This window comes from Ipomoea nil, unplaced genomic scaffold (genome assembly GCF_001879475.1).
Source record: "Ipomoea nil cultivar Tokyo-kokei standard unplaced genomic scaffold, Asagao_1.1 scaffold1770, whole genome shotgun sequence".
NCBI classification, from domain to species: domain Eukaryota; kingdom Viridiplantae; phylum Streptophyta; class Magnoliopsida; order Solanales; family Convolvulaceae; genus Ipomoea; species Ipomoea nil.
Genome location: NW_017618198.1, coordinates 2,364,899 through 2,436,987, shown reverse-complemented (window position 1 = coordinate 2,436,987; position 72,089 = coordinate 2,364,899). Strand labels below are relative to the sequence as shown.

At 32.6% G+C, this 72,089-nt stretch overlaps 5 protein-coding genes across 7 annotated transcripts; 1 reads left to right on the top strand and 4 right to left on the bottom strand.

Moving 5' to 3' along the window:
- Window positions 1–571: 571 nt before the first annotated feature.
- Window positions 572–3,129, bottom strand: LOC109192529 (putative receptor-like protein kinase At1g72540). The gene is made up of 5 exons (XM_019343210.1): window positions 2,527–3,129; window positions 2,037–2,172; window positions 1,782–1,918; window positions 1,333–1,456; window positions 572–1,241 (listed from the first exon to the last, which is right to left on the bottom strand). The coding sequence occupies exons 1-5, from the start codon at window positions 2,893–2,895 to the stop codon at window positions 697–699; spliced, it is 1,311 nt and encodes a 436-aa protein (XP_019198755.1). The 5' UTR covers window positions 2,896–3,129; the 3' UTR covers window positions 572–696.
- A 14,391-nt stretch (window positions 3,130–17,520) lies between these two features.
- Window positions 17,521–24,644, bottom strand: LOC109192528 (exportin-T-like). Of its 3 annotated transcripts, XM_019343208.1 has the most exons (16): window positions 24,553–24,641; window positions 22,527–24,429; window positions 22,323–22,412; window positions 22,127–22,216; window positions 21,628–21,732; window positions 21,152–21,211; window positions 20,522–20,584; window positions 20,349–20,444; window positions 19,873–20,037; window positions 19,458–19,631; window positions 19,294–19,359; window positions 19,120–19,218; window positions 18,602–18,748; window positions 18,297–18,459; window positions 18,165–18,213; window positions 17,521–18,060 (listed from the first exon to the last, which is right to left on the bottom strand). In XM_019343208.1, the coding sequence occupies exons 2-14, from the start codon at window positions 24,249–24,251 to the stop codon at window positions 18,370–18,372; spliced, it is 2,970 nt and encodes a 989-aa protein (XP_019198753.1). In that variant the 5' UTR covers window positions 24,252–24,429; window positions 24,553–24,641; the 3' UTR covers window positions 17,521–18,060; window positions 18,165–18,213; window positions 18,297–18,369. The 3 variants fall into 3 exon arrangements, with proteins under 3 accessions (XP_019198753.1, XP_019198752.1, XP_019198754.1); XM_019343207.1 differs by having other exon boundaries at window positions 22,527–24,644; XM_019343209.1 differs by having other exon boundaries at window positions 18,165–18,215; window positions 18,300–18,459; window positions 22,527–24,644.
- A 5,116-nt stretch (window positions 24,645–29,760) lies between these two features.
- Window positions 29,761–30,543, bottom strand: LOC109192303. Its single transcript, XM_019342876.1, has one exon. The coding sequence runs from the start codon at window positions 30,541–30,543 to the stop codon at window positions 29,761–29,763; it is 783 nt and encodes a 260-aa protein (XP_019198421.1).
- A 7,739-nt stretch (window positions 30,544–38,282) lies between these two features.
- On the top strand, window positions 38,283–42,173 carry LOC109192534 (probable GTP diphosphokinase RSH2, chloroplastic). The gene is made up of 6 exons (XM_019343214.1): window positions 38,283–39,320; window positions 39,427–39,612; window positions 40,146–40,606; window positions 40,749–40,907; window positions 40,985–41,327; window positions 41,494–42,173. The coding sequence occupies exons 1-6, from the start codon at window positions 38,601–38,603 to the stop codon at window positions 41,800–41,802; spliced, it is 2,178 nt and encodes a 725-aa protein (XP_019198759.1). The 5' UTR covers window positions 38,283–38,600; the 3' UTR covers window positions 41,803–42,173.
- Window positions 42,174–49,742: 7,569 nt separating this feature from the next.
- On the bottom strand, window positions 49,743–54,494 carry LOC109192535 (protein Brevis radix-like 2). Its single transcript, XM_019343216.1, has 5 exons — window positions 54,044–54,494; window positions 53,548–53,954; window positions 51,312–51,447; window positions 50,728–51,113; window positions 49,743–50,132 (listed from the first exon to the last, which is right to left on the bottom strand). Exons 1-5 carry the CDS (start codon window positions 54,161–54,163, stop codon window positions 50,054–50,056), a joined length of 1,128 nt encoding a protein of 375 aa, XP_019198761.1. The 5' UTR covers window positions 54,164–54,494; the 3' UTR covers window positions 49,743–50,053.
- Window positions 54,495–72,089: the final 17,595 nt, after the last annotated feature.

The following is a 72,089-nucleotide window of genomic DNA, read 5'->3' as shown; positions in this document are numbered from 1 at the left end:
TTGTAATAATGTTAGTCTAAATACTTAGTCTAAAAACAATACTTTTTTTAAATACTACTTTTGGTTTGAATATCTAATTAATATTTAGTTTTTTGAAATTAATATTAATACCCAATTTAGTCATTGACTATATATTCGTTTTATCCCATTTAGTCCTAATCTATAGTGATTTTACCAATTTAATCCTTGACTATAGTAGTTTGTTTTGATTTAATCCTTGATTCTAACAATTAGGTAAAATCATATCATTGAAGGTCATGACCTAATTAAATATAAATATATATATTATATATATATATATATATATATATATATATATATATATATTTAGTACTAAATCGAGAAAACCGCTATAATCTAAAACTAAATTAGGTATTAACTCAAAAACAAACAATGGAGTTGTGTCATCTAAGAGATGAATATTAGAAGATAAATTTAAGAATCGTATTCGATAATCACTCTTTGTAATATTGCACTTGTCTTTTATCTTTTATTTATATATATAAAAGAATTTTTGATGTAAAGTTGAAAAGTAAAGAGACTTTTAAACTCAATAGTTTGGCACTTTGACTTGGAAAAAAAAAATACCATAGAATTTTAGCCTCAATAATTAATATTGCTAATAAAGTAATTAAATATCCAAAATGGTAACCTTGATGAAAAAAAAAATGATAAATAAAATATGGGATTATCTATCTATGAATTCTTGGGATGTATTTTCCTTGGTTCCTTGTGCCTATTTGCAGATTTTAATTCTTTCCTAAAAGCCGTGTATAAACTAGTTTCAGAATAGGCTGCTTCACTCTCAACTCTATTATTGCATATTTTCTCCTGGTGTTCTAACTTTGTTTTGTCTGCATGAACTTTTGTAGTATAATTTGATTCCTCTAGGCATTCCGGGGGAACCATGTAAACAAATGGAGCTATCACTATTGTCTTCATTTTCAAGACCGTCTCGAGGATCTTAACCACGTGGTTCATTGTAGGTCTGCACTTGGGGCGGTGGCTCAAGCACCGACGTGCCAATGCAGCCACCTTCTTGGCACCTTCCACCGAGTACTCAAATTCGAGTCTTGGGTCCATAATCATGTCAAGCTTGAGTGGGTCCTTCAAGAAAGGCTTAGCCCATTCCACCAAGCCCCTCCTATTGATTCTCTTCTCGTCCACTACAAAACGTCCCGTTATCAGCTCTAACAGGACTACTCCGAAACTATATACGTCACTCCTAGTCGACAATTGACCTAAAATCAAACCAGAAAAGACAATGAAATGAGTTAGAGATTAGAATTGTGATCCTCGATTTCTTCAAACTGCGACACAAACATAATTTACCTGTCTTAAGATATTCGGGTGCAGCGTAACCACTCGTGCCCATGACACGTGGCGTGACAAGTGCATCATCTCCTTCTTGACCATCCTTTGCTAGCCCGAAATCGGAGAGCTTGGCTGTGTAATCCTGGAATTATGAGTCCCCAAACATGTTGGAATATAGAACTACATTGATGAAAAAACAGAGAGAAAACAAGAGGCAGAGATGGAGTGAAGAAGAAGTGCAGAAGATGAAGGAAGATGATATTATTGATGTTGGTTAGAAAAGATACACTGCTGGAGTTTATATAAGGGAAAAAGAAATAGAAATAAAAGGAAAGTAAAAGGGAAACAATATGAAGATTACAATACTACCCTTCTAGATATTTTATCCTCCAACAAAACATGTTAAGAGAAACACACTACAAAACTCCATATCAATATAGCAAAATGGAGAAGAGTTAGTCACTTACAGAGTCTAGCAAAATGTTTGCAGCCTTGAAATCGCGATATATAACCGGTTTCACTTCCCCGTGGAGAAAAGCCAAACCCCTCGCAGCCCCAACGGCGATTTTGATTCTGGTCATCCATGGCAAGCTAGCAGAATACTCTGCATTTATATCACAAAGCCATGGTATATATTAATCAATCAGGGATTCAAGATATGGTCTATAATATATAAATATAAATGTGTAATCTCATTATCAGTTGAACCCGAGTTTTCTTACTTCGAAATAATTGACTCTCCAGACTTCCTCTGGGCAGGTACTCATAAACAAGAAGCCTGTGCTCATCTTCCCAGCAATATCCAATCAGTTTCACCAAATGGGGATGTTTCAATTGGCTGAGGATGACCACTTCAGCCTAAACCAAAACAACATAAATAAATAAGTAAATAAACCATCAAATCATAATAACAATTTTGATGTGTTCTGCCAGCATGGATAGCTCAGTTGGTTTCTAGGTAGTAACAGACGCAGTGTGAAAGTTACATCAAATGTGGTAGATTTTTGTAGACACAGGCACACCGATTTTTCCACCTAATGGACTCCTTGTGAGCATCAGGTACGGATTCTCCCACCCTTGACCGTTAAGTCATCATTATTTACTCATTCACTATCCTGTCAGTCAGGCAGTTCAGGGTGTAGAGTGGACAAGTTTATTGTGTTCCATTTCAAGTAAAAGTTTAATAACGAGAATATATACATATTTACTAACCAGCCATTCACTATGACCCTGAGGCCCCTCCAAATCCAGAGACTTAACGGCAACAGGTTGAGCCTCCAAGCCAGGCCTGCACTTGTCATCAATGAACCCTTTATGCACGGGGCCAAACCCTCCGCCGCCCAGGAAATTCGCCGGCGAGAAGTCGCTGGTGATCACCCTCAGCTCCGCCAGACTAAACACATGAAGGCTCGAACCTATGACAGAATTCGAGGACAGATCACTGGCGGATAGCCGGAAACTGGGATCACTCAAGTCGGAAATAGCTAGCCTCTGGTACCCAGAATTCTTCTTGGAATCTTCAATGTCTTCAGAGACAGGCTTAGCCTTAAAGCAGCCAGGAAGAACATATTTGCAGGCCATATCTTTGATCTTTCCCCCCCCTTTGGTCAAGTTCTCAACGCAGAAAATTGGGTATGGAAGATTTGTTTTAGAGTTTTAAGGCCTGGTGAGAATTGACGAAATGGAGAGAGATAATTTTGCTGGTTTTCTGCGTTTGTGGAAAATTTTAGCGGTCTAGAAAGGTGAAAGGGGTGTAGTGTTTGAATTGGGCGTTCTGGAAATATATATAGGCAGCGAGTGTTTTAAAGTCTGTGGTGATTACGGAAACATCCTCGTCCTTGTCCATATTTGCCACCTCAAAAAGCTTCATCTTCACGTACTGAGTTTCTCTGCCATTTCAGACTTCAGACTCGTGCGTTATTGTGTCATTTCAACCCCAACACTTCCGTTTCAGGTCTTACATGGATAAGTGTAACAACTTTTAATTACGCGTCTACAGTTTAAGGCACTACATGTTTATGGACTAACAACTTTTTACTTGTAGATTAACGGGTAATCCCGTCAAGTTGATCAGATTCTTAACTTGGTAATTGAGTCTTTTAACTCTCAGTCGCATTGACCTATTGATCTTTTTGATTTGAACCAATCAGCTATGATAACTTGAGCTAATTTACCTTGTTGTAGTTTTTTGTCAGCTAGGGTCACAAGGTAGGATTTACCCCATGCATACCTTCGGGTAGTGACTCTGAATTTTTTTCTTCACTCATAAAATAAAATAGATGTTTAGCGAAATTTGATATTTTAATTTCCATGTTGAATCTAGAGGTCTCACATTTAATCATTAGGTAAAGAGATTATTGACACTAGACAGTGTCTTTAGTTGTTTTTGTTCATACATAGGTGAGGAATGAGGATGGCATATATAGATGAGACAACCTAATTTTGTTACCATTTTCATGTGCAATTTAACAACGCGGCTTACTGTTTTTTTTTTTTTTTTTTTTTTTTTAATTAAAGGTTAGCTGGAAAGTATTTACTATTTGAAGAATGAAAAATACGTACTATTATATATACTTTTAACTTTTTATTTCCAATTTTTACTTATTTTCACAAATACAATCGACACTTTTTCTTAACCTACATGATAAAAATATCATATCATTATTTACCACAACATAAAATAGAAATGAGGGAGTAAAATTTGAAAATACATAAAAGGAAAAAGTGTCAAATTGGCCCCTTAAGTCAAGTGGATAGTGCAATTGGGTCCTCTAAGTGAAAAAGCTTCATTCAAGTCCCCTAAACCGGTAAAATTGTTCAAATAAGTCCAATATGACTTGTTTATCAGGTTAAATCGATATGGTGTTGACACGTGTCCTTCTTATTTTATTTTTTAAAACAAATGTTTTTTATTTATTAAAAATTTAAATTATTATTTATTATAAATTAATTAATTAAAATAATAATAATTAAAATTTTAAAAAAAAAAATTTAAAATTTTTTTTAAAAAATATACAGCCACCGGCTGTCTGCACTAGACAGCTAGTGACTATCTTCCTTCTTCACGGTCGTCTAAGGAAGGCGGCCATGGACGTCTGGCCGTCTTCCTTAGACGGCCGTGGCCGGACGGCCACGGCTGTCCGGCACGGACAGCCGGTGGCTGTTTTTATTTATTTATTTATTTTTAAAATTTTTAAAGTATTATTATTATTTTAATTAATTAATTAATTAATAAAAAATAATATTTTTAATAAATAAAAAGTATTTATTTTAAAAAATAAAATAAGAAAGACACATGTCAACATTATATCGATTTAACCTGTTAAACAAGTCATATTGGACTTAATTGAACAATTTTACAGGTTTGGGACTTGAATGGAGCTTTTTTCACTTTAGGGAATCCAATTACACTATCCACTTGACTTAGGGGCCAATTTGACATTTTTCCCTACATAAAATACTACTCTTGAAAAATATAAGGAATCATTACAAGAGAAAGCTGGGTAAATGATCAATATAATGATTATATTCCAATATATAAATCCGATTCACATCTTTGATTGTTTTGCTCCTCTCACCAAAATGTCAAAAACCATACTTCCATACACACACACATAATTAAAAAACATACATACATATATGGTGTGTGTGTGTATGAAAACATCATACCTAATGACACATAATTGGATTTCACATCTTTTTTTGCTCCTCTCACGAAAAAGTCAAAAACCCATACTCCCCTGGTGGCAAATTATGTTGTGCAAGGTGGATACGGTTTCAAAACTGCTCATAATTATGAATATATATAGTTCAAAATTCGTGAACATATTATTCTGTAATTATGAATATAGAAATTCAATAATTGTGAATATGAAGTTCAAAAATTATGAATATATAACTTTATAATTACAAACATATAGTTCAATAATTATGAACATAGAACTATGTCCACCTTGCAATGTGGACACAGTTCCACAACATAATTTTTAAAATTTTGATGACTCGATCAGACCGCCTTGATTAAGAATCTAATATCACTTGAAAAAAAATGAATCCCTATGAGACGAATTTAGATGAATGTGAGTGGATTACGATTCTCATTCCAATCCTCCACGTAAAATCAATGTGATACTTGAGAGAGCAACGGACGAATCCATGCAGGCTAAGCTAGATAGGCACTTTAAATTGAGACAATTTTTTGCCATTTATAACTTGACGTGAATGAGTAAGTTAGGGTACTCTTGCCTACTAGTCCTGCCTGGAACTTGTGCATTGTGACTACGATAACTATAATAGCAATCAAATTTTAGCTCTCACGGATTTAGCTCACGGATTCAGTACGTAGTATTTGGAGAACAGAAGAGAGCAAGGTTAGAACCTCGACTGTGACAATGTGAAAATTATGTTCATACTCTATCGAGTCTTTGGAGATTCAACCTTTTAGAAGAAGCAATCAAATTTTATTTTCCACGAAAAGAAATTTATTGTCGTGAATGGATCTTAACTATAATTTTTATGTTGGGACAGTAAGTACGTGGTGGACATTTAAAGCTCCATTCTTTCAAAACTTTTTTTTTAATGACCAATTTAAAATTTGAATTCAAGATTATTGTTACATTTAATCTTTAACTTTTAATTTGATCATATTTAGCCTTACAGTTTTGTTGATTTTGTTAGATTTAATTTGGTCCTTTGATTTTGTGGGGCTTACAAATGTTCTGCATGTTTGATTGAAATGAATTGTAATTCCTTTCCTCCATAATTTTAAAATGTGAAAAATTTTTACACTTTAGTTGTAGAGAATTACTTTTTCCATGAAATTACAATTTCAACCCTCTCTTATTACAATCTAACACCTCGTTAGTTCAAAGTTCTTAACATTTTTCTAATAATAGTCCTTGTGTCATTTGAAGAAGCTAAGAATGTATGAATGAAATGTTATGACGACCAACATCTAAATTTAGAAGAAACGTATGGAATTAAAGAAAAAGGAGAATGAAATATTATGACCAAATCAAAACTTAAAAGAAAAGCATGAAATTCATGAAGAAGATGATGAATGACATGTTATGACCAACATAAAAACTTAGAAGAAACACATGAAATTCAAGACGGTCGAATGAAATGTTATGACCAACATCAAGACTTAGAAGAAACACTTGAAATTCAAAAACAAAAATATTATAATCAACATTGTCATTGTATCAGAACTAAAAATAAACACGTGGAATTCAATAAGAAACACATCAAATTCAAAAAGCAAATTAAAAATTAAAAAAAAAATATTAACTTGTTTTACAATTTAAAATGAAGGTAGAGCGCAGCTTTGAATTGGTTAATACGTCGTTGTCCTAAACTCAGAATCCTCTTTGCAAATGTAATAGTAGAAAACTCAAATTATACAACTTGAGAATTAATATACTCAAAATAGTAGTAAATTTTCTCGATTTAGTCTTATTTAATTACGTATTGTGACATAATTGAGTCTCAAATTTTTGTGACTTTTCCAACAATAAGTCCTTCATTTACGTTTTCATCCACTAGCTGTTAATTAAAGTGAGAGTAAATTTGTAATTTTAATTCTTCTTCTTCCATTTAACCCCAGGACTCCCTATTAGCACCCTCACTTTATTTTGTAACTATTATTTTTTTTTATTACAGTACTAATCGCCTACACTGAAGCTTGAACCTATCACCCCCCACTTAGGGAGCAACCGGATATCATTGGACCACAAGGTCCTTGGTATTTTGTAACTATTTATAAACCGACATTTAGACAACAATAATCCGATAAAACAATACCTACCATTTTAGATATTTCCAAAGTTGATACGTATAGCATATATATTATCCTTTTTTCTTATCCTTTTTTGTGATTACTTAGTTCATGAACAGATTTCTTGTGCATGTTGGAAAAGAAAAGAGACCACATAAAAGTATAAGACCCCCAGCCCATGGAACAAGTTATTTAGCATTATATTATACGAGGTCAAATCTGATCAGGAGACTGTTCATAAAATTCCAATTTGTATGGCATAACTTAAAGCACAACATTTGGGGACACCACACTTGTTCTAATACTAAACACCAACAATTTTCAAATTCAATATAATTGATTATTCAATTTCTACTTACTTTTATATGTAGTATACAATTTACATACAAGTCTTCAAATCCTATCCAATATAACTAATACTTGCAATGGAAGTTACCACTAAGGTTACTATTTTGAAAACATCGTCTAATTTAACGTGATGACATTATCTTATCATCACGAAAGAAAAATCAAATTAAAGTTAATGTAGCATGAAAGTGAGATTTGATGTAATATATTGGGTGCCTATCAGGCTATTAGCTAGCCATATATTTGGTCTTCATTGCTTAAAATATCTACCAAAAACATTGAGAAAAAGGTGATAAAAATATTTTTAGTTTCTTGATTATACGTCACTAGTTGTTTTGATCTCTAACTTTTAAAATTTATAAATGTCACCCTCAATTTTATAAAAGTGTGTCGAGGGCCAAAACTAAAACATTTTTATAAAATGGGATGAGATTGAAACTTTTGAAAAATACGAATCAAAATTACGAACTAATGCCATGTAATTTAGGAATTATACTATTTTCCTTTCTTGGTTTTACATCTGAATGTTCCCTAGCAATAAAACTCTTTTTTTATTCATTAGTTATTGTGAATTATTGGCTAACATCATCCCACATTTAAAAAAAATTCTATTTATTAATCAAATATCCAAAAAAAAAAAAACAAAAAAAAAAAAAAACCAATCATATATTAACATGTGAAGATGTGAAATCATGAGAAAAGTATAGCATCAGTTAGTAATTAGCAATCAAAAAAATTCTAAATATAATATATAGTATAAAGGGAAAATTGTAATTTATATCGCCCTCCATAATATGTCAATTATCAATGTTACCTCTAAATTATTAGTGGTGTAAATGTTGCCCCTCAATTTTCAAAACAGTACATATATTGCCCCTCTCGTACCGTATGGGAGGGGCATGCAATATATGTACCGTTTTAAAAATTGAGGGGCAACATTTACACCACTAATAATTCGGGGTGACATTGGGCATACATTACAATTTTCCCTAGCATAAATGCCATGTAACTCCTCATTTTTAATAGGTATAAGTTAACTCTTTACACATTAACAACTCAGGCTAAGTTGGTTGACTTACAATTGACTTGGTAAATGATAACTATAATGTTCAAATTTGACTCCTCATGGGAACTCTTTATTGGTCTAGTTTATCTTAATCTGATCATTTGCTAATTAGAATCACAAAGCAAATTTTATCCAGAACACATCTTTAGATAGCGAGTACGAATTTTCCTGTAAATTAAAGTTAACTCTTCACACTTTTGATTGGTCGGATAATTAAACTCCCTCCATCCAATTAAGTGGCAAGCTTTCTATCGTCCATATATGTTGTCACATAATACATTAATACTTTCACTCCATGATCGATCTTTATCTTTAACCATAATTCATTAGTAGAACTACTCTAACATTAATAGGTTAAGAGCATATATTTAATTTGTTATTATTGCCATCTACAAACATAAAACATGTGAGAAATAAATTATACGTAGTCTTCATATATTGTTTTCTATTTAGGCTATTCTCACTACTGAAAATTATGAAATTTCCGACCACCTGAAAGTGATCTTAAATCAAGTCAAAAGCCTTGTTCCGACCACTTTTGGTATCCGGAAAAATCTTTGTTGCTATTTCCGACCCCTTTTTGGTATCAACTTGATTTAAGATTTCTTTCAGGTGGTCGGAAATTCCATAATTTCCCGTAGTGTCTAGAGAAACCATTTTATACTAGCTCCGTCAAAAACACTAACGATGAAAGAAGAGAAATATGTGGATCCAATAAATTATAAAGGGAGTCTCAACCCTAAACAGACGCTCAGCTCTCCGTTAGTTGTTGGATTCTTTGCTTTGGACAGCAATGAATTGAATTGGATAGCGATTAGCGAAGAACATTGACTAACATGTTCATGTGAATTGAATAACTTAGGTGGCAGTAACAATCATCTAGCTAGCTTCTATTATTGGGATATATATCATCATATTCATTCATTATCATATATTCAAAAATTCTATAACGTTTATACTGTTAAAATATTAAATAGAAACTAGAAAGTGTAAGCTAAGCTTTACGGGTTGATTCTAATATAATATATCCGATCTTGTGATGGACCAAGTACAACACCATATTATATGAGAATGCGAGAGAGAACAATGAGCTCAAGAGTGTATTATTATTATTATTATTATTATTATTATTATTATTATTATTATTATTAAATTCAACTCTCATGGCAACTGCTTATTGGCCTCTTGGTTTGAGCCAGTCGAACAATCTAGGTCTGTTGTGGTTATTTGCTTACTAGGGTCACAATGTGAATTTCGTCCAAGACGCACCTTTGGATAGCAACTATAGGCAGAATCCTACTTCATTGCCCCCTGGGTCACAATGTGAGTTTTGCTCAGGACGTACCTTCAGATAGCAATTATATATAGGCAGAATCCTACTTCAGTACCCCTCCAAGCTCACTTGATAGAATAGTGGAGGGGTAAATAATTACAATGACTGAGCAGCCCATTAGGTGGGAGTATCAGTGCCTAGTACCCACAATGAACCCGCCACACTAGGTGAAACTCTCACACTGCAGTTCTCAGTGCTCGATTTTGTGTCATTGCCTACAAACTACCACTCAAGAATCAACTGAACTGCATGTATATGTGTAGTAAAACACAACAAGGTATAGTGTATTGTATAGATGTGTAGTAAAACACAACATGGTATAGTATTGTAAAAATTATTGATGTCTCATTGAGGTAGTTCAAGTAGTCGCTCAATTAATATTTAGTCTTACTTTCAACAACATGGTGGGAGCTCAGACCCCATTGAAAACCTAAAGAATCATTAGGAGACATTGACCAATCAATGATAGTGGAGACGTCTTTTATATGTAAAATGTACAAATAGAAAATCTAAAATCACCTGAGCAACTCAAAATTTACCTCTTTCATAAGCCTTAGGACGACTACATGAAATTCAGGATATTATCTAACCAAGGTAGAAAATTAAACATGGGTTTAAAAATTTTATTAATTAAACTGGGTCCTGATTTCCCATTGGTAAAAAAGTAAGGAGTGTTTCACAATTTGAAACAAGATGCGTCAACACCTAACAAAACAGTATGTTCTAATTTGCACCCTCCTTTATTGACTCGCTTTATAGAATTATTACTTTTGATCCACTCGGTACTTTGATTGCTAACTTCTCTTTCTTAAATTTCTTATCAACGTTTACCCTACAACGTAAAATGCCGCGTCATATTTATAAACTTTTTTAATATATATATATATATATATATATATATATATATATATATATAGGCGGGTTCAGGTGCGGCAGTGTCTTACGGTGCGGCAACACCAATAGTTCACCAAATATGCACCATCAACGTTAGGAAATACACCACACAAAACAGAATAAACAGAGCCCTGCATCACCAAACACACACCATTAGGTGTGAGTAAAAACACCATACACTGTTCGGAAATATACCATTGGGGATGGTGAGTTATATGGTGTGTTTTTTTGAGTCTGTGGTGTATTTTGTGATGTTTTATTACATTTCATTGGGGTGTGTTTTTATTACACTGTTGGTGCATATTGTTAACACTGTTGGTGTATTCTGGAATTTGACCGCACCGCCGCACCGTAAGACCCCGCCGCATATGAGCGCTCTTCTATATATATATATATATATATATATATATATATATATATATATATATATATATTTAATTATTTATAAATTAATTAATTGTATTACGGGTTATTTGGATAAACAAAATCATAAAAAGAGGACATGTATACAATTATTAGAAAAAAAAAAAAAAGTAGACAATAATGCCAAATTATTTACCGAATGTTTTATGTGATAAGTGTCCCGACTTTTTATATTTATTTTTTATGATTTTTTTTCTCAACTTATTAAAAATTTTGAAAAATAGATTGTGTAATATATAGGAATTAATTAATTGTTTCTGCGCTTTGAAAATTAAGTCGCTGGTCTCCTGACCGGCATGCATGATAACGGCGTCAAGAATGCTTTTTATTCTTTCTTATCAATTTTCTTCTATGTTTCATTTTTTTTCTTTTTATTGTAATAAAATAATATAGACCCAATTAATTAATGAGGTAAATGTATGTTAATGCAAGCTAAAGGAAAGTGTAGTGAAATAGGCCTGTTGACGCAAACTTTTATACTGCGTAAATGACTATAATAATGACCATTTTTTCATGTAGTCTTTATTTTTGAAAAAAAAAATCAAAAATTATAATTGATACACTAACAATTCTAGAGGACACAAGATAAGCGAGTTTTCAAAATAAGCACCCAACACATCATGGCTAGCAGCGCGCCCCTGGCTTTTCTCGGTACCTATGTGTACCGGTCCCTGACTTTTGGGCTCTCTAGTTGACCCGTCTCGTGATACATGTTAATTTTATCGATCCTATTGATGACAATGTCACAATAGTAGTTCACCCTATTATGAGAGAAATTGTTGATTCGCACAATTGGTCATCGCACTTGGTTGAAAAGCCAGTGACGCAGGATAACTGATACGTTAACATTCTAGAGGATGCAAGGCAAGAGAATCTCCAAAGTAATAAGCACTCAAGACTGTTGGGTGTTGGCCGGGTTGGCCAAGTTTAACCCCTGCTCGATTCGAGATGTGACGTTGTGTCTTACCATGAAAGGGTGCGGTTAAATGGTTAATGTCCACCTATTTATCACCAATTGATTTTAAGTAGGATATGACAACCAGATAGCCAAAGAATTCTATAGTTAAGCGTGCTTAACTTACCATATATAGTCATAAAGATGGGTGGCCCTCTAGAAAGTAAGCATAATGCAGCACTCAGATCCATCAATTAGTATCATAGCGGGTGGGCGTAGGTCGGCTAGTCGGGCCAAGTCCAGCATGATTAGCTTTTCATATGAAGCATAGCACACCCATGCATGAATGGTGGACTTGAATACTTGATTAACGATGATTTGGGTGACTGATAGCATGCAAATTATATTATTTCCCAAGTTAAAGTATATTTTCCTCCCTAACTTACAAATGACTTGTTTAATTTATAATATTTATATTGAGCATTGTTGTACCAAGAAAGCTAAGGCATGAGAATAAAGTTATAAAGCTAAAGACTTGTTAATTTATAATATTCATATTGAGCATTGTTGTACCAAGAATTCAAGAAAGCTAAGGCATGAGAACAAAGTTATAAAGCTAGGGACTTGTTAATTTAATATTTATATTTATATTTCTTTTCTCCTTTTTTTTTTTAAGTCATGCATGCTCAAAGTGTATAATTTTAAAAATTTATGTCTATTCCAAAGGTGTTTATAGGGCAAGTATTGGGATAAAAATTTATTTTTAAAAACATTAATAGTCAAGGATCATTTTTAAAATTAACTCATTTTTAAGCATTGATGATTGGTCAAGCTTTCAAGTGAAGTTATATAATGCAATTCCATATGTTTGTGCATTTAATATATTGTAGCTCGAAGTATTAATTTGTGAATAATATCATATATAGTTTCATAAATGATTTAAAATATGTTGATATTGAAAATTTTATATCTTCATAACACATCATTTGTAAAAGAGTAAAATACCAAAATGGTCCCTCGACTATAGCTAAATTCACAAATTGGTTCTCGACTTTCAATTTCAACTAATTAAGTTCTTAACTTTGTAATTTTAACACAATTTGGTCCTTTGTCTATTTGACCGTTTGTTGGTAATAAAAACAAAGCAATTAAAACAACAATAACAATATTAATAATAACAACTTTTAAAATTTTATATTTACAATTTAAAAAATAATGTAAGTATAGATAAATAAATAATAAAACAATATATTCATATCCATATAGGTCATTTTACATGTTAACAACCAACATTAATTAGCCAATTTACCAAACATCCTTCTACAAACTACTAATACCATTAGCTTGTCAAAAGACTCAACACAGTTTATATAATCAGTTATCAGTTAATTGAAATTAAAAACACCCCAATATCAAATTTGTAACATAATTTTAATATTTTAATAATTTTATTTTTTGAAAAAAAAACAATATTCCAGTTTGTTTAATAGAATTATATTTCGAATAAAAAATTTAATACTAAATAAATTAAATTCCCCATGATTTGGTCTTAACTCATTTTGACTCAAAAATCGAGTCAAAGTTCAACTCACCCAATTTGATCCGTAATATAAAACAAATATTTCACTTTTAAAATTGCCCAAATAAGATAGAGTTTTTTTTTTTTTTTTCATCAACCGGGGAGGGGACAACCAACAAAAATTATAAAATGACACGGCGCCATATTGGAACACCCTGTTTGATAGAGTTATTTTAATATTCCACTTAAATGATGAGTTAACTAAATACAAAAAAAAAAAAATATATTATTATTATTATTATTATTATTATTATTATTTAAAAAAAATATTCAAAAATAACATCAGAGCACCCCAATAGAGAACTTTTTGTTAGTTTTGGATAGTTTTTGGCTGATATGGAGTAAAGGGAAGGGAGGAGAGAGATTGTGAGAGCTTTTTATTTCATATTAAGTACAAATTTTTGTGGAAGGAAAAAAAATATGTGGAAACTTACTTGAACATCCAACAAATGAGACCAATAGTTCGGGGAATAATCTTACTATTGATCAATCAATAATGATATAAAGTACATGATGAAAAAATCTCATTTTTATTATTACTTCCGGTACTTGCAAGGGAATTACCATATTATTAACCGATCGAAACTTTAATACAACCTTTTCTGATCCTGCTGGAGGGGAAACCCCATATTATACCAGCATCTTTTTCGATTATCTTCAGTTTTAAATGACCCTTTTCAGATTCAAATTTGAATACTATTCGCATTGTGTTATATGCTAGCTGGGACTGTCTGCTTGATGGTACTTCTACTATGTTCATAAGTGATTTTTTAGTAAAATCCCGATCTAGTAAAAATGGAGTATGTAAGACACAGTCAGCAGGTAATCAACAACATAATATTAGTCTAGTGGAACCTCAGAGACTACGTACGCAACAACTTATCCTAAATTCTTATGTTAGTGGCTAGCTGGGATTGTTGATGGTGATGGAACTATTTTATTTATAACGATACAAAGAGTTCCCGTCAAAATAGGGATGATAAATGGTAATATTCTTAATAATATATGGAGATGGAGAATGAATTTTAGTATGCCTAGAATACAGAGTTCTAATACAACAATGTATTAGAGTGATCCCCAACTTTCAATTATTATTTTAATTTAGGGAAAATGGCACTTTTTACCCCTGAATTATATACTTAAAGCACTTTTTCCCCCTCAATTATTTAGGTAAGCACATTAGCCCCCTCAATTATTCTAAAAGTGGTGCCTTTTCCCCTTAATATATTAAATTGACATTTATACCCTTAAAGTAAACATTTTATTTATTTTATTACTCCAACAAATTATTGCGTATACGTAGGATGACCATGGTTCGATTTGAATTAAACCGGATACTAAAGCAATCAAATTAATAGTTTACGGTTATAATTCAGATCTAGAACCCAATATTTAAATGTCAATTTATTAAAATTATGTATCAAAAAAATTGAATCTTGAACCGTGAACAGGCAGTTCCGGATCTGGTTCGCGTTTTTGAACCGTCTTTATTTTAAAATTTTATTTTTTATTTTAAAATAGTCTAAATTCAACAATAAATGTATTTTATTTTTTCAGTTCGAAACATGAACCGTCCGTTCCGATTCATGATTTTAATAAACTCTAAATATCAAATTTCGATTCTAAATTGTAATTGAAATATTTCGGTTTGGTTGCTATAGTGTTTGTTTAGTTTGAACCAAATTATGGTCATAATTTGTTGGGAAAAAAAATAAATTAAATATTTAGTTTAAGGGTAAATATGTCCATTTAACATTTCAAGGGAAAAAACAGTCACTTCAATAATTTAAGGGGACAAAATGCTATAGGTATATAACTCAGGGGGAAAAAGTGTCATTTTCCCTTTAATTTATTTTTCTTTTAGTTTTCAATATTAAAATTTTCACATGACAAAAAAAAATAAAAATAAAAAAAAAATAATAATAAAAAAAAAATCATAGAATTTGCTCTAATAACGTCACCATCGCTACGTGTTACATCCCCATTTTAAATTTATCATTTTCGCCAGCTTTAGCTCTTTATGGCTTTTCTTCCGTTTCAAATGGGGTAAAGTGGTAAACCTCATTCAGTCAGCCAGTCATCCCTTTCATATGCCTTCTAATTTCAACTCTCAATTTTGGTGGGTAACAAATTCTAAAATCCAATTTCACACAAAACTAAACTCTCATATCCACCTTTTCAGAGTCTTCTTATCAACGCATCAAATATAAAAATATGTTACCCTACTATTTAACAAACATCATTAAAAACTACCCTTTTTAATGCATTTCTCTATGTTGAACTATATTTTAATATTTTATACCCACGCTTCCTGAATTCTGATAATTATGGTGTCAAAGTGGAATCATACAAATTTGTTTAGTTCCAAAATTTGAAGGCATAATATGATCACTGTATAAATAATAAAAATGTCTAAAACGGTATAAAAATAATAATTTTAATCACCATCTTTTTTACTTCATTTCTCTGTTTTTCCATTTCCAGTTTTCCATTCTTCCATTTCTCCAATTTTCCTTCTCCATTCTTCCAGTTTTCCATTTCTCCATTCCTCCAATTTTTTATTTTTCTAATTTTCTATTCTATTAAAAACAATCATCCCATACAGTATTTGTATATTTCTACAACAAAGATAATAATAATAACAACAACAACAATAATAATAATAATAATAATAATAATTTAATAATTTAATAATAATAATAGTAATAATGATAATAATAATTTAATAATAATAAGAATAGTAATAATTTAATAATACTAATAGTAATAATTAATAATAACAACAAAAAATTTGTGTATATAAGTAGATACAAAAAATTTGTGTAATAACAACAAAAAATTTGTTTATTATTATTATTATTATTATTATTATCTCTTTTCTTTTTCATTTTCCTCCTACTTATATACACAAATTTGTGGTTGTTATTATTAAATTATTATTACTATTATTATTATTAAATTATTATTATCATTATTACTATTATTATTATTAAATTATTATTATTATTATTATTATTATTAGTAAACAACATCTCCAATTTTCATTTTTCCACTTCTCAATTTCTCCATTTTTCCAAGTTAGTAAACGACCCCTAAATATTTTTACTATTTAGTAGGAATATAAACAAATTCACTTGGTAGTCATTCAGTCAAAGCTTAAGTAGTCTTTTTAAGTAATCAAGTTAAGTTGAAGTGAATAAACTTTTGGCTCGTTGAGCCCTACACACACTCATATATAATATAATATAATATAACATTATATATATACTTGAATTGAATTATAATTGATAAAAACTCACACATATCTAATCAAACTCAAACTAAACTATAATTGATGAAAACTCAAGCTCAATTTGAATTAACCTTAAACCTTATAAGAATCAAACATAAATTTTTGACTCAATTAACCTTGAACTCGAACCACTATAATCACTTCAAACTTGAATTCGAATTTGCTTAGGTTCAAACTTGACTCACTCATTTGCAACCCTGCTATGTAGAATTGTATTTTTTAAGTTAGTATTATTCACCAGATTAAGTATCAAATTATTCGAGTAATTTTTTTTTCAGTAAAAAAGGGTTTGTAGCCTTGCAAATATGGACAATAGTTTACCAATGAATAAGTCTAGTATGAAATCATCTCATATAAATCATGTAATACTTTTTAGTTAAAATATATAATATTTTTTTATATACATAACATTGTAAAAATATTACTCCGTACATTTTATTTAACTAAAAAGCATTATACATTTCATAATTAGTTAGTCTCACACACAAATTATTCTTTAACGATAATCGATCGACGTTGTATTTTATAGGTTGATAAAAATAATAATACAAATAATTAGAAAGCTAAGAGACCAAGAATGAAAATAGACTTTTTTTAAAGTGAAAAGAAAAAGATGAAATCTTCCATCTTTGAAAATCAATCATCTGTCTATCTATTTATCTATTTAAACAAAGAAAAACAATAACAAAGAAAGAATTGAAAGTTGCTGGAATTGCCCAAAAACACAAAGTGCCACTAAAACCCTGCATCTGGATGGATAGATGATGGCTGCCTATTTCTCTCTACTCAAAATCTTTTCTAATGTCACGAACCCACCCCCCTCCCAAACCACAACACAACAAAAACGAAAACAGAAAACAAAAAAAGCTCTACTCACTACTTCACTAGCCCTCACCGAAAAAAATCCACTTCGTTTTACTTAATATGGAAAATTCAAGGACAGGGGATACCCAACAGAACAGGGAACAAATATCACACGCTCGGGGAGAGAAGAGTAAATTGGCAAGGCGTGTAGGCGTGAAGTTGGTTGGTAAAAAAGGCGATGTAGATAACCTAGATGAAGCTTGGACAGTTGAGCAGCAAAACTGAGAGACAAACTTAACGTTTCACATTCAAAAAACTTCTTCCGCAAATTTACACCTATATGACAGCCAAGAACAATGAATTAGACACCATCTAAGTATCACTACACAAAAAGTATAGCATTGAAGTTGAACGACATTAAATGCAAAAATTGTGCATACCTCACTGTCCATGAACATAGAAACAAATGATATATACATAAAAAGAACCCTGCAATAAGATTTAGGATCATAAGTGTGGTGTCAATATTATGTGAGATGAAAGGTGAGAGTGTGCACAGTAGATATCCACACCTTTGAGTGAACAAAAATCAATCACCAAAAGATCTAAAGAGTACAGCTAATAGACCATTTTCTTCTCCGAATGCTATCTGAATAAAGCTCCTCCATTTTGTTGGCGTCTCAAATTTTCAATAATAGACTGGTAGCATGATTTTAATGCCTTCATGTCATTGCCCTGCCCAAAAAGTTTCAAAATAAATAAAAGAGACTACAAAACATAAATTTCTAAATTTTCCTAATAAGGTGACCAGCTGAGATCTTTGTAAACAGCACCACTTTCATCTTGATGGAACATTTTCAAAGTTGAACAGAATTACCTGCAATTTCTGGCAATACTGCTCTGTCAAATCTTGAGGGCAATGAGCACTGGGAAAACTTTTAGATACAAAATGAACAAGAAAATCGTTGCCAAATTTCTCATACATGACCTTCTGAGCCAATACGATCTCACCAAATAAAACAAGCTGCCAGACAACAACCAAGGTAACCATTGGAACCCAAAAGAAATAAAATTTAAAAAATTTAATTAAAAAAAATACACATCAAACGTGACTAGATAAACCTACCCTACCCAGATGAATGAGAAAGAGAAAAAGAAGAATGTAAAGCATAAATGAAACTATTATTTGAAAAACAATTAGCTGGTGAGCAGCCTCAAGCAGGAAGCAACATATAATCCATCCCAGTGGAGAAAAAGAAATAACATCACTGAGATGAGACTTGGTTGAAACAAGTTGTATTTATCATAATGACATACTATCATAGTCATTTATGATATATATACTAATGCAGAATGACCCCTTTCAATCATTTGAACAGAGTAATAGCAACTTACTGTATTTGCATCACGAAATTCAAATGACTTGTCAAGCACACTGTATAGACAGCAGTTTGTTGCAAAGACCTCAATAATAAAACTTTGGAAACCAGGCACCTGAAAAGAATAAAACTTCATGCTTTAGTACCTAGAAAATTATGTTCCCATTGAAGCATTGAATCTTAAAGTTACCTTCTCTTCACCATACGGTCTGGTGCACCAATCTTTAATTAGTCTGATGAATATTTGTACACAGGCCTGAATGAAGGAAATTACAAAATTCTAGCTTTTATTAACTATAATAAATAAGTACATGAATAGTAAAAATAACTGACTATTGAGTATATAGTAAACACCTTCCGTATTGTTATATCCTTATGAGTACAGCAGCTATACAGCAGCATCTGCATCATCGTATCCAAGTAGACCCGAGTTTTGGCAGAAAGAAAAACTGATGATAGATCATGAGTGGCAATGACATGGAGAAATGTGTAGAACATACGCTGAAGCTCCCGCAATTCACGGATTTCCTAAGCAGCAAAGCCATCATGAGATACATAGCAAACAGAGTCCAATTTCATAACATGTGCATAAAAAATATGCTTTCGCATAATTACAAAAAAAAAAAAAAAAAAACAAAAAACTCATTAAACAAAATTCACAGGTTCATTTTGGCAAGAAACGAGCAATTAAATTTAGGTATTGCTCAAGGAGAAAGATATAATAGAGAACAACAATACAAAATCAGCACACTACTTTAGAAGTTCATACCTCAGTGTTGCCACCAGGTCCTGATGGAATGTCATCTCTTGGGAGAATACTGAACACCCTACCTGCAATAGCAGGGTACACTTCCTCCAATATGTCTCCAACTGCTGTGTTGAATTTGCAGATAAGCTGATTAAGCAGCACCAGAAACCCCACTACTTCCTTTGGCTGCCAAGTACAAGGCATTTAGTGTCAATAATCTTTGCATCATCAATGTGGCAAAATAAACTGTGTACAGTAAAACTCATGAACACATATGCATATATATATATATATATATATATATATATATATATATATATATATATATACACACACACAAACACATTATCAGAACATCATGTCACTGCTTAGTGCGGAAATAGTCAAACTGAGAAACAAGATAATTAGATGATAACTTATGTCAGAGAAGTCAATATATTCAGACCTTTGATTTTGTGATTAATCAAACTTGAAATAGTTAAAATAACATCTTTTACCTCACTTTCTACAAGCAATAGCTCCAGTGCCTTTGGAAGATAAGGAAACACGGATGCTCCTAAAGTCTCCACCATGCGATGAACAAATGATGTGACCTGGAGAAAAGGATTTGACATATTAGCCAAAAGGTGAGAATCAAAGAGACTAATAAACTAATCCATTGAATTCATACCTTACACCGCAGTGATTCTACCTTTGGAAATACGTCAAGAATCTGAAGCATCACATCCAATGTCTGGGACAAGAAGGAAATTGAAATAGCATCAACCTAAAGGGGCAAACAAAAAAATCTGCAAATGGACTCCAATTCTAAATCAAGGAGTCAGTAACAATTCAACTAGCAAAAAAGAGTAGAAATAGAGGAGACATGAAGTAGTTGACACTAGTCACACTACTTCATCTTCTCCAAAAATAACATCTGAGTATCAAGTCTTTGTGCTACTGTGCTTTAAAGATCTCCAAATCAGACATGCTTTAACACACCTTTTTTCCTCATTAAAAGAAATAGGATGAAAGATTAAGGCCAGAAAGACAGAAGTTAAGTATACACACCCATGAAATTCAAGTTTAAGTAATTATAAGGTACATAAATGTACATATTGAAAAATAAATTGTGTTAAAGCACTGGTCTACTGCAAAGTTATATTTAAGCATTGTCCAAAATTAAGACCTTCAAGGTAAAAGATACATGTGCATTTAGAATAAATATTGAACTGGAGGAAACAGAAATTCCTTGAAACCACAGTTGACTTTGTGAAAAGAAAATGATATTCAGAAAAATAAGCACAAACAGTTTACCTACCTGCTTAAACATGAGACCAATTGCTGGACGACTAGCAGTTACAAGACGCTCACTAAAACCCTGAGATTCCATAAAACCAACAGGAACTCAGTAATCAAATTTAGAAAAAGTATACAAAAGAACTAACTTTATGGTTGGAATACTGTCATTGACTATAATCATGGAATTATACAAAATGCGACAAGCAGGTAGTAGTATAGAGCAGTGCTTTAAAGAACAAGACACTATCATTTGCAGACCAAAAAAAAAAAACAGGTGTGCTACAGTTCTCCTTAAGAGGTTTTCCCCAGAAGAAGATAAATTAAGATAAAGATCATGAAGGTGTTAGATTATATATTTATGTATTAAACAAGCAGAGACATATATAGGACAGGGAGAGGTTTTGTGCACTAAGAAATGCACAGAATCTACATATGCAAGGAAAAATAGATTAGTATGAAAATATCAAATGAAAGTCAGAGAGATCAAAATATGACCTTGCTGAGAGCATTAATGGCCATTATTATCTGCTGTAAATTCACAATCTTCCCAGGAGACTCTTCAGGGTTCACAAGTTTGGCATTTAGTAGCAATGCTTCCACCTACTCAAAATGTCCACTGTCACTCTTAGTAAAGATGGCATACTGAGGACTTGAATTCCATGCAAAGAATATGAAGAGATAAAGAAACTATCCCCATTCCCCACCCCTCTCCTCCTTCCAAAAATTGAATAACCAATTAGAGCATATGCAACCAGAAATATATACCCGGCTCCACTGACTCCTCGATATGTACATAATCAAGATTATAAATTTGCTACCTCCAAAATAAGTTCGTTCAGAATAAAAAAATAAATAAATAAAGGCACTCACACCCTACCCCATTTGTGTGACATGCAATATGAACATACATGTGGAACATAAAAATAATAGATAAACAAACAAAAGGAGGCTTTGCGGTGCTAGACAAGGCATTATATAGATAATAAAACTTGACCTGCCGGCAAAGAGGAGTAAGCAAAGCAGAGAGATACTCAGATTGTTTTTCCAGTGGAACATCTTCCATCCCTATCAATAAACCAATTGCCTGAGAAATGTTACAATGTCAGACCAATGAGGCATCAGTATGGAACTGTTGAGAAACAGCTCAAATCAATATCAGTCTAGTAATGTACCAGAAACTTAGCATTTACCTCAAAGATGTGACTACCATCTTCAGACCCCAAAAATTCCTTAGAAGAATAAGACATGGTTGTAAATTGAGAAACTGTATCCTGAAGGCTCTGAAAAGCAATTTAAAATTTAGATGAGTGTGTACAATCAAAAATCAAATTCATTCAGACTAACATATGACCCTTTCATGCATAAAAATAGAGCAAAGGATGTCATAGTAATACCTGTAAGATGGTCTCTATGTATGGGACAAGTTTTGCTTTAAGCAATTTAACAACCCTCATGAAAAGATAACTTGCTCGTCTACTCACTTTAATATTTGGATGGTGTATTCCTCTTTCATCTAGAAAGGCACCCAGAACCATGGGTATATATTGTGTACTCTCCTGAACAAATTTCACATACCTTGTTATGGTTTCCAAATACACCAATGCCACAAGCCTATTAGAGTGGCACCGAAACTTTGTTGACAGGAGCATTGGCACTAAATCTCCCAAAAGACCACCTCCAGTTCTCATTATCTCATCAGTTACTGATTCGCCAAAGGAATAAAATAAGGAAAGTGCAGCCTCTATCTCCTCAATATTCTTATCCTCACTAGATGCAACGGCACTAGCCAAGGAGTTTCTGATAAAAATTTGAGTAACATCAGGTGCAACACGTCCAACACTACGAAGTAGAACTAATAAATCTTTACGGAACTCAACCATCCGATCTTCCTCTTCTTTCCCAATTTTGTCACATAAATCAAGGTTATTGCGGTAACTGGAATCATAGCGAATCTGGGAACGAATGACTTCCAGTATCTGACCTAAATGATGCAGCTGTGTCTCTGACAATGGAGAAAGACTCTTCATCATGCCAACATAACCTGAAAGGAACTGCACAATACTGAAAGTTTCATCAATTTCACAATGTTGCATAGCATAAAATACTGAGGGCAGAACCTCATTCAGCAACTCCATAGAGACAGCTCTCCCATCCTCCGAGTCTATCCGCTTGAAACCCTCCAAAATCTCAGTGGCATAAGCAGTAAGCAATGAAGCAATGCTTGATACAAATTCAGAATCACGGTCACCAACTACCAAACCAAAGACCCTTCTTATCTGAAGATTTTGCAGAAGTGTGATCTTAGCTTTTGGATCCATGCGCTTAGAAACTACTGCTTGCACACAACCAGCAGCAGCAGCACGGAGTTGATCGGGCAGGCCATCAACCAACATTGACTCAAATAACAATGCAACAAATGCATCATTGACTATCAACCCAATGTCAATCCACGAAACATACCTCATCATAGAATCTAAAACACTAGTGCATAAATCTGGATCAGAATTCCTATACATTAACAGAACATCATACCATGCCCTAACAATCTGTCCAATGCACTGCTGCCTCATTGCATCCTTAACTCGTCCAGCAACCGCCGCCTCCTCTTGGCTCCTCGGGTAGTCCAAACTAATTAACTCATCATCCATGGCATTTAAAACCCGGCAAAACATATCAATAACAACCGCACCTTTACTAAGATTTGGCAAGAAGTCAACAAACACAGAAGGCCATGTTAATGGATACTCAAAGTAAATTAAAGTCACAAAAACTTGAGCAAGTTTGTTCTTTATAAATGCTGGACCATCCAGAACCTTCACCAAGTTCATATCATCACTGGTCTCATAACAAGCCATAGAAAACACTGATTTCCTAATAAGCAACTTCTCCTCTGAACTCATTGAGGAGTACCGAACTCGAAGGGCATCATGGAGGCACTGCAAGCACCAAAACTGGACCTGAACTAGTTTCGAAAACCGTAAACGATCTATACATATACTACAAATTGACGGGGACTCTTTGATTTGTCCGCAAAATGCAATCGCCTGTGATTTTAACATCGAATCCACACTCCCGGATTCATCAAAACTTATTAGTATCGCTTTTTCTAGATCATCCATCACTGTCCCAAAACCCTAAACCCTCACACTGACAAATAGATGAACGCCCAACTTTCGTTAGAGGACTGTAATTGTTTGCATGAACTCTTTATTCGTCCAGAGCAGCAAATTGGGCGATTGGAATCGAGATTTAACAGCGGAAAAAAGGGATTCGATTGAGAGATCGTTCGGTGCTTACCTGAACCAGATTGTGAATGAATAAATAAATTAAATAGGGATGCAAAATTGTTGGAGAATATGATTAGTTAGGGTTTTAGAGATGATGAATGGAGTAAACCCTAGGGATAGATGGGATTGTTACCGTTCCTTAATCGACAGAGCAGTTTCTGAAGTGAAGTCTATTGAGACTTGGAAACAGAGGAGGCTGAGAAAGACGAATAGGAGAAGGATGGAGGCTTTCAACAGCTAATCTTATATACTCCTCATATCCCCCCAAAAAATCATATAATCTCACCACTTCTTTATCATAAAAAAATAAAAATAAACAAATTATTTCAAGTTTGGTTTCACAATTGTTGTTGGATTATGCTTAGGGTAGTACTAACCTTGTAAATATTAATAATCAATTTATTACATAATATAAATTAATGTTTATACAGTTATAACACATGTGCAATCACTGAGCCCTTACCACGACATACAGCAATAATTCGTAACAAAGGAAGTAGAGTTAGGCATTGTACAAGCTGTATTATGTCATCGACTTTATTTCCATTAACTAAAACTAAGAAAAAATAAATGTACAAATATTGAATCATAATACTCAATAAGCAGACAATCTTTCACAAATATACCAATACTCTCACATTGTGTGAACTAGTCTATCACTTGCAATTCTAAAGCATTTTGCTTAAATTTAAGTATACAGCTAAAAGCATTGAGTTGTCTATAGTTTGATTCCCCTTATTTTTAAACACTTAAGAGATTGTGAGACACATGATTGAGATTTGTCATTTGTAGTTACACTCAATTTAGTGAGTTCATTGTATACATCAAACAGTAGTCATCTCATTTAATGGATTATTGAGTCACTATGATTTACCTTTTCTATCATCCTGTGGGCATTTTGTGAAAAAAAGATCTTGTTGTATCAAAATGTTTCATTCATATATATCAACAATTATGATAATAATGATTATGATAACTAAAATGAGCAAGGTTGCAAAATACGTTAGGCGCCCAATTAATTATTATTTTATTTATTTATTTTTATTTTTTATTTTAAAAAAATAAACTAAAAATTGTAAAATTCACTAATAAAACATAAGATTCTCATAGTTATTTCTTACAAACTATTTATGTAAGTGGTCGTAAAATTGTTCAAAATATTGTTTAAACCATCTAAATACAAATAAAATAAAAAAAAAAAATTAAGAGCAAAAGAAGCATTTTTTTGAGAAATTGGTGGGGCAAATCGCCTTCAACAGTTTGCTTCACATAGATCTCGAAAAAATACGCAATTTGAAAAAAAAAATTGTCCAAAACAGACAATCGAGTCAAAAGTTATACCTCGACAAAGTTTCTAAACCCTAAACCTTAAAAAAAAAAAAAAAAAAAAAAAAAAAAAAAAAAAAAAAAAAACGGCTGGTTGGCCGCCTGGCCACGGAGGAGGCCGATTCCGGCGTTCCTCGCCACGGGCAGGCGGCGCCTAAGCGCGATTTTTGCAACATTGGTAATGAGTGTACTGTTAATAATGCTAATAACAATTACTATAGATATTAATCTTATCAAATTTTAGTACAGTATATAGTGGTGTCAATACAGACTGGTCTGTCCTATCACAAATTGAAATTTTGTGGGCTGGCATGTGGGCTAGAATTCTTCAACCTTAACCTGCTGCATGTGGGTTCGCGGGCTATATATATATATATATATATATATATATATATATATATATATATATATATATATATGCGTGTGTGTGTGCGGAGGGGGGAGGGGGAGTCCACGGGTTGTCCCATTGCCCACATTTTTGCTAGTAAAAAATTTTAAGCCATAATCCGTCTCATTGCGAAGCGATTTAGGACTGGCTCGTGAGTTTCGGCCCATTTGAGTGAATTCCATTTTTGGTCCTACTGTTATAGGAACGTTTCCAATTTTAGTCCACCTTAATTTTTTTTGCCACTTTATAACCACTATTATTGAATGTGTTCCACTTTTAGTCTCACCTTTAGTATTTCCATCAAGAGGCCGTGTAATCTAGGGGTATTTTGACCATTCTTCTCATCCAAGACTATGTTTGACTAAAGAAATGAGAACATTAAACCTAAAACCTAAGAAACCTCGCCGGCCCATGTTGGAACCAACGAAACGATGTAACTTTGTCTTCCCATTCTCGTTGTTCGAAGAGCCATCTTCGAATATCGGAGGAGAAGGACGAAGCGCCTGGATTAAAAGAGAAGAGACAAACATAAAAATACCAAAATACACTTTGATTATACGGCTTCTTGACGGAAATATTAACGGTGGACTAAAAGTGGAACACATTCAATAACAGTGGTTGTAAAGTGGGGAAAAAAATTAAAGTGGACTGAAATTGGAAACGCCTTTATAACAGTAGGACAGAAAATGAAATTCACTCGGCCCATTTTGACATGTATATAGTACGGAGTATACATATTATAAAAATTGGATTAAATTAATTTTATCATATTTCGAAACCAAATTGATCTTGCTATATTTAATCTTATTATATTTATAATTTTAGTCCGTCATATATGGCAGATATACATATCTATTTAGATTATTATTTTTAGAATAATCTATTTAAATTTTTAAAAATTCGAAATGGTACAAATATAATTCAAGCGAGACTCACAAGTAAAGAATTAAAAGGACAATCTCAATAAATAAAACGATAAATTTAAAATTAAATTTTATAGTGTTTAATTTTTTTTTACACCACTTAGGCACTTGGACAGAAAAAAATGAAAACTAAGTGTATATAATAATACTATAATAGTAATCCAAAAAGTATATTTTGAGTAAAAATATTAGAAGACACTTTTTACTCAAATAAATCACCTTTCTCTGAGCATGATGAATATTTTTCACTAATAGTAAAATATTAAAAAATTTAAAAATTGTTGTAATTGTGGTGTCCGTTGGCCCGTTAGCTCCTAACCGGTGTATTGTAAGCAATATAATCTATGAACTAAAACAGGAAATGTAAAAGAGTAGAGAGAAGTGATAGTAAGAATGACCAGAATTAGAAGAAATCAGTGTGTCATTTCATTCAAGCATTGTACAGTATATATACACAAGAATGGGTAGCTGTTACAAATCTATTCATTAAGATTGACTGTTACAAATTAGGCCATTAAGCCCTATAATAATGTCCATCAACCATGTTTTATAACACTCCCCCTTGGACATTATTTTGTCATAATCATGCCTCGTTAAAAACTTCACTAGGAAAACCACGTGGGAAAAAACCTAGTTGAAGAAAAGAGTACATGATATATAAAATCATATATTCTATGATTGATTTATTAAAAACCTTAACTTAAGAAAACCCTGTGGGAAAAAACTTAGTTAAGGGAAAAAGAATACAACTATAAGCCTTCAAGGCATAATCTTCAAGATTTTGGGGTTTGTCTACTTAAACATTTATTTTGTAACTTTTCTTATTGGCATCATACCCATGCTTCGTTAAAAACCACACTAGAAAAACTTAATGAGAAATACCTAGTGAGGAAAAGAGTACATGGTATGTATATGTTGCAAAAGGTACAATTGTTAGTCTTTTAAGACTCAATCTATGGGATTAATTTGAGTTGAATGTACTTTCAGTCTCCCCCTGAAGATAATAATCTTCAAAGTTTAAATATTCTAAATAAAATATTTGTTTTGATAGGGGATATGGTACATCCTTCGAGATTGTTACTAGAACTAACATTATGTATAATGATCTAGTGACTCTTCTGGAGCTCACATGGATTGAATATTGATGCTATATATTTTCTTTAATATTCTTAACTATACCCATTTAATATTTGTATAACATAAGCTTTTAGATAATTAATGTGGGTAAAACAAAACATAACCAGTTTAGGATTTGTCATCAAGAATATCAAATAAAATAACCAATATCCAAGTAGCCAAAAAAAATCCTACTTGGTTACTCATATATAAACAAACTTTGTATCTCAAAGATACATGTTGCGGTTTTCATTTTTCTCATTTTTGAGAACTTTTAATTCTGCATATCCTATTTTATCATTCTGCCAGTTATGTAGCGGAACTTTAATGACATTCATTTTGGGAGAGTATATTCATTTAGCTACGAACTCGCTTTTATATTTACACCACCTCATTATCCTTGTTTCTCTTTCATACACATACCCATTTTGTAACCTATAGGGTTAATGGTGTATACGTTATAAAGAGCATTTATCAGCGAATTGAGCTATATATATGCCTTTAATTGCTCTTTTTATACATTAGTTAATTAGGGCACTTCTAGTGCCTAACTCTGGATCCAGATATAATATGAGCAATTAAAGGTAATTGTGTTGTCGACAACTTTAATATTTTCATAAGTTTCTCCCACATATAAAAGCTTTTATAGTATTTCTAAGTCAACTAGATTATAGCCATTTCCCAAAGATATTTGCATCTAGTTGTTCCGCATCTCAGTATTGTGATTATTTTGGTGCACCTATAAACTTACTGAGTTTTCTCGTCTTCTGGACGTACATAACTTCTTAAGATTTTTCGAGAGTGACAAAAATTCTTTACTAGATCTAGTTCTTTTGGATTCTTATTTTTCACTCTTTGGCAGATAGTTGCAATTATTTTATGAACTAGTACGTGATTTTGAAAGATGAAGATCATTTCATTCTGTGTAATTTCTCGGCATTCTGACTCATATCTCCCTCTAATGCCGCGAACCGATCTTCATAAAGTATGAAGTCAGTGATCCTCTGACTTTAGATTTTCAGACAACTGACAGAGGCATACAACCAATGTGTATTTGATAGCCTCTAGAGATATGCCATGGTGGTGTGACAGTAAAATAAACTGCATACTGTAGATTTTGGGAAATGTACGATTTTGAAATCACGTATATCAAATATAAGGGAGAATAAGGATATGCAGTGTGCCGGAGGTTTAGAATTAAAGCATGGAATATTTTATTTCCCCAACAAGTATCCGGCAAACAATAGAGTATCTTATTTTTGAAATTCATAGATAAAGAATTATCCGAAATTCATAGATAAAGGATTATTCAAAAACAATAAAGTATCTTATTTTTGAAAGATATATGCTCGCATGCATAAAAGAACGAAAATGATGTATGAAAAGAATGAGACACTCATACTTGGTCTCCATAATCCTTAAGCTCCTCGCCTAATAAGTCATCACTCAAATTGAGTAAGGCGTTTGCTTCAGGCAATGCAGCTTGAGAGGATTCATTTGTCTTCCGGTCATTATTTCGTTGTATCATCATCTGGTAGGCTTCGACCAAATGTTTTGAAGTGCGACACGTGTGGGACCAGTGTCCTTTTCATCCACATTTATAGCACGTATTTTGCTGTCCTTGACGAGTTTGATCTTCGGGTTGCTTATTCTGGGTCCGAGAATCACCGTTATTAGCTCCGCTCCTGCCACCTCGCTTCGGGCCCCTACCGCGACCTCTTCCTCGCCCTCGACCCCGTCCCCTCCGATTGTTGCTTGATTGGGCAACATGGTGCACTTCAGGTGCAGGTGCAGCGCCGGTTGGGCGTGCATTGTGGTTACGCATCAACAATTGGTTGTGCTTTTCAGCGACCAGTAACGCAGAAATCAGCTCTGAATGCTTAGAATAGTTTTTGGCCCTGTACTGCTGCTGGAGTACAAGATCATTAGCATGAAATGTGGACAAGGTTTTTTCTATCAAGTCTGTATCTGAGAGTTCCTGCTCACAGAGCTTGAGCTGAGATACGACCTTGTGTAAAGCTGAGTTATATTCAGTTACTGATTTAAAATCCTGGAATCGGAGGTTTAACCAATCGAATTGTGCTTGTGGCAAGATCAGTGATGTCTGCTGGTCAAAACGATCTTTAAGGGATTTCCAAAGGGCATGTGGGTCTTTTTCAGTGAGGTACTCATTCTTGAGATCATGGTTGAGGTGGTGGCGAAGGAAAATTAGGGCCTTAGCTTTCTGAGCGTCATCGCTCGGGGAATTTTCAATGATTGTGTCTTGTAGTTCTGTTGATGTGAGATAAATCTCAACATCAAGGGCCCATGTCAAATAATTGCTTCCATCTAGGGAAAGCTCGGTGAATTCACGTTTCGCGATGGCAGCCATAATCTATTGTTTTCAAAAGAAAATTATTAATTCTGGCTAAACTTGATGGCGTAAATCCAAAGCCTAATTTTATAATTCACATAATAATAAAATTTATATATTATGCAAGACAGAATATGCATAGAAATTCATCATATTATCCAAATAAATTGTAAAAAAATAGCAAATTAATATATAAACATATTCAACCATAATATTCAGATAATAGGCCCAAAACAATTTATACATTTATACGTATATCAGAAACGATTAATAAATAATCATAAGCCCCAAAAAAAACATAATGTTTTGAAATGGGCCCAAAACAAGTAAAAGACCCAAAACACACTTTTATGTTAAAAAAATACGGGCCAAAAAATACCCAAAATGGGTTTGACTAATTAAAACAAAAATTAGAACCCTATATCAGATCAAAACTGCATTGAATTTTCATATTTTGCATCTGATGTCAATCGATCGATTTTTATAACTTTCATCTCCATCTTACGAGATGGATATCCGCCCTCTGGCTTGCCAAGAACCCTCGCCGGAGGTTCTGGATGTTCGCGGATCTCGCCAAACGCGCCCGAGCGGAATGCGATTGCAAGAAAAGGATGCGAACACCTCTGTATGTGCAGAAGGTTTCCTTGCACTTTATTGATGCGGCTAGTCAGATTGATCGGCCAAGCATTACAGATTAGATGAGCCGCGAGAGAAAAAAAATAACAAAACAAAAACAAGAGCGGTCACAATGTCTGGGATGTTGAACCAGAGCCGCTGCCGCCCTCTGCCGGAGAGTCGTGCTATCGCGAGCCGCCACCGCCCTCTGCCGGAGAGCCGTACTGTCGCGACTGCTGCCGTCGCCGCCCACCACCGGGCTTAGATCAACGGCCAAAACAGGTTTTTTTTTTTTTTTTTGTGGTTTTTCGAAAAAAAAAGAGTATACATACATTCGACTTTTTCGGAAAAAATATGTATTTCTTTATTTCGAAGTAAATCATTTTTTTTATATGAAAAAAAAATTGTGATGCCTGCTGTTTGAGAAAATTGCGAAAAACAAATTCTGAATGATATTTTTCGAAAAGAAAATTTTGTATACATTGAGAATGCTGTTATTCTGTAGATTCTGAAAAGTATATGTATACAAAAAAAAAAAAAAAAACATAATGTTTATCTGTATATGAAAAAAAAATATATGTATTCGAACATTCATATGAATTCGCATGTATATAAAAAAAAAATGCTTAGACATATTCCACATAAACAGAAACTCATAGTATAAATATGCAATTTGAGACATCTAGAAATAATGCTTAGAAAAATCATAAAAGTACCGTTCACCGGGATTGAGCATGCTGATAACGTGTTGTAATTGTGGTGCCCGTTGGCCCGTTAGCTCCTAACCGGTGTATTGTAAGCAATATAATCTATGAACTAAAACAGGAAATGTAAAAGAGTAGAGAGAAGTGATAGTAAGAATGATCAGAATTAGAAGAAATCAGTGTGTCCTTTCATTCAAGCATTGTACAGTATATATACACAAGAATGGGTAGCTGTTACAAATCTATTCATTAAGATTGACTGTTACAAATTAGGCCATTAAGCCCTATAATAATGTCCATCGATCATGTTTTATAACAATAACTTTTGTAATCATTTCTCAACTTTCAAAATAAACCTTAAATGGGATAATTAATGACGGTGCACAAAAATGTTTCATATTAGTATCTTCTTTGTCACGTGGAAATGTTTTGATTCACGGCAGGTGCACGTCAAGCTTATTCTTGCATATTCAATACTATTTTTATTGCTTGTTATGGACCCGACCCGACAAATAATCTAGCCACGTACGGCGTATCCTATGTGTTGCTGTTTAAGAAATGTTTTACAACATTAATAGATTGTCACCTTTTGTTATTTGAAGGAATAATTTATCTGTGCAATACATAAAGTAGTAGTAGTAATAATAATAATAATTTTTTAACTTGATAATAATATAACGACAAAACTGTTATACGGCAATCGTTTATGGTAAGATTGAATTTATTCTTAAAAGACGGGCAATTTCAATATGACATGAAGTTGATGTAGGCTTAATAAAGGAATTATAAATTTAGTAATGTGAAAGTATGACTTTAATTTTAAAAGTGAGAGAGTATTGCATGAATAAAGATAACCTAAGTAACAAAGTGTGTATTTGAACTTTTTAATATTCCTCACATAATCGCACATAATCAAGTCGTGTTTAATTTTACGTATGGTTGGAATGCAAAAAATATTCTCAAGAGATGCGGTAATATTTTATACAGAAAAACAATATTTGTTATAGATACTTCTATGTTTTATTGAGTAAAAAATTATTTATCTTTTAAAAGTATTTTCAATTATTCTCAAGTTGTAAACAAAAATAATAATAATAATAATTTGAACATTTAATAAGAGATTATGAAGAATTTTAGGAAGGGTGTGTAACCGTATTCTTTAGGCAATACAAAAGTAAATCGGTGAGAATTAATTTTTTTTTTCTTCAAATATATATCTCACATGATGAATGGATGATGTAGATTAAGGAATGATTAAAAAAGTTATTTGAAGTTAGTTAAATAACGTTTTCATATCAAATATTTTGAAAATAATGAAAATTAAAATGTCAGTGTCTTTGCAATAACGATGAACTCTTTTAATAATTTTATTTCTAAATTAATGACATTTTTTTGAAAAAAAAAATTAATAAAATAAATCTCTAAATTGACTAAATAATGCAATTGAACCCCGGCCCATACCTTAAAAAAAAATAAAAAAATAAATCACATTATCAATACCATTAAACCAACAAAAAGAAAAAAAATGTATTAGCAACCACGCGCATTTGGCATTGTCTGTTGAGCCACTAAGTTACCGTAATTTACATCCTCCCGCATGTTATGTTGAACCGGAGTGTAAGGAACCCTTGTAGTTAGCGATTCAACCTTTTGGGAGAAGATAATTGTAACATTTTTGTTAAAATGAACACATGACTATCATTTTATTTTATTTAATGAATGTGTTATCCTTTTCAAAAATAGTAATTAACATTTTTATTATTTAAAACTATAGAATTTCCACCACACACATACAATATATGAGATGACAACCATCTCTTGGTCATACTCGTTATATAGGGTATTCATTTATCTCTCTTGTGTGATTTGTGAAATACTCCGTATTATACATGAACGGAATTTACCTAGTGCACATTATTTAATGAATGTGTTATCTTTCTAAAAAATAGCAATTGACATTTTTATTAGAGTGAATTCCATTTTTGGTCATACTGTTATAGAGACGTTTCCAATTTCAGTTCACTTTAATTTTTTTTGCCACTTTACAACCACTGTTATTGAATGTGTTCCACTTTTAGTCCACCATTAATATTTATGTCAAGAGACCGTATAATCAAAGGGTATTTTAGTCTTTTTATGTTTGTCTCTTCTCTTTTAATCCAGGCGCTTCGTCCTCCTCCTCCGATATTCGTAGATGGCTCTTCGAACAATGAAAATGAGAAGCCAAAGCTACATCGTTTCTTTCGTTCCAACATGGGCCGACGAGGTTTCTTAGGTTTTAGGTTTAATGTTCTCATTTCTTTAGTCAAATATAGTCTTGGATGAGAAGAAAGGTCATAATACCCCTAGATTACACGGCCTCTTGATGGAAATACTAACGGTGGGACTAAAAGTGGAACACATTCAATAATAATGGTTATAAAGTGGCAAAAAAAATTAAGGTGGACTAAAATTGAAAACGTCCCTATAACAGTAGGACCAAAAATGGAATTCACTCTTTTTATTATTTAAAACTGTATAATTTTCACCACGCACACACATACAAAGTATAAGATGACAATGTTACCTTGGTCAAACTCGTCATATATGATATTCATTTATCTATCTTGTGTGATTTATGAGTTATTACACATTATCAATATTTACCTATTAATGCATATTCTTGAATAGTAATTGTGAATTTTTCTTGTAAAAAAAAATAAAATAATATGAAAGGATGAGAACTGAGTTATATTAATTTTTAAATGCATTAATTAATAAATAATTTCCAAAGCTAATCAATTTGTGGAAGCATTAATATTATATGGTTCGTGACATTAATTCTGGGAGAATAAAATAAAGGAATAAGGAATTGGTGTCATAATCACAAAAAGTATCCAGCAAAGCATGATACCAATGTTAAACTAACTAAAGTTTAAAGCCAAACATCAATAATTCTGAAGTTAGGCTAAATCATGGCTACATTCATAAACATTCGGTTGAAGTTCATCGCCGCATAACCCCTTTGTTTACAATATCAGATGCGAGATCTTAAATAAATAAATTGTTATTTTTAGACGCTATGTTTATTTATTTTTACAAGAAATGTTTCTTTATAGATCATCAAAATTATCATATGTTAGTGTTTGCTAAGTGTATTATTCTTCCAAAAATGCTGAACCCCAACCTAAGGGCCCCCACATTCCGGCCCGACAGAGCATTTAGGAGGATTGCTATGTGTATTATTATTATTATTATTATTGGTGGTCATATGTTCAAATTCAGATGGTGGAGACTTAGATTCTTTGGTCTAAAGTAATGTTTGAGAAAATATAGAACAAATAGTATATGGTAAAGAATTATGAGTATTTTAAAAATTATTATCATTATTATATTTTAAATTGCATTATCTAACAAAATATATAAAAGTCAATATTGTTAAGATTCTAACAAGTATAAAAAATGTGTTGGTGTAATAATGTGTTATAAAATGCTCGGTAAACATTTCTGCAGCTCATATAAGGTGTTGTTACACACACACACACACACATATATATATATATATATATATATATATATATATATATATATTGGAGAGGAGTGTTGTTACATATAGTTGTTGGGTTGAGAAAAAAAATCAGGAAATTAAAGCTGTTTTTTTGTTTCCTTTAATTTACCATGGATAGTTTATGGTACATTTTTTACTGAAAGATGGGTAATTACATTTGTCGTTTCAAACAAAATTAAAGCTTGATTTCATCTTCCAAGAGAAATCCATAAAATTAAAGTTGTTTTTCCTTAAAATTTTTATTAGGCGCCTTGATTTGAGTTATTCTACCTAGTTCATTCACAATTGTTGTTCTAAACTTAATTATTATCTCAACCTAAGGACTTTTCACACTCGACACGACAGAATATTTGAGAGGATATAAATTACGGTGATTCAATATCTCAACAGACAAAATTAAATATCAATATACACAATAGATTTGTCTACTTTAAGCGTAATCTCTACACTGATATATGATATAAAGAAGCAAAATTGTATGGAGAAAAGCACTGAATTCATAGTAGAAATACGCGGTGCATACAGTAATCATTGTAAATTTGCAATCACCATGTTTTGTATTGTATATTGTTTTCACTCATCCATCAGAACCCACATGCGACCAAAGGGTGCCTACAATTCAACATCTCAATTTTATAATTTGTTTATCACCTACTTACATGTACAGGCTCTCTTTGACAAAGTTTATTTAAGAACTTATAGTTTATTTTAAGCTACTAATAAGCTATAAGCTCTGTTTGCTAATGTTCCCAAAATAAACTCCTAGCTTAAAATAAGAGCTTATTTTGGAATGCTACTTTAGGTAACGTTTCAAAATAAGCTCTTAGCTTTCTAACTTTTTTTTTTTTTTTCATTTTTATCCTTATTATTTTAAAGAAATGACATAATTTACTCTTCCCATTAAAACTCTTTTCTCTTCTCCTTTATTTGCAACTTTCACCTCAATTATTATTATTATTATTATTATTATTATTATTATTATTATTATTATTATTATTATTATGAGATTTACAACAATATTGCTACTTCATTATGAGATACTAGATCATGATTATGTTAATAGTTTTATTTCAAAATGTTAATTTTTTTTAACAAAACATTAAATTTTAATAGGTAAACAAACTAATTTAAATTTTATGAAAATGTCATTTTTAGTCTTTTTACATTTATCAGCTTATCAAAAAGCTAATTTTACCAAATACTTTCAATCATAACAGCTAGCTTAACAACTCTTCAGTTTTACCAAACACTTTCAATCATAACAGCTAGCTTAACAGCTCTTCAGTTTTCAGTTCCGAACTTATAGCTTTTCAGCTTTCAGCTCCTAGCTTATAACTTTTCAGTTAAGTTTGCCAAACAGAGCCACAATCTCTATCCATTTCTATTAATATTAAAAAAACAAAATTTTGTACCATGCCATTACTGTATTGATTTAGTCCATAAAAAAATTTGGTATGTGATACATTAGATATATCAACTTACGTTAAATTAATTTTGAACCTTTAAAGTCCTAACTAAGAGTTGCTAGAGGATATATTGCGATTGTTCCATTAATACTGAAGATTCCATCCATGTACATTATGCGCATAAATGGGTTTTATCTCCTCACCTAATACTTATTTTCAATGGCAAGGTGAAAGTTCGATTATGCGACAAATATTAAGAATTCGAATTTATCATGAATATATTGAAAGTATCAGTTTAAATGAAAAATAATATATATACTCTTACGGTATAACTCTCATCGAGTCTTTAAATTTGATTAGATGAAAGAAAATGAAAAAATAAAAATAATGATCCATCCTTTTTTTATTAAGTAATTAAAGCAATGAAAATATAACATATTATAAGGAGTAAAAAGATAAACTTTGTAGTTAAGTTTAAATTTCATATATTGAGAAAGTATATATAAATGAATACTATATAGTAACAGAGTTAGAAGTGTATACGTGATAAGCTTAAAATTTATAAAAAATAAAATAAAAATCCGTATCATTATTACCAGACGGATAAGTCCTGATCTGTTCGTTATTTCAATTTTCAGTCACCTAACACTAAAGCCTAACGGGGTTATATATGCCATTTCACATTCGCTTATACTGGAAACATCATCAAGTCAGTAATAAGAAGAGAGAGAAGAAGAGAAATATCCGCAAATTATGCTGTGCAACCGAATGCACCTTGCAAGGTGCATACGGTTGCAAAACGGCGCCGTTTTGGTTAAAAAAAACGCGCGTCCCACTTAAAGAAGAAATCAGGTTCGATTCCCGGCAATAGCATTTTTATATATCCAGAAATTCATAACTATATAACCACAATTTCATAACTATATATCCACAATTTCATAACTATATATTCACAGTGAATGAATGAAGTAAAAATCCACAATGAATGAATGAATGAAGTAAAAATCCACAATGAATGAATGAATGAAGTAAAAATTCACAATGAATGAACTAAATATCCACAATATATGATTGAACTAAATATCCACAATGAATGAACTAAATATCCATAAATTCATAACTATATAACCACAATTTCATAACTATATATCCACAGTGAATGAATGAAGTAAAAATCCACAATAAATGAATGAATGAAGTAAAAATCCACAATGAATGAACTAAATATCCACAATATATGATTGAACTAAATATCCACAATGAATGAACTAAATATCCATAAATTCATAACTATATAACCACAATTTCATAACTATATATCCACAATTTCATAACTATATATCCACAATAATGATATTGCTGAGAGTTGAACCTGATTTTTTTTTTTTAAAGTGGGACGCGCGTTTTTAATCAAAACGACGTCGTTTTGAACCGTATGCACCATGCGCATGGTACATTCGGTTGCACAGCATAACTATTGAGAAATATCGGGACAATAAACATAATCACTCTCACAAGAACAAAATTCCTCAAATTAGTTCGTTTAGGTTTTGGATTTCTGTTTTCTATCTTCGTTTATTACAATCAAATCTGAAAGCTTTCCTTAATCTGTACAGAGTTTAAGATTCGTTGCGTATATGTTGTGTATATATAGTCGTTGTGTTTAAGTATCAGAATCTAGGGTTCTTTGAATTGTTGTTACAGGTTTAGATTTTGAGAAATAGGAAATTTTAGTAGCTTTTAGTTCTCGGATTCTATGATTTTCTGAAAGTTTAAGCTTCAATTTGGGGGGAGAAATCAGAAATGTCAGTTCCAACGATAACACTGTATGCTAGTCCGCCGAGTACTGTGTGTTCCACGCCTTATCCGTGTCAGATCAACTCGCACACTTCGCATGAGTTCGACCTCAACGCCAGATCATCTTCTTCGACGTCCTCGACGAGCTTTCCGCAGAAAGCTGTTGTGGGAGGGCTGTCGTGTTTGTTTTCGTCGCCGTCGGTGAAGCACTCGTCGTCCGCTAGTTATTTGAGCGGGACGGAGGATTTGGGGCCGCGTTGGGTAAATAGAGGTGAGGAATTAAGCGGCTCTTTTCGTTGTTCCACTTTGAGCTCCTCGGCGAAGCGTGATCAGAGCCCGGTTTCCGTTCTTCAAGGCCCGGGAAGTTGTGGTCGTAGTGCAGGAGGGATCGTAGCATCTTCCAGGAGTCCGCCGAAGAGAATTGGGGATATTTGTTCAATTCGTTCGGGAAAAGGTGGATTGTTCAATGGGTTTGTAATGCACGCATTGGGATCGTGTGTGGACTACACTCCCGTGAGCTTAAACATGCCGGGTTTAGATTCTACTTCGTCTGACTTGCTGGATGAACTCACGTTTCCTATGGAAGACAGCGCCTTGGAGTCCACCTCAAAATTGGAACCGCTTGCCAAAGATTTGCTGTTGGGTGCTCAAACTAGGCACAAAATATTTCATGATGATCTTGTTGTCAAGGCTTTCTATGAAGCCGAGAAAGCTCATAAAGGGCAGGTATATATATATTTCCCATATGATAATATTTATTTAATATGTGATCGAACTTAAATTAAGGTTTTTTTTTTCCTTGATGTATAAAGAAGTTCTGTTGATATTGCAGATACGAGCGAGTGGTCATCCGTATTTGCAGCACTGCCTCGAGACTGCTGTTTTGCTGGCAACCATTGGAGCAAATTCGAAAGTTGTTTCTGCTGGGCTTCTGCATGACACGCTTGATGATACATTCATGACATACGACTACATCTTCCAGACATTTGGAGCTGATGTTGCTGATTTGGTAGAAGGGGTATGAAGAAAATTACAAGTTCTCTCTTCCTGTTCTACTTGAGACTTGTTATATAGATCACAGGAGTTGAAATTAATGCTAAAGTAACACTTTGGGGCAAAGGGCTGCCATCTAAGTTCCTTTGATATCATTAGTTAAGAATAGCATTATTTTTGTATATGTAGTAGGATTGTAGGATACACAATTCAAATTGTGTGGATAGTGTTCCATTAACCAAATCCTTCATCTAATCATTTGTGGATGGGATGTGAGGAATGTAAGTTAGAGCTTCTCAATATGTAGTTGTCTTCTAGCCATAAGCATAATTAAGTGGGCAAAGTATCTCCTGTTGGTCAGTAACTAGCACAATAGAAATTTAAGTACCTGTGAGAGAATGGCTTGTCATGGTCAGTCGGGTTAGAATGTGTGTTTTGGGAGTGTAGTCCACAATTTATTATAGGAATATATCTAATTTATTTGGTAAGTTTTTACTTATTATTTAGATTGAATTATCCATATATGCCAAATGTTGATATCCCTTCGGATTCTTTCAGGTGTCAAAGCTTAGTCAATTAAGCAAGCTTGCTCGGGATAATAATACTGCCAATAAAAGTGTTGAGGCAGATCGTTTACATACCATGTTCCTTGCAATGGCTGATGCCAGGGCTGTTCTCATAAAACTAGCTGATAGGCTGCATAATATGGTGACATTGGATGCACTGCCTCTGATCAAACAGCAGCGATTTGCAAAAGAAACTTTGGAGATATTTGCTCCACTGGCCAACCGATTAGGTATCTCTACCTGGAAGGAGCAGCTTGAGAATCTCTGTTTTAAACATCTTAATCCAGATCAGTACAGGGAGCTGTCCTCAAAACTTGTGAATTCCTTTGATGAGGCTATGATTACTTCTTCTGTGAAGAAATTAGAACATGCACTGAAGGATGGAGCCATTTCTTATCATGTTCTATCTGGGCGACACAAAAGCCTATATAGCATATACAGCAAAATGTTGAAGTACTTTCCCTCTCTCTCTCTCTCTCTTTATGAACAGACAGACATAATGTTCAGAGCATATATAATGTGCAACAACATAATGAACTATATTATGTTTATGCTAAATCAATTCATTGAGGTAATGGTTTGTAGTAATTTTCAGAAAGAATCTCAATATGGATGAAATCCATGATATTCATGGGCTGCGGTTGATTGTTGAAGAGAAAGAAGACTGCTATAAAGCACTGAGAGTTATCCACCAGTTATGGCATGAAGTGCCTGGAAGGTTTAAGGACTACATAATGCATCCCAAATTTAATGGGTGAGCAAGATCTTACTATGATGATGGATTACTCCTGTGAGAAGTTTATATTCCTAATATATATGTTTAATTTATAGGTATCAATCTCTACACACAGTAGTTATAGGTGGCGGCATGGTGCCACTTGAAGTTCAGATTCGAACAAAGGAGATGCACCTGCAAGCAGAGTATGGCTTTGCTGCTCATTGGAGATACAAGGAAGGTGATTGTAAGCACTCTTCCTTTGTACTTCAGATGGTTGAGTGGGCACGGTGGGTTGTTACCTGGCAGTGTGAAACAATGAACAAAGACAAGTCCATTGGCTATGCTGAATCTGTGAAGCCACCGTGCAAATTTCTGTCTCATTCCAATTGCCCTTACTGTAAACCTGATGGTGGGTCTGATGGGCCTGTTTACGTGATCATGATCGAGAATGATAAGGTTTGTTTTTTGCATTCAGTCGATTTTTGTTTCTTACTCATCTTGACATTAGGTTCATTAGAACTGCACTAAAGTGAGAGCCTGTAACACCGAATGGTTTTCATCAGTTTTCCACAAATTACTTGTAATTCTGATACGTCCAAGTTGGTTGCTTTATGTGCTGCAGATGTCAGTGCAAGAGTTTGCTGCAAACTCAACAGTTATGGATCTGTTGGAGAAGGCTGGTCAGGGGAGTTCTCTATTGACTCCTTATGGAATCCCAGTAAAGGAAGAGTTAAGGCCGCAGTTGAATCAGAAGCCAATTACTGATCCCACATGCAAGCTCAAAATGGGAGATGTGATAGAACTGACTCCCGCAATACCAGACAAATCGCTAACAGATTACAGGGTGGAGATCCAGCGCATGTATGATCGAGACCTAACCGTTTCTAGCTTGGCTCCCGCTTGCTCGACTATGGTAGGCTTAAGAAGTTGACCATAGATATACTTGGAGCTTTGTCTTCCCCTCACAATTTCTTTGTTGACAGGAAAAGTGATTCCTGTGTAAAATTTGTACAGAACAGCATGTCTGTTGTGAAGAAAAACTGCCTAACAGGGTTTAAAAAGTAAAATCCATGTTGGGGCAGCATGCATAGTTTGGCATTTCTTCAAATGCTCTGCATGTTAGTCATGCTTTTACCTTTCTAGATGGATGTAGTCATCCTAGCCTATGGATGAGTAGGATATGACTTGGAAGTGTATCATCTAGAAAGAGAGAAATTATAGATTATGTATTTGTATAACTCTAGTACTAAAATGTATTTGTATAACTCAAATGGCTTATTCCATTCCGACATATTGTATGAATTGTGTGATTAAATACATATATAATAAAAATTTGAAACATTATAAAAAGAAAAGGAAAATAAAAATAATTAATATATATAAAGGATCCTGCACTGAAGTTCAAACTCATAACCTCTCATATAGAAGAACAACTTAGTATCAATAGACCACAAGATCGTTGACAATTTAAGCTCTTTAAACCAACATAAAAAGTGTGATTAAGCTCTATGGTAACATATTTAACAAGTTATTATTAATTTTGACAAACATTTTTTTTTTAAAGAATAAACCATTTCATAAATTCTATTGACATTCACACTTAAACTTTTAAATTCTCCTAGAATATAATCTCCTTAAAAAAAATACTAATATATTAAATTTATAAGTGGGTGAAGAATCAGAGAATTTTCCACCGAAATTTGGATTAGTTTGTACTTTGTATGAATGCAATGAAATAGTAAAATATGTAGAAGAAAAGCTTTTGAGAGGCTTGTGCCATCAAAGTTAAGAATAGAAATATATTTGAATTGCTCTTGTACATGTTACAATTAGTATTTATAGTAACTACTATACTTTAGGTCTAGAATCTTCAAATGATTACAAGTAATAAGGTAAAACGTGTCTATACTTTGATCCTGTTATACCACAAAATTCTCTAAACATAACTATTTGTGATATTATCATAATCATTTGGAATCCTGATTCCTGGATGAGTATGGCTGAGCTTCCAACTCAATTAGTTATCTTCTTTCACGCAGTTGCCGAGCTCTAGATTAACTATCAAGCTACGAGAGGTTAGTAGTAATCCCATCAAAATTTAGTTTTCACATTTATAAGTATTTATTATGTTATAATATAATCTTTCCACTCTTGTATAATTTTTGTTTAGATAGTGTACCAAATGGAGCCTAGGGTAAATATTAAAATATAGATAATAATTAAAAAAGAGTGAATTCCATTTTTGGTCCTACTGTTATAGGGCCCTTTCTAATTTTAGTCCATCATAATTTTTTTTTTGCCACATTGCACCCACTGTTAATAAAATCGTTCCAATTTTAGTCCACGTTAGGCTTTCCGTCATCTGGCCGTAATTTTAAGGGGTATTTCCGTCTTTCTAGTTAAATACGACGCTGTTTCGCTCAATAACACCCTGTCAATGACCTCGCTGACCCCGATTTCCACTCCTCTGATGATCGCATCGACGAGTTTTTTTTTTTTTTTTTTTTTTTTTTTTTTTTTTTGGAGAACTCGCATCGACGAGTTTTAAGACGCCATTCAGCTTAACTCCAACGACGAAGAAAATTCTGAGCCTGAAGAGGAATACGGGGAAGATAATTAAACCAAAATCGAAGCATCGAATCCAACATTCTTCCAAGCAAATCGCAACCAAAATCGAAGAAATTGAATTAAGCTCAGGTGCGCTCTCTGGTTTTCAAAATCGAAGAAACCAAAATTGAAGCTCAACTTTTCAAAATCGAAGAAATTGAAGCTCAAGTGCGCTCTCTGCTTTTCAAATCGAAGAAACTAAAATTGAAGCTTGGCATCAGCTTTTCAAAATTGAAGAAATTGAAGTTTAGGGGCGCTCTCTGTTTTTCAAAATTGAAGAAACCAAAATTGAAGCTCAGCATCAGCTGTATCTAACCACTACAAACACAGAGATACATACTTGCAATGGCTGGAAATCCAGCCCAACAAATCCCGGAAATCTTGGAGAGTGCCGATCAACAATCTAAGCAGCGGGGGTTGATCTATGCACATCCCTAACCCCAGCTATGGACTCCGATCGTCCATGCATGGACTCCTTCAGTGGCAGAGACTCCCGCGACAAAGACTAGTTCGCGACACGGGACTTCGCCGATGGATGGCGATCACCTTGCTGATGTCTAGTAACGTCTCTGGAGGGTCGTAACCTCTTAATCGTCGGCCTGTAACCTCTTAATCACCGAGTTCACCGAGGGAACTTCAGAGGAAGGGGGTGGCGGGGGGGGGGGGGGGAGGGGGGGGGCATGTGTTTGGTCGTGGATATGTTTCTTCCAATCCAAACCAAGATGATGAGACTAAAACAAATAAGAGCGGCCCAGGAGGGCGAGAGAACTTCAGAGGGAGAGGACAATGGGGGGACATGGGTTTGGTCGTGGCTATGTTTCTTCAAGTGCCGAAGACGACGAGACTGAAACAAACAAGGAAAGCGGTCCAGGAGGGCGAAAGGAGAAGAGACAAATTCTAAAAAGACAAAAATGCCCTTGAATTACATGACAAATTGACGAAAATTACTAACATGGACTAAAATTGGAATGATTTTATTAACATTAGGTGTAATGTGGCAAAAAAAATTATGATGAACTAAAATTGGAAACAACTCTATAACACTTGGACTAAAAATGGAATTCACTCGTTTAAAAATTATTGTAAATTTGACTTATTACAGCTCTCCTTTCCAATGGCCGAAAGATTATCCAACTCAAACAGATCATCTTCATCAATCTCAAAAATTTCCAAATGCCCATTTCTCAAATACTCAGATTCTCTCTCAACTTCTTTCGGTTCATAATTAATCAGATTCTTGTGCCCACATGGCCGGCAATCTTCCCCGATAATCACACTCACCGGAAAAAATGTCACCGTTCTTTTTCCGGCGTTGTTGATCCGTGAAGATGGTGTGTGTTTACTCAAACAAGATCGCGAGAAAGACGAAGCAGAGGAGCATGCGGACGCAGTTTCCGATCTTTCCCTCCTGCCCACGCCGGAAATGGAACCCGATTTCGTCTTTTTAACGGTGAAGAGAGAGTTCAAGAAAATCGCCAACCTGCCCGCCGGCGAAACTACTGAGAATCTGAATAATTCTCGTTAGACTCAAAGTTGCTCTAAATATGAACTTGGTTAGTTTTGAATATCTCTTCTTGTATGCATAGCACTATGATAATAATCTCTTTACAATCAGGCAAAAACGATAAAATATAAAATATGCAATCTTAAAATTTTAGTTGAAATGGAATTAGAGCGGATAAAAGCCACGCGAAGACAAAAGTTGCATCAAAGCAAGCTAGCATGGACATACTACAAGAAGAAGAAGAAGAAGAAAATGGGAGATCGAATAATATGTAGATAGGTAGGTAGGGTGATTGAAGTTAGTAGGAGTTAGGGGGAATATATATATATATATATATATATATATATATATATATATATATATATATAGGCAAATTATGATGTGCATCATGCATGGTGCACACGGATGTAAAAACGGCGTTGTTTTACTTAAATAAAAAAAAGTTCATTTTTGATTGCCGTTAGATACGTAAACATATGTTTATAATTTTATAATTTTACATTCTGGATTTATAGTTATGAAATTATGGATGTATAGTTATGTAATTCTGGATTTATAGTTATGAAGTTATGGATGTGTAATTATGCATGCAATTCTGAATGTATAGTTATGAAGTTATGGATGTGTTGTTATGCATGCAATTCTGAATGTATAGTTATGAAGTTATGGATGTGTTGTTATGCATGCAATTCTGAATGTATAGTTATGAAGTTATTGGTGTGTAGTTATGCAATTCTGAATTTATAGTTATGAAATTATGGATGTGTAGTTATGCAATTCTGAATGTATAGTTATGAAGTTATGAGTGTGTAGTTATGCACTTCTGAATGTATAATTATGAAGTTATGGATGTGTAGTTATGCAATTCTGAATTTATAGTTATGAAGTTATGGGTGTGTAGTTATGCACTTCTGAATGTATAATTATGAAGTTATGGATGTGTAGTTATGCAATTCTGAATGTATAGTTATGAAATTATGAATGTGTAGTTATGTAATTCTGAATTTTTTATTTTTTTAAAATCAGATGTCAAAACGACGTCGTTTTTGCGATATGGTGCACACAATTGGTTGCAAAGCATAACGCTCCCTATATATATATTATAGGGTTGAAGAAGCAAATTAAAGGCATGCAATTGATAATGGGATCCATCTTTTCATCTAAGGCATGCGTGTGTGTGTGGGTCCACTATATCCCAGCCTGATTCTTGAAGGGTTTTTGTCAAATTATAAAGAAATAGGAGAAAGAGAACAAAAGAAAATAAAAAAAAATTAAACCCCTCTCTATATAAATATTCACACGCATAGCTTTGTAATCTCATGGGAGGTCAAATCAAGACGCGAAAGCAAAGAGAGATTCCATTCACTTCACATCATGGAATCATGGAATCATCAATCATCAATGTTGAGAACCATAGTATTTGAGACATGATACTTAATTATTTATGATATTTATTTTACTTTCCGAGCTGAGAGAAACTATATTTTGTTGGACTGAGGCGTGGGGACCCTTAGGATTGAGGATTTAACCTTTTGGGAGAAGAATACAAATATGTGTATGTAATAACTATAGTTTGCTAAGAGTTGTTTTAGTGTATTTATATATTGCACACAAGTTTAAAGATTACAAGTTACAATTCATTTTATAATTTGTGAAAGTTTTGGAATGTTTGTGAAATATCAAATATTACATGTATTAAACTTTTGACCCTTACTATGTTGAGCTTAAAGTGGCCGAACAATTTAGTGTCCCAGGGGCCAGGAGTTTATATGTTTTGTTCGATTATCGTTAGACTAGACAAAATATATTGAAGTTTCATTACACAATAGATTGATTATTAAGTTTTGGATCCTAGCTTCAACAATATGAAATATTATTATAACCCTAAACTAAGAATACAATTTTGATACGGATTGAACACAGTTATGTTGTAAAGTCGAATTGTGGAGCAGTAGAGAGAGAATAACAATAGTGTTGATGTGCACATATGATATTAGTGGAGAGTGGAGAGTGGAGAGTAGATTTGAATTGACATATGAAACGTTGTTGTGAGTTAGAGAGAGCATTGAAATTGGACCCCGGGGGGAGGGGGGGGGGGGGCAAGGATTTAAAGGGAATCCTACCTTCTTGTATATATTCATGACTCATGTCTGTCATCTGGCCGCCACGCCACGTATCTACTCCAAAACTAGATATTAACCACTTATATATATACTCATAATCAAATGAGTAAATCCCATTCTATAAGTCCGTGTAGATATATTTGAACCAATTGTATAGATCAATGGTATAGATTTTGCAAATTATGCAAATGAAGTGCACAGTTGATAAAATCTAAACCATTAATCTCAAGTATTCAATAGCTCATATCTGTCCACACAAATTCATGGGAAGGAATAGACTCACATGAACAATGATATATATATATATATATATATATATATATATGTGTGTGTGTGTGTGTGTGTGTGTGTGTGTGTGTGTGTGTGTGCGCGCGAAAGTTTTCTTAGGTGAAAAAATAGAGTTTAATTTCATTCATTGATTCAGTTCAAATCAAAGAGTTTAAAAAGAATATATTAAAAACTTTAGGGGCATTATGGTATTTTTCTGTAAGTTATTATTTTATTTTTTTTGTTTTTCGCTGCATTTTTCAGTGCACATTTTTTTTTTTTCGAGTGCACATTGTTGTCTCTTTTAGAGCACACAGTTTCTCCCTTCGAGTGCACAATGTTGTGCCTTCCTCTGCACATTATTATGTCTTCTAGTGCACATTTTTGAAGATCATATATAGGTGCACGAGCCCAAGAAGAGATCAAAAAGGCTTGATACAAGCCCGAGCTCGTGCAGGTGCACGAATGTCGTCTGGAAATTGGCTGGCCTTGCGGGCTAAGTTATGCCATACTTCGGGATCAATTTTTCCAACGCGTAAGACCACTGGGTTCGGCCTTAGGCCGAAGTAACAGCAAGTTTCGGCCTGAGTGGCCGAAACATGGAGACACGGTGATGTTTCGGCCTACATAGGACCGTGGTGGCCGAAACTTTGAGTAAGTTTCGGCCTACATGGTACCATGTAGATTTCGGCTTTTGTGGCCGAAAGTTGAGCCCGAAAACAGTGTGGTTCCCATAACCAGTTTGCTTTCTCCTGGACCATTACGAGAATTAATTCAGGATTAATTCTCAAGATTAATGGTCAGCTGTTACAACAGTTTTTATCTGATTTTAATTTCAGATTAAATGTCAATTTAAATGTTGTTTAGTACACAACCTCCTATATAAGCTAGTGTAGGAGCAGCAGGTTTACAAAGAGGGAAGAACGAGAGAGACACAACACACAAAGTTAAGCATATTTTTCCTTCTCAAAAACTCTGCTCCTACTCTTTTCTTGTAGCTGTATTTTGCCCGTGCTCTTGTTCGCCGGGTTCGTTCGTTTGGGTGCTCAAACGTCGAACCGTTGTACGTTTTATCCTGGGAAACCTAGGCCACAACGCTCCTAGCACTTTTGGGAGGTGGCAAATAAGGTTTTAAGAAAAGACAGACACTTTGCCTAACTCATACTTTTCTTTCTTCTTCTCCTCCTTTCTTGTTTTGGATTATGCTCTAAGCAAAAATCCGTTCTTTCTTGTTGGCTTGGAATTATAATCTGAGGATTATTAGTTCTAATTTTTGGTTGATATATATTGGTATATCTTTTTCGTAGATATACATGTATATATAACCCTTGAGTCCGTTTTATATATATTTGTGTGTATATATATATTTCGGATAAATATCCAATAATATTTTATATACTTGTGTGTGTATATATAAATATTATTTTTGGGATATAAAATCAATTTTGGTTCATTATCACCAACATGTATGTATGTATGTATGTATGGCTGGCCAGTTTAAATGTAGCCATAAACTTCTCCATCTTTTTCTTTTCTTTTTAGTATTAGATTATCTTCTTCATCATTCCTCACGTTGATACCAGATTTTGGGCGAAAGTCAATGAAGGACCAAGTCGAACATTAGGTGGTCTAGTGACTGTTGGACGGAGATTTAAAGGTCAAGTTTAGCATTATGACTCTAAAAAAATGTGATGGTATAAGAAAATAAAATTACCCCTTTACTACCCACTATAGCTTTTAACATAATAATAAAAGTTTGATCATAACATCCTTGAATATACAAAACATAAATGTGTATTTTAATTCTGAGTTAAAATAAAACTAACACAACATCATTAAATTTAATATTAGAGTCTCATACTCATAATTTGTTTTGGTTGGTTTGGATGAAGAAAAAGAAAAGAAGTGGAAGGTTAAAGTCACCGAGAGTTGTTGTTTTGGTTTATTGGGAAGATGGGAGTCGAATTCAATCAGGTGATTAATAATGACCTTGTTTAATTATTGACGAATCCGTTAATTTTGACTTAGTCAAAACGTTAAAATTTCTATTTGATAAAGTAGCGTTTTTGCTCCGAACAGCTGAAACCTAAACGCTGCGCCTACATATAACAGCGTTTGGGTTTCGCGTTTTGGGGGAAAGGAATTCCGTTCCTCAAGACACCCTTAATATAATATTAAAAAAAATTATTTTAACTTTGTTGCCTCAAGTCTCCTCATTTATTGAGGAGACCAGAGGCTCAGTTCTACTCCAATATGCCCCTCCCCCAACCACACCAACCATTAACTTTATGAGCTTTTTCTTCATCTAATTTTCCAAGAAAAGAAGAGGATCAATATTTAAATTTTCAGGAAATGAAAGACATGTAAGTAAATACACTAAATTAAAAACTTTATTTCAAAAAATTCAAGAAATGCCTGCAATTAGATGCATGTCTTTTATGGACTATGATGAAAAACTTATTAGAACACTTTCTACTCCAATATGCCCCTCCCCCAACCACACCAACCATTAACTTTAATCTAATTCCGTAGAAGAGAGAGCCTGGCAATGAAAGGTTAAGCCACTGAATGAACAGACTCACAACTGCAGAACTCAAATCTATTTCTGATAAAAATTAAAAAAAAAAAAAAAAGTATGGTTTAGTGCAAAAGTTCTCAATCTCATGCAAACAACCGCTTTGTCATAAATACTGTTGTTGGATCCTGGCTCTGTTCTCTTCCCACCACAATCTTGCATGCATTTCTCCGAATCTTTCTCGGCTGCAACAGAAGGAAGGGAATGATAAGAGAAAGAAAAAGAAAAGGAATAAAAACTATGACCTTTTCTTTTTTTTGGATGAATCGAAGTGTCAGGTCAGCGAGGAGTAAAAAATGAGAGTGTGTAGTATTAAACGAGAAAGAAATTTTTGCAAACTTTTAATCCTTGAAGAAGCAATTTTGTTTTACTTGATAAGTAGACAAGAAACATGGGTAACTGCATCACTTGGACAAAACAAAGTTGTGATTTGTGTAGAGGTTAAGAACATGGGGAATGGTCCCAAACAATAAAATCAAAAAGTGGGCTTAAGTACTATATTTCTTGTAATGTGGACAAAAAGATAAAAATAGCATGACTCCGAATCACATGCTAGTGCATGCTTTTCAAATTCCAAGTGTCCACTGGTGGCTAAAATACCAAATCACGTATAACAATTTATAATATGAAAGGGTAATATTGCGTGTTTGGGATGTTATTTGAAATGAGATCATTTTTTTAAGAAAAAAAAAAAAGGATTTGTACCGCATGCAAAAAAAAGAGGGTACACGAGACTATGAAATGAAAGCTGAAAGCATGCAAGGACATATAATCACTGACCTGAACCTAACACGTCTAAGCTCCCGAGTGCCACCTGGCAATGCTCTGATTGTGATGTAGACTCCAGGCTCATCTTCCTCAACCCATTCAGTTTCCATGTCACTAGCGTTACTGACTGAGAGCTCTCCTGAGTGATCAACCTCCCTAGATGAACTGCTCCTTGCAGAAGCATCTACTGAAGATGTTTCAGTTTTTGCGGCACTGATGTTGGAGAGCTTTGGAGTTGGACCACCCAGGCCATTGCAATGATGAGAGTGCATTGAATGATGTTCCAACGACTCTGAGGAGTAACTCTTTCCGGTTGGATGATTAAAGTGGCGGGGTAGACGTTCCTTGCTCAGAGGAGGGGTCACAGGGCTTCCTTCGACAGATTCAACTTTTGAGTTCTGATGGAAAAAGCAACCATTGTTTAAATGCAAAAGAATATGTGTATTGGAATGTTTTTTATACAAAACAGGACAAAATGCATGGCATCTGCATTACACCTGAAAAAATATTCTACTGGATACATGCAAATCTAAACCAGATCTAGTAACAGGGGGGCATTTCTGGCAATATTGATAATGACGAATTGAAGAGCTCACCTCATCATCAGACTTTGGTGGAGTTGGCAGAGGTGCAGCCTGGCGATTGAACCTCTGTACATTGTACAATTCCATGACCTTATCATAATTCTCTGCCCACCATCTTTGTGCTTGCCATTTGTTAAACATCTCTCGGCTAACAAAAGGCAACATTGTTATAAAATGAGTGTATAGAACCATAAAAAGGTAAATGCAATTAAATCAGCGCTAGAACAAAAAAAAATAGAAATGTTGTAAACAATGTTTATGCTAAAACAAAGTATATTAATTGAGATGTAAACAGCCAATAATTGTTGTGCTTAATAGTACTTCATATTTTCTAATTTGTAGAAGTCTTAGAAAGGATAGTCTATTGTTTAAAAAAAAAAAAAGATAGTCTATAGGCAATGCCACATTAAAACATAATAGTAAATCTTCTCTGAACAATGGTCACACTCTCAACAATGTATGTATAAAATTCATCTGCTTAGCTTGAATTACGGTGTCCATCCATATGGTAATAATCAAGATAATTTTTCACCATCATAAACTATCACATTTTTATTAAGGGATGCTTCCTGGTTATGCATGTTAGTTACCACTACTAATAAAAGATTCAGCTGGACCACACTGAGTAAAAAACAAAAGAAAATGATTTATCCAACTATCACATTTCTAAAGCAGTATGCTAAGGGAATTCTCCTGGTTATGCATGTTAGTTATCAATACTAATGAAATATTCAGTTGGACCACACTGGCACACTGCCTTTAAAAAAAAAAATTCATTTATCCAACACCATTCAGAACTCACCATGATGATTTCACAGGCACAATTAAAACATTCACAATCTAGTGCAGCATTCATGTGTGAAATATTATACTTGATAATCAAGAGATCTAATAAAGATATTGAATTAGGTCAAATTGCTATTTAAAGAAGACAGGTACAGTCAAATTTTTGCTTCTTTTATACCAAAATAAGAACAATGACAAGTTTACCTAAATATGAAATATCGAGTGGAAATAAAACATTACAATCACTTGACATTCTTTAAGTTGCTAACGTATAAATAGTTTGGACTAGTGATGAACATGTATAACACTGCACTCAAGTTCTTATGTGAAGTTTGCTGATCCAGTTGAGCCTGAAATATCTCTTAGGTGATTAAGGAAAAGAATGGGCATTGAGTTCCATTGAGCATTGAAACTAGCATATTGTGGGAGAAAGAGCTAACCCTCGCCCACAAATACCCATGTTATAGTTGGAACCATTTAGCGGTAAGACAAATAAACACTCATCCATTATGCTACAGTAGATTGTTGTTGCTATCATCAGGTATCTGTTGGAAGGATTAAAGACCTAAGAAATGAGCAGCATCAAAACCCATGTGTGCAATGTTTCCCCAACAGTGTTCTTTGTCCGTCATCTCATCCAATTTCTTCTGTGCAATAACCTTACATTTACTCTCACTCACCAGTTACCAGTGCCCCAAAAGTACCAAGAAACCATTTAATTTCAGCAACATGTGGGGAGCCCTAACATTAATGTCTCACACACTGCAAACCCAAAAGAGGATCTAATGAAACTATCAAATACCACCATTCAGAATTCAGAATGCCAGATGAAAGCAATCAAATGATTTCTACCAGTAGTTCCAGCTGGTACTACTGAATGATCCCTAATACTTTTTAATTTTGAGTCGCGAATAGCCAAATTATTCAATTTTTAAGGTTTGGCACAATTATTTTAACAGCTTATGGCTCAAATAAACAGGGTCCACCTGCAGTCATAACTTCAAAAGGCACATGATGACATGAGATGTAAGTTAGCATGAGTGTTAAAATATGTTATAATGTAAATAGGATGTTTCAAAACTCAAAAGCAGTTCACACAATATACATATACATATACCATAGGGCTATATTGGTGTGATTTGGTTTAGAAAGTAACAAAGATGAAGAGAATTTTATAAGGTAGTGAGTCCTTGGACAAGACCCACTTTTGAGCCCCACTGGGCACTACTATAATTTGGGGGATAGTGCAGCACAGAGTGGACTCACATGCCAATTTAATTGAACTACACATTACTGTCATTAAAAACCACAAGAAAACCAAAGAAAATGACCCATCAAGGATCATATGAGCCACAAAGCTTGCCATCATTCTCAAACAAATAGGAACTTTCAGAAAATCAAAAAGGGCCACAAATTCTACTAGTGGAAGCATATTGCAGATTTGCAGTACTGTTAAAAGTACCTGAATTGGATTCTCTTGAGATCATTCCCACCTTGAGGCAAGGAAACGAAGGTTATGAGCACCCCGGGCTCAACCTGAGCAACCCATTCCTTGGCCTCATCGTCTTCCGTGAACACCACTGACTCGGTGCGCCCACTCGCCGATGCCGGCGTGCCTTCGCCGCTCAAATACCCCCCTTTACTCGCCGCCTCCAATTCCTTCCCCCATACCCTCGGCGTCGAATTCGCACTCCCACTCCCAGTCCCAGTCCCAGTCCGTCTATACGCACAATGAATCTTCTCCGACGCAGACAACCCAGTCTCGGAATCCGCGTAGTTCCGGTTATGGTTATGGCTATTGTTTGACCCTCTTGAACACGGCTTGCAGTGCTTATACGCACCGGAAGCTTTTACAGCCATATCCTTAATCTAACAATCACCACAACAAAATGTTAATAAAATAAAATTTTTAAAAAAAATGCCAGAAACTGATAAATAATAATGGAATATACATATACCTGAGCAGTGAGGGCTTTGATGGCTTGCTTTGTGCTGGGAGTAGTAACGGCGTCGTCTTCTTCCGGTTCGCGAAGAGATCCAGTGTTAAGCTGCTTCGAGCAAGCTATACAGGTCAACATTCTCGATCCTGCTCACCTCTACACGCTAATACGACCTCTGAAGAAAGCAAAATCACAAAACCATTGCAACTCGGAAGAACGGCATTACATACGAAACGAAAGCTTTAAGTTGGAGTTCCGGAACGAGCAGAAGAGAGTAGAAATTCGCCGAAGAAACTGAATGGAGCAGAAAGGTGCAGGAATCTGGGCGTTAATGGCGGCCGGAGATACAGGGAAGATGTTGTGACGCAGAGGAAGAAGAAGAAGAAGTGGATCGAGCTTTGTGTATTGCACTAGAATGCCATTATTCTATCATTTCTATGCTTCTCTCTCTCTCTCTCTCTCTCTCTCTCTCTCTCTCTCTCTATATATATATATATATATATATATATATATATATATATATATATATATATATAATCCCTACAGATCATGCCTCACGAGCGGTATCTGTGAGAAGCTATAAAAGGACCTAAAATCGCCATTTTTCTTTCTTGAAATCTGGAAAAAACGGTAAAGAAATTATGTATCAGAAAATCTTTTACTATCTTTAAATAGAAGACATTAATTGTGAAGAATTTTTATTTTTTTAAAAAAATTGAATTGTGAAGATTATTAATTTATTATGTGATTTTTCTTATTGGATAAATCTTTGTCAAAATGTTGTGATCAAGTCACATTGATTTTGTCATTGAATGATTTAGACATAGATTTTTATAATTGCTATTGATTTTAATCTATCCCTTCTTTTTTTTTTTTGTTGAGCATATAAAATAAAATATATAAATATAAATATGCAATTTAAGATTTTTAGTTGATAATGAACACATGCTTCAATTAAAAATATTATTAGTTCTCCAAATTTGTATTGAAGTGATAGTTTTAGCCCCCCATTTATCCCTCTACTTTTTTTTTTTTTCGAGATAAATGTTTTGCTTATTTCACCTATTAATTAACAACTTTTGATAAGGAATATACTCGGACTTGTTGACTCATATGTATTGAGCATCTGTTCGGGTCCGACTCTACAAGTAGTGAAGGTTATTTACTGACATGATCCGGCTCGAATAGAATCTCATGGTCGACCCAACCGCAAGGTCCTCGCCTTTATTACTTTAGTAAGCTTCTATACTCTCTCTTTTTGTGCTCGGTCCTGGCCTGGACAATCAGCTGGGCCCTGAGCCCATCCAATCAGCTACTAAAGGCAAACATTAGCACGTATGTTCAAGCCGAGCTCAATAATTGCTGGATAATTTGATATCCTTCGACACGTGGACACCTTCTCCCACCTAAACCACCGAGTGCATGGAGGACAAGTGACGTGCGTGCCGAGCCTTCGGCATGTGTTCCCTCACATCCCCTATAAATACTCCGCGGGCATCCTTGAAAGGGAACTTTTTATGTTCTCTCTCTCTCTCTCTCTCTAAAACCTTTATGGGCTCGGGGCTTCCGTCCTTCGGTCATCACTAACCCGAGCGGCAAATTATGCTGTGCATCCGTATGCACCATGCATGGTGCATACGGATGTAAAAACGACGTCGTTTTAATAAAACGCGCGTCTCCCCTTAAAAAAAAAATCAGGTCCGATTCCCAGCAACAACATATGAACTAAAATTCCATAATCGATGAACTATAATTCCATAATCGATGAACTATAATTTCATAATCTAATCTATGAACTAAAAATCCAGAATGAATGAACTAAAATTCCATAATCTATAAATTAAAATTTCAGAATCGATGAACTACAATTCCATAATCGATGAACTATAATTCCATAATCAATGAACTATATTTCCATAATCTATGAACTAAAATTCCAGAATGAATGAACAATATAATGTTGTTGTTGGGAATCGAACCTGAATTTTTTTTAAAGAGAAGAAACACGTTTTTTAATAAAACGACGTCATTTTGGCATCCGTATGCATGGTGCATACGGATGCACAGCATAATGATTAAACCCGAGCTACCTTTTCCAAATACATCACTCAAGGATATATAAATATATACACCCGGTGAAATTTGCCACACCAACTTTAACAGATTATAATTGCAATTTACGGAATATGATTTTGTCTCAATAATTATTACTCCTAATATGCTATATATACCTATATAAATAGCTTTGTACGTCATCAAAATATGACGTTGCTTTTTGAAAATATACAATTTTATGGAGCCAATTTCAATCAAATTAATCAGTTTATTAATTTGATTATTACACCTCCAAAAGGTTTTCTTCCTCATTCAAAAATATATATATACTGTTTTCTAATCTAAAAACATAATAAGTGTCAATACAAGTTATGTCCTTAATTTTTGTTCTTTTTTTATATGCTAATAAATGTATACATTGTGCTTTAATTGTTGTACATTCATTTGCATTGGACAAAATCACCCTTACACCGTTATAACACCGTTAGTTTGTAATATATCTACCAATCTTACCATACACCTACATCTATCATATCTTTTTCCTATTTTTAATTATCATATAACAATTAATTTAATTATAAATTATATTTTAATTAAATATTTATATGAATGTTAAATTATATATGTGTACCATATACATACATACATATATATATATATATATATATATATATATATATAAAATATGTATGTATATTATTTGTTTATCCATATCAATATGTGAGTGTTAGCTTAGTATTATTTGTAAATTATTATTATATAAAAGTATAATTTACTTTTTTTTTGTTTTGATCACTATATTATTCAAATATATGATAATTCAAAAGTATTATCAATTTAAGAAATTGTAAAATATAATTTTAACTAATTTTTTAAATTTTGTTACTTACAAATATTTTAATATTGGGTATAACTTTTCGCGCATCGCGCGTACAAAATGCTAGTTATTTTTATACATGTGATGCAAACGTGAGACATTTTAATGGCTTTTGTGGTATTAAAAAAATAAATAAATAAATAAGTGAAACTGAGCTAATAGAAATGAGAAATCTATATATATATAAAAGTAAAATCCTCCTAGCCAAATTTTCCCCCCAAAACTTAGAGGCATTTTTGCAATATCAAATATTTAGACAAATATGGCATTTTAATAATATTAAAGATTTTACCTTTCTTGAGATCTCTTACCATTTTATAATTTCAATACTAAACCCTTTTGATCTCATCCATTGTGTATAAATACACCTTATATGACCATACACAACCCCAACTAAGGTTAATTATTTTATTGATTTTTGCTAATCATCCTGTGATCTTCCACAGTTGAGGTTGATACGTGATTTGCACTGGTGAGGTTTCATTATCTTAGTTTCTTTAATTTTTTATTCTTTTTGGGTTTTGTTTTGTTTTTATTCTTTTGTATTTTCTGATTTTTAAACAACAAAAGTGGTTCGTAAGAAAAAATGTTGATATATTCTTTTCTTTTTTTGTCTATTTTTGTAGAGAAGATACGGATCTAGAAAGATTGATCGGGAAGCAATAGACTTCTAATCATCCTGTGATCTTCCACAGTTGAGGTTGATACGTGATTTGCACTGGTGAGGTTTTCATTATCTTAGTTTCTTTTATTTTTTCTTCTTTTTGGGTTTTGTTTTGTTTTTATTTTTTTGTATTTTTTGATTTTTAAACAACAAAAGTGGTTCGTAAGAAAAAATGTTGATATATTCTTTTTTTTTTTGGTCTATTTTTGTGGAGAAGATACTATACGGATCTAGAAAGATTGACCGGGAAGCAATAGACTTCTAATCATCATGTGATCTTCCACAGTTGAGGTTGATACGTGATTTACATTGGTGAGGTTTTCATCATCTTAGTTTTTTCTGTTTTTTTTCTTCTTTTTGGGTTTTGTTTTGTTTTTATTTTTTTTGTATTTTATGGTTTTTAAACAACAAAAGTGGTTCATAAGAAAACATGTTGATATATATTTTTTTTTTGTCTTTTTTTTTTTTTGTGGAGAAGATACAGATCTAGAAAGATTGATCGGGAAGCAAAAGAGTTCCTTGCTCATCAAGATGATAAAGTTTTATGATCGAGGGACGAATTATGTGTATATGTAAATATATATAGACTTATAAAGGGAACCATACTAAGAATACAATAAAAACCAAAATGAAATTAAAAGCATTTTTTAGTTGTCAATATATCAAAGCATTGGACTTTATTTCGATTCAATTTCTCCATTTTTAAAGTGTACATTTTTTGTAATAAGAGAGTAGTTTGTCTTTCCCTTCAAGACGTTTTTCTTGCCATTTAATTTTTTTTTTTTAGGAAAAAAATGATTAAGTACTGTGGCTTTTTTTTTTTTTTTCAATATAGTATTATTTTGATTTTATTCTTCATTTGACATTCCTTGATATAAAATCACTTTACTAATGTAAAATAATGTTATTGACTTACCATGTTTGCTTCGATATGCTAAGCCATTTAAAATTTAATACGGAGTAAAATTTATAATTGTAATACTTCCGTAATAATATTGAATAAATATTAATCATATGTTTAGATTTAATAATATATTATATTAAAAGAATTATTTATTAATTTAATATAGTGATGGTTAATACGGGTAAACCATATATAAGCAATATTTTACCTTAAGAATAGTATACCTTAATTATAAAAATTCTACCTAATAATTTTAGTATTAAAAGTCATACAATAATTACCATAAACAATGTTTAATAATTGCCAAATTCTATTATGCAATAAAAATTACTATTATAAATTTTTTTGTAATATGGACACATTATTTTTATTTAATTATTTCGATTTAATAATATTATATCTTATGTATAAAAATTCAAATAATACTTTTAGTACTATTGAATATTGATTGACTAACAATTATTTTAATTATTAAGGCAATTAATGGATATTTCGATTTAAAAAGTTTTCAAATATATGAATTATACATAGTAGCATTGAATCAATTAGTAAGACAATTATATTAGGTAATCTAATAAATAACTTACTTTTTAAATTATATCTCATCTTTAATCTTTAATAATGAATATTTTCTTAAAGTATATACATAGACTACGGTTATCAATATAAAATTAAAAGTATATATATATATATATATATATATATATATATATATATATATATATAATGGATAATATTATTAGTACAAAATAAGTTATACTTACCTTAATAATTAATTATTAATATTATTACCTAATAATTATATATTGTTACCTTTTTCGGTGTAATTATTATGGTAATTTATATACATATATATTTTTATACTTAATGTATAATATATTGGCATGAAAAAAATTATACTTATCTTAATATATAATTAATTTTTAATATAATTTCCTTATTTTTATTAAAGATAATTATTTTAATAAATTTTCTTTCATTATTTTGTGTGATTATTATGGTAATGTATTTAAATTTTGGAAGAGATTATTACAAATATTATAATTAATATAAGTAATATAATTAATGAAATTATTATGGTAATTGTCACAATATTTGGTAATTATAATTAATATAATTAAAGAAATTGAGAAATATAAGATTTCTTCCCTAGAAATATTTGTGACAATTTAGTTAAATTACAATTAATAAAATATGAAATATAATTAAAGAAATGAAATTATTAAATTAACAAAACATGAATATTTCTAATCATACATACACTTATGCACTAATCATGCAAAATTTAAATGCAACTTTTTAAATTTTTAAATGTAATTTTTTAATTATAAATCTATCAATATAAATTATAATTAATGAAATTATATTATAGAATTTTCCTATTTTCATTTTAATAAATATTATGTGTATAGAAAATGAATTATACAATCATATAAGGAAATGCGTGGGATTAGAGTTTAAATTTATTCATACAAATTTTAGAATTTACATTTTTTTTATAAAACTAATCAAATGTTAATGTTAATAATAATAATAAGAATTTTAAAATCAGAATTATAAATTAAGTATTAGGGTAATAATTAATCTATATATATTATATATTATATATTATTATTATTATTATTATTATTATTATTATTATATAAAAACAAAATCATCCCTTTTCAAAAAAACAAAAAACAAAATCATCCAATTTCATTTTCCCGCCCAAACTTTTGTAGTAAAGCTTATTTGGTAAGTAAATGTCTAATGGAAATTAAAAAAAAAATCTATTAATTGGTAATATTGCATAATTGGTAACATTATGTATGGTATTATATTCTATAATATAATAATATAATTGATAATATTATTGTTTAAGTATAATAAAAATCCTATGTAATAATGTAATAATAAAAAAATAAAATTAAAATTAAAATAATAACAATAACAATAACAATAACAATAACAATAACAATAACAATAATAATAATAATAATAATAATAATAATAATAATAATAACAATAACAATAACAGCAAATTTAATAATCCAAACAAAACTATATACAAAATAAATTTAAAATTAAAAAAAAAAAAAAAAAAAAAAAAAAAAAAGGAAGAAGACAAAGGTGGCTTCCCTTTGTAAATGATGTGGGATCATTTTGATTCCACATTGAAAATGTTTGGAAATATGAGCTCTTAAACTCCTCTATATAAGATGGGCATTTACAAACATATAATTGCTTGCCCATTAATATGGGTAAGTATTGAGAAGTCCAAAGACTTTTTTATTTTTATTTTTTTATTTTTTTTTATTTTAGTACTATTAACCTGACAAATTATGCTGTGGATATGTGTCCACCTTGCAATGTAGACACAGTTCAAAAATTGTTCATAATTATTAATATATAATTCAAAAAGTTATGAACATATAGTTCTATAATTATGAACATAGTGTTGTGAACATAATTATGAACATATAGTTATGTAATCATGAATATAGAGATTCAATAATTGTGAATATGAAGTTAAAAATTATGCATATATATCTTTATAATTATGAACATATAGTTCAGTAACTATGAATTTAGAGTTCTGTAATTATAAATATAGAGTTCAATACGTACTTATGAATATGAAGTTCAAAAATTATGAATATATAGCTTTATAATAATGAACATATAGTTTAGTAATTATAAACATAGAACTGTGTCCACCTTGCAAGGTGGACACGGTTTCACAACATAACTATTCGATTGACCCTGTAACATGTAAACTTTCTCAACCTATTGAAACCCAACGTGTCAAAAGGCTCTTATTTAAGAAACCTTATCTTAATGGCTTCTTATTTTAGTTTTTTTTTTTTAATTTTTTTTAAATTTATTAGGGGGTTTGAGAAAGATTAACCCAAAATGTATATGAGTTGTTTTAGTTTTTAGCAGTTTGGAGCAAATTGCTAAGTTATTAAATAATATTTTTGGTGTTTTGATTAAATATAAAATGTTAAACAGACGAATTTATTAAAATTTTGACGAATTTACCAAATAATCAGATTACAACAACAACAACAACAACAACAATAATAATAATAATAATCCAAAAAAAAAAACTATATACAAAATAAAATTAAAATTAACCAAAAAAAAAAAAAAAAAAAAAAAGACAAAGGCGAGCCACCGGCACCCTTTGTAAATGATGTGGGATCATTTTGATCCCACATTTAAAATGTTTGAAAAGAGAGAGCTCATCTATATAAGAGGAGCAATGAGACTCTTATAAACATAATTGCTTGCCCATCAATGTGGTCAAGTATTGAGAAGTCAAAAGGTTCTTATTTAAGAAGCTTTAACTTTGTCTTCTTATTTTAGTTTTTATTTATTTATTATTAGTAGGGGTTGTGGAAGATTAACCCAAAATGTATGTGTTGTATTAGTTTTTAGCTGTTTGGAGTAAATTATTGAGTTATTATATAATATATTTTGATTTTGATGTTTTGATTAAAGTTAAAATGTTAAAATGACGAATTTATTATAATTTTTGCGAATTTATCAATAATCAAATTACAAAAAAAAAAAAAAAAAAAATAATAATAATAATAATAATAATAATCCAAACAAAACAATATACAAAATAAAATTATATTTAAAATTAAAAATAATAAGAAGAAGACAAAAGGGATCCACGGGCTCCATTTGTAAATAATGCTAGATCATTTTGATCCCACATTGAAAATGTTTGGAAAGAGGAGTTCTTGAGCTCCTCTTACAAACATAATTGTTTGACCATCAATGTGGGCAAGTATTGAGAAGTCCAAATGCTCATGTTTTATTTTTGAGTACTATTGACCCGACAAATTATGATGTGAAACTATGTCCACCTTGCATGGTAGACACGGTTCCAAAATTGTTCATAATTATGAATATATAGTTCTATAATTATGAACATATAGTTATGTAATTATGAATATAGAGATTCAATAATTGTGAATATGAAGTTCAAAAATTATGAATATATAACTTTATAATTATGAACATATAATTAAGTAATTATGAACATATAGTTTTGTAATTGTGAATATAGAGTTCAATAATTATGAATATAAAGTTCAAAGATTATGAATATATAGCTTTATAATTATGAACATATAATTCAGTAATTATTAACATAGAATTGTGTCCACCTTGCAAGGTGGACACGGTTCCACAACATAACTATTCGATTGACCTGTTACATATAATATATGTTCACCTATTGAAGCCCAACGAGTCAAAAGACTCTTATTTAATAAACCTTATCTTAGTGGCTTCTTATTTTAGTTTTCTTTTATAAAATTTATTAGGGGGTTTGGGAAAGATTAATCCAAAATGTAGATGTATTGGTTTAGTTTTTAGCAGTTTGGAGCAAATTGCTAAGTTATTAAATAATATGTTTGGTGTTTTGATTAAATATAAAATGTTAAACATTTGAATTTGTTAAAATTTTGTCGAATTTGTCAAATAATCAAATTACAACAACACGACGACGACGACGACAACAACAACAACAACAACAACAACAACAACAATAATAATAATAATAATAATCCAAATAAAATTAAAATTAACCAAAAAAAAAAAAAAAAAAAAAAAGACAAAGGGGAGCCCGTCCCTTTGTAAATGATATGAGATTATTTTGATCCCACATTGAAAATGTTTGAAAAGATAAGCTCTTGAACTCCTCTATATAAGAGGTACAAACATAATTGTTTGTCCATCAATGTCGCAAGTATTGAGAAGTTAAAAGGTTCTTATTTAAGAAACCTTAGATTTGTCTTCTTATTTTAGTTTTTATTTATTTATTCATTATTTATTATTTATTAATTATTAGTGGGTTGGAAAGATTAACCTAAAATGTATGTATTGTTTTAGTTTCTAGCAGTTTAGAGCAAATTATTAAGTTATTAAATAATATTTTTGGTGTTTTGATTAAAGATAAATTGTTAAAATGACGAATTTGTTAAAATTTTGGTGAATTTTTCAATCTCAATTTTTTAAAATTGTCAATAATAATAATAATAATAATAATAATAATAATAATAATAATAATAATAATAATAATAATAATAATAATAATCATCATCATCATCATCATAATCATCCAAACAAAACGATATACAAAATAAAATTAAAATTAGAAAAAAATAAGAAGAATGATGTGGGATCATTTTAATCTCACATTGAAAATGTTTGGAAAAAGGAGCTCTTGAAAATGTTTACAAACATAATTGCTTGCCATCAATGTGGGCAAGGAGTGAGAAGTCCAAAGTTTTTTTTTTCTTTTTTTTTTTGTTTCCTTTTTGTTTAGAAGTAAATGAATATTAAAAATAGAAAGAAAATATTTCAATAATAATATTTCACATCATGAAGGAGTAAATGCATATTTTTAAAAATAGTAAATGTAAAATAAAAATGGAACGAAAATATTTCATTAATAATATTCTACATCATCAAATTTAAATGTAATGGAAATTAGGTAAAAATATTAATACATCTATATTCTAATTGACTGAAAATAAAAAAAAAAATTGACTGAAAATAAATCTAATATTACTAATTGACTGAAAATTTTAAAAGGAAATGAATATTAATAATTGACTGCAAATAAAAAAAAATGCTCCATAATAGACTAAAAAAATGACCAGATCATTGCATTTTAATTAAAAATGGAATGAAAATTAAAAATTGGAGAAAAATATTTCAATAATAATATTCTACATTATCAATAGTAAATGCATATTTTAAACAATAGTAAAGGTGAATTAAAAATGAAACGAAAATATTTTAATAATAATATCTACAATTCTACATCATCAATTAAAAATAGAACGAAAATTAGGTAAAAATATCACTACATTTGATATTCTAATTGATTAATTGACTGAAAATAAAAAAGAATAATTGGCTGAAAATGAATCCGATATCACTAATTGATTGAAAATATAAAAGGATAACTAATCGAGTAATATTCTACCATTATATATTTTAATCCAAGTAATCCGTCCTGATGGATTGAAGGTGTTAGCTCTAGACGAAGATGAATAGGATTGTGTTGTCACTACCAATGTCGTCTACAAAGAGGTTTCAATAATGTGTAAATATAACCGGTGATATTAAGTTTTTTTTTAAATGAAAAAATTGTTATATATCTGAACAAAAAAATATATCTTCCATACAAATGAATAAGGATACCAATTCATTTCTATAACTGAGTTGTTAGAGAACGAGCACATTTTACTAATTTATGAAAATTCTAAACAATGATAAATAAAATCTTCAAAGTTATAGCACCGTATGCGTACATCTAGACATTAGCTATTAATTTGAGCAATTATTTGCACAAATTCAAGCAATGATACCATCAAAATATATAAACGATCCAAACCATATATTTAATTGCACTATATAATATTTGATGTTCTAATTTAAATAATTATATATCGATTTATATATTCTTAATATATTACAACAAATCAATTCCGTGCATCGCACGGGTGCAAATACTAGTATAAATGGAAAGAAGAAATGGTGAATTAATGTGGCAGAGTAGAGATAGCCGATAGGCCTTGAAAATTTCACAAGGCGTAATAAAGACGAATAAATTAATAAATTGGGGACTGCCACAGTCAGAAATTATCGACCGTTTTAATCCGTTTATTTTTAATACATCTCACCAATTTAGCATGACAGACATAAAAGCCCTCACCATTTTCATTTTTTGACTGCATTTACAATTTTCGTCCAAATACCAACTTTGTACAATTACAGCTTTCTATAGCCGCACAACTTTGATTAAGGTGTTGATTTGAGTGGGAGAAATTACAAGTTTAGAGGGAAGTGAATAGATTTGTATAATTTTTTTAAAAATTACTTATTTGATTAATTGATCTGAATGGTTACTTCTTCATAGTTAACTTGAGAAAATTTCAATTTTGGTTCACTGACTATTGCACTTGTGTTAATTGTAACACTTGACTTTCAAAAATGTTAATTTAGTACTTTGACTATGCAATTTCTATCAATTTTGGTCACGTCGGCCAAATTGCCGGCGAATTGTGATCGAAAAATGTGAAATCAACATTTGAACTAAATTAGAAGGGGCAAAATCGTCTTTTCCAATTTGGGACATTGACTTATTGACCAAATTAAAACCCCTTTCCTGTTCCCGACGGTGTTCTCGGCTTCTTGATCTTGTTCCTTCCAGTGTCGAACCCCCATTTTTCGGTGCATTTTCCCGACGTCTTCCATTGGCTCCTTCAATATTCCCGCAGCATATCTCTCATCTTTCGATGTTATCAGCGTTATCGTCTGGGTTCCAATCTATGATGTTGTCCTCGTCCCCGTTGCTAGGAAGCTCACCGGCAAGGAAAGGGGATTTTCTGAATTGCAGCGAATTGGAATCAGACTTTTCCTTTCGATTCTGTGCATGTCAGCTGCCGCATTGGTTGAGATCAAGCGGTTGCAGATCGCAAGAGACCTTGATCTGGTTGACAAAGTTGTTGCTGTACCAATGAGCATCTTCTGGCAGATACCTCAATATTTCTTACTGGGAGCTGCATAAATTTTCCCATTTATCGGGCAACTGGAGTTCTTCTACGACCAATCACCCGACGCTATGCGAAGCTTGTGCAGTGCGTTATCGCTTTTAACGACTGCGTTGGGGAATTACTTGAGCTCGCTAATTCTAACCGTGGTGACATTTTTTACAACTCAAGGAGGAAATCCAGGATGGATTCTTGATAACTTGAACGGCGGGCATCTGGATTACTTCTTCTGGCTCTTAGCTTTTCTCAGCGTCCTCAACGGCGGGCATCTGGATTGCCAAGGAAAGTTCACAATGGAAGTTTACGGTTTTTTGGCGAAGGAATTTTCCTCACTCACGTCTCTGGTCTCTCTGGATAGCCGCTGCTGCGTGATTCACTGGGGAAGTGTAGTAGTTTTGGAGCGCAGAGATGTCGGCGACGAGAAATCATGCAAAGCCAATCAACTCCCTTCCTATCTTGTCTGTGTGAACGGAAAACGTCTTTCCGGCAGAGATGTCGGCGATGAGGAGGGGAAGGATGTCGGAGAAGAGAAGGAAGCCCAAAGGATGTTTAAATAACATGAAATGACACTTTTACCCTTTTTATTTAAAATGTTTAAGTTTTTTTCGGTGAGATTTGGCCGGTCATTTTGAGATTTGGCCGGCGTGACCAAAATTGATAGAAATTGCATAGTCAAAGTACTAAATTAACATTTTTGAAAGTCAAGTGTTGCAATTAACACAAGTGCAATAGTCAGTGGACCAAAATTGAAATTTTCTCTAGTTAACTTTTTGTTGAGTATGCAAAGCGGAAATTTCTTTTTACTGCTTTTGATTATTTTGCACGTAATGTTTTGTCTTTCGAAATGTTAATGAGTTTGAGTGGAAATATGAAATGCAATAAGTAAAAAGATAGAGAGAGAGAAAGTTTTTATATTGGTTCGGTCAACACAACCTACTCCACTATTCTCCTTTAAATTCCAAATGAGGTTTGCACTAATCCCTTTAGTACAAAGAAGAACACACAAGCCTTGAACGCCAAGCTGACCTTGAGTTTCTTAGATATTTTTAACTTCAGACGAGTTTACTCCGCCTCTTTCTACTTCTACCGAGTAGAGATACAAGTTTTCAAATAAAGATTCTTTGATTCTCCAACTAGTAGACTTGGCTTCTTGATGATGAAACGTGACCTTCATGTGAACAACAGAAACCTCTATTCTGAATTTGGTGTTATAGCTCGAGCTCTCTCACACTAGTCACTTGGTATAGAACTTGAAAGCTTTTTGAATGTTTGAATATTTTCTCTTAATCGACCGACACCTTCTTCAGTCTTGAATGAATGTATTTATATGCATTTTGAAATGAATATGTTGAAGAGAAACCACTTCAAACGTCCTTTTAACCATTGGGTAATGACCAGTAGACAATTCGAAAGGTTACTTTGTGTGTCGGATTTTCCAACCGTTACACCACCTTTTTACCTTAACTTTACTTTTTGTCTTGCTCCTTTTGTCTATGCTTTAATTTTTAAGGGAAATCCGTGGAATGTGTACCTAGAACTCCTTTTGTGTTGGTCACATTTTTCTCATAAAGCTCATATGTTTAAGGTTTCAATTTGCTAAGAGAATGTGTCAAATAGTTCTTTTTTTTCCTAGATCAAAGGGAGGGCCAAGCTTGGTGCCTTACAACAGACACCCTTCCGGGATAGTACTCACACATAGCAAAGCACTCAAATCACACAACAACGCATCTTTAACGCTGGAAGGAGACACCTCCCACTCCACCCACGTGGTGTTGGAAATACGAGTTTGTTTTAATGATATTTAAACGATTTTGTTAACGGATGACAAGAAATGGTCATGTAACGATAATACTATAACAAAAATGGGATGTTTTAATAAAAAAATATTTAAAATGAACTGACAGCCTTGCAGGAGGTGTGAGGTCCTCATGGATAAAAATGGAAACTGGGTTGCGGGATCGCCCGAAGGTTTCGTGCAACAACTCCCTTAGAAGCTGAGATGTTGGGTCTTCTTTAGAGCAAACAAAATAGTAAATCTAAAATGTGAATTTTTTGTCAAATTTTTCTAAGTAGAAGGGTGTAGAAAAAAATAAAACAATACATAAAATAATAATCTCTACGGGTGTGTGACTCTCTCTCTCTTTTTAAAGTTTTTTTTTTTTTAATTAAAATTTTTGAAAAGTTCACAATTAATACTAAAATCTTACTGCTTTATCTTTCACGTGACGCGTGAAAAACATACCAAACCGCTCATGAATAATTCATTAATGTCCTTGTTCTTATTAATTTCTTTTACATTTTACATTAAATATTAGATATTCGATATCCGGTAATAATATAATCCATTTACAAAGTGCTCAATTCTTGAGCAACCAAACCAATAATGTTCCCATTATTCACACTAAATAACAATAAAGATTGTTGAGAAATGATCCGAGTACAAGGAATGATGATACACTTTTTATAGTTTGCAAATTAAAAATTCATCATCCTAGGTCGGCTATCCTGCCTAAAGTGCACGACAATCCTCCTCCCCCTTTTCCACTATGTATTTGCTCCCTTGTTGCCTAAATACACACCCCCTTTGCAGGAAAAGTGTTCACCATTTAGCTTCTAATCAAAGACATCCATCATCTTATATTAGGACCACCAATGCCCAAAGTTAATAATTCTTTCTCTACTTAAATAAATAAATAACGGAACTTAAATTTAGAAAATAATCTCCCAAGGAAAAAGAATGAAATAAGAAAATTCAAGTCATGAGTAATACACACTTTTCTTTAAAATTGTAATCTCTCAACATAAAATTGATTACAATAATATAGTTGAGCACTTAATCTATATTACTCTCAGCGCAATATAATAACATGAGAATTGGCTGTTTACAAAACAAATAATTATAGATATTATAGATATATAGTACGTAATTCTAAAATCACGAAACGAAATTAAGCTATAATTTATTTAAATTTCTTTAAAAAAAATTGAACGAACCATTCTGACTGAAAACTAAAATATAGAATTTATTGGTGTTATTTAGTTTGGATACATGTAGTTTTGTTGATATTATACTCTCATATTTAAATATACTCATGTTGCTTCAGTTTGAGTTAATACCTTAGTGAGAATGAACTTTTTTTTTCTTGCTTCAATTTGGCAGTTATTTGCAAAAAGTTTCAACAATATACGAGAGTTAAGCATCAGGTGGTTATGGCAAATTATTATGTGGACCATAGTTCATATAGCCGTGTGGACCATGAATATCAGGTACATTTTTAATATATTAATTGATAAAATATATTATTTGATAGTATATATAAAATAATGTACTTTATTTAATAAAAGTATATGTACTTTTTATTTATGGTCTACACAGCTTTATAGACCATGGTCCATGTAATAATGATTGTGGCAAATTATTGGTCCACACAGTACTGCTGTATGGACCATAACAAAAAGTACATTTTTAATATATTATGTCTACATTATTTTTTTTACGAAATATACATTATACAATATAATGTACACTCATTACACAAATAATGTACCTTCACTAAATACAATGTTTGATATTTAGATGTAGCAATCCATATCGGGAAATACAGCATCATCCATAATTGGGCCTCAATCAAGTGTGCAGAGTTGGGCCAATTCATTTTCTAAAACACATTCCGCGCAGGCACGCACACATGGGGCAATTTAGGCAAATTATGTTGTGCATCCGTATGCACCCTGCATGGTGCATACGGATACAAAAACGACGTCGTTTTGCATAAAACACGCGTTCTATTTACAAAAAAAAAAAAAAAAACTCAGTTTTAATTCCCTGCAACAACATTATGTTATTCATTTTGAATTTTTTAGTTATGCAATTCTGGAAGTGTAGTTATGCAATTCTGGAAGTGTAGTTATGCAATTCTGGATGTGTAGTTATGAAGTTATAGATGTGTAGTTATGCAATTCTGGAAGTGTAATTATGTAATTCTGGATGTATATTTATGAAATTCTAGATGCGTAGTGAAATTATGTATGTGTAGTTATGCAATTCTAATTTTTTTTTTTATTTTTTTATTTTTTTTATTTTTAAGTTAGACGCCAAAACAACGTCGTTTTTGCATCCGTATGCACCATGCATGGTGCATACGGATGCACAGCATAACGCTCTGACAATTTATATCATGAACCAATGTCCACATAATATTATGAACTGTGAATCAAAACGAAGAGATACATAATTCATACTCGTAAAGTGGAGAATTTCATAACATAAGGTACATAATTTCATAATACAAGATATTATTTTAACTCATAAAATATATTATCTTACCTCAAATAGTTCATTATTCTAACACGCGCGTGGTGCAATGATTTTTTTTTTTTTTTAACATCAAAACGACGTCGTTTTGAATACAGCGGTGTGGATTTGCCAAAAAATAGTGGATAAGAAATCTGGTAGGGGAATAAAGCATTTTCCTATTCTAAATTAAACTTACATATTTTAACCGGAAAATAGTATTGTTGCGTAAAACATCAACCTAAATTACTAATTGAAGGTTGAGGCCGTTGAACCAACCTTAATCTATTAGGTGTGTACATTTCTTAAAGTTGAATTAACTCGAATATTAAGTATAATATAATATTTAATTTAATTGCAAATCAAAACATAACATTCATGATCTATTATCACTATAATCTCATTAACCAACAACAATGAAAATGTGTCCACTACTCTTTGAATTGTAATTACAATTCAACTAAGGGTGTGTTTGGAAACCTGGAAAATGAGTTCTGAAAATCATTTTTCAAGTTTTCAGTGTTTGGATGTGCCTGGAAAATCAAGTCAACGGAAATCATTTTCCGTTGACTTTGGAAAATAGGCTTGTTTTGGAGGAAAATGACTTCCCCTTTTTTTGGGGAAGTCATTTTCCAACTTTTACACCAACATCACACCACCACCAACATCATCAACACCATACCACCATCACCACCACTATTGCCGCCGCCACCACCACTATACCCCCGCCACCATCACACCACCACCACTACCACCACCGCCACCATCGCCGCCACCACCACCACCACCACCGTACCACCGCAACCATCGCCACCATACCACCGCACCACCGTCGCCGCCACCACCACCATACCACCGCAACCACCGTCGCCGCCACCACCACCACCACCACCATACCACTGCAACCACCGTCGCCGCTACCATCGCCACCACCACAACCACCATCGCCGCCACCACTACCACCGCCACCGCCACCACCATACCACCGCCACCACCACCACACCACCGCCATCACACCACCACCATACCACCGCAACCACCGCCGCCACCACCACCACCATACCACCGCAACCACCGTTGCCGCCACCACCACCACCACCACCGCAACCACATGACCACTGCCACCACTGTCATACTACCACCACCATCACACCAACACCACTACCGCTGCCGCTGCCACCACCACCATACTACCGCAACCACCGTCGCCGCTGCCACCACCATACCACCGCAACCAACGCCACCACCATCACACCGCCGCCGCCGCCACCACCACGACCATACCACCGCAACCACCACCGCTACCACACCACCACCGTCATACCACCACCAATTATTATTATTATTATTATTATTATTATTATTATTATTATTATATAACGAATAACACCACTACCACTACACCACCATCACCACCACCATAATATTTTTGATATATTATTAGTTTTTTTTTTTTGTTTTTTGAAAAACTTAGCTATTTTTTATTATATTTAAAATTAATATTATATTATTATACATGTTGTAATATTCTAAATAAAATAATTAAAATATTTAATTATACAATTCTACTCATTTTCCAGAAAATGAACTAAACACAGAAAAACAGTTTTCCATAATGCAACCAAACACTGGAAAGGAAAATATTTTCCGGAAAATGACTCATTTTCCAAAAGTCATTTTCCTGCTTTCCAAATGGACCCTAAAGTATGGG

What these genes read in the sequence shown, in the direction of transcription:
- LOC109192535 (XM_019343216.1), bottom strand. Translation starts at nt 54,163, where the DNA reads ATGTTGACCTGTATAGCTTGCTCGAAGCAGCTTAACACTGGATCTCTT. An exon ending in CACCAAAGTCTGATGATGAG is followed by an intron (nt 51,114 to 51,311) that starts GTGAGCTCTTCA and finishes TTTTTCCATCAG; the next exon opens with AACTCAAAAGTTGAATCTGT. An exon ending in CTTAGACGTGTTAGGTTCAG is followed by an intron (nt 50,133 to 50,727) that starts GTCAGTGATTAT and finishes CTTCTGTTGCAG; the next exon opens with CCGAGAAAGATTCGGAGAAA.
- LOC109192528 (XM_019343207.1), bottom strand. Translation starts at nt 24,251, where the DNA reads ATGGATGATCTAGAAAAAGCGATACTAATAAGTTTTGATGAATCCGGG. An exon ending in ATGGTAGTCACATCTTTGAG is followed by an intron (nt 22,217 to 22,322) that starts GTAAATGCTAAG and finishes AACATTTCTCAG; the next exon opens with GCAATTGGTTTATTGATAGG. An exon ending in TATTGCTTGTAGAAAGTGAG is followed by an intron (nt 20,038 to 20,348) that starts GTAAAAGATGTT and finishes TGTACTTGGCAG; the next exon opens with CCAAAGGAAGTAGTGGGGTT.
- LOC109192303 (XM_019342876.1), bottom strand. Translation starts at nt 30,543, where the DNA reads ATGGCTGCCATCGCGAAACGTGAATTCACCGAGCTTTCCCTAGATGGA.
- LOC109192529 (XM_019343210.1), bottom strand. Translation starts at nt 2,895, where the DNA reads ATGGCCTGCAAATATGTTCTTCCTGGCTGCTTTAAGGCTAAGCCTGTC. An exon ending in GGAGAGTCAATTATTTCGAA is followed by an intron (nt 1,919 to 2,036) that starts GTAAGAAAACTC and finishes ATATAAATGCAG; the next exon opens with AGTATTCTGCTAGCTTGCCA. An exon ending in ACCCGAATATCTTAAGACAG is followed by an intron (nt 1,242 to 1,332) that starts GTAAATTATGTT and finishes GTTTGATTTTAG; the next exon opens with GTCAATTGTCGACTAGGAGT.
- LOC109192534 (XM_019343214.1), top strand. Translation starts at nt 38,601, where the DNA reads ATGTCAGTTCCAACGATAACACTGTATGCTAGTCCGCCGAGTACTGTG. An exon ending in ATATACAGCAAAATGTTGAA is followed by an intron (nt 40,607 to 40,748) that starts GTACTTTCCCTC and finishes AGTAATTTTCAG; the next exon opens with AAAGAATCTCAATATGGATG. An exon ending in TCATGATCGAGAATGATAAG is followed by an intron (nt 41,328 to 41,493) that starts GTTTGTTTTTTG and finishes TATGTGCTGCAG; the next exon opens with ATGTCAGTGCAAGAGTTTGC.